Here is a 65,571-nt window from a genome sequence, read left to right on the forward strand (position 1 = left end):
TGTGGCAGCTCTGCGAGTGCAGTGCGAAAGAAGGTCTCAGGTGTCTACAATCTCCGTACGAATTCTTTTAGGCACTTTGTCCACGGAATATCGTGCGTTGGCTGCACTATCAGCGCATGGCCTCCTAACAATGCCTGTGCGGAGATTGTGCAATGCCACCTACGACATGTCTACGGTCTACGGGCTTTCAATTAATTCAAATATGTATAACTTTTCGCTAACAAAGTCGTAGACGCTGCGGAGCCCGTACGAAAATCGCACATCCATACCCCCCCCCCCCCCCCCAACCCCCAATGCCTACGCAGTCACACAGAAAGGAGGATACGGGCAGTCTACGGGTTCTGCAGACACATCGTAGGCAAAAGATAAACTAGGCATTGTGAACTAGAAGTGCTACATTATTCGTGCCCAAACTTTTCAGTTGCCTCGATCAACATGTACGTGGAAAGCCATCGGTGATGTGAATTCTTTTTAGGTTGAGGGAGAAGGGCTATTTATACCTAAAATGTAAATGTATCATTATCCTTCAATGCACTTTTTCCAGTTTTGCACACGGGGCATAAGTACTGATAGAGTACAAGTCGAGAAAATACTAAGAAAATATCAAACTGAATGATAAACAAATGTTTAATAAATAATAATAAAAACACGCATAAACATGTCAGTGATTTATTAAAGAAGCAACACAAAATTTTCAACAATAAATATCATCAGTAATTGTCGTCGTGTAGCCTTCTTCCGTCTTCTTTTGTCTTCTGAATATACATGCTTTCTCAACTAATTCCGTCCCCGAATGCCGGAAAATCCCAAAACTATCAATGTAAGACTCCTAACAGTACTTTCTTGAAATTCATCTAAATGTTTTAAAGACACATAATAAGAAAATTTCTTGCCAATCTCTTCAGAAATATCGCGTAAAGTAGCAGCAGCAGCCATTATCGATCTAAATGTCGGAGGTTTAGTATTTTGTGGTACCACGTGACCTGTAGGCGGAGCCTGGCGTCTGGTCAATTGCAATAGGCTTTGAAAGCGAACAGCATGGATCCTGACCACACTGCGCGGATGCGCATGCTGGTCGCAAAGCCACTATGTTGGTTTTCTCATGGCGTGGCTCATTTATGTTTTGACGTTTAAGTGACAGATATTGAACAGTCACTATAGTAGCATGAATGACAAAGCAACTAAAATATAAAAAAGAATGTGTAAGAACAAAGAATCAGTCTTTATATTTCCAAACTGCACTTTTAGCCCCGATAATCTATTGTTTTAATAGTACCTATGTAAAAACTGCACTCATTTATCGAAATAACTGCATTTTTATTAAGATCGCACCGTCTTCTGCGTTTTCTTATAAACCATTTCATCTTGTTTACCTCACACGAACCGGCCAACTGAACTTCCGGCGGGGAAGTTCAAACTTTTACCTGTTTCCTCTCCAGATAATGGTTTGTGCACACAAGTCACGTGCAGTATTATTTTCTAGAACGGTTCCTTTTGTCCCTATCGTGCGTTCGACAGAATACCAAAGTAAGATAAAAAATACACTGACATGGAAATATCCAGTACTGGCGTGAAGCATACCTGCGTGAACATAAATTTAAAACGAAGTCTTATATGAACACCAAAATATCCGGTAATAGAATCTCTTTAAGATTGACTACAAACATTTTGCTTAGAACTTTAACATTTGATGTGCTTCACTTTTCTGCTAAGATTTTAGCGTTTTGACAAATATTTTTAATTTTATTTAATTTAAACAAAGTTTGCTTAAGAATTGAAGCTGCAACTACAAATAAAAATCAGCTTATTCTAGGAGAATACAACTCTCGGCTAAAATGCACTTTATCGATACGTATATCCTGTTTCAACAAAAAGTACTCTTTGTGTTTCTGTGTCATGTATAGGAGAGCAATTTCCTGAAATCATTCATTTATTTCAATAACTTCATATCATATCTTCGTTTTATCATTACTGGAATTTAATAGCATTATATCCACCAACAGAAACAGAAACGGAATTAAAATTTATGAAAATTTACGAAATAAGTATAAAAACGTTGTTATTTTTTACTGGGGGTAGGGGTAGCGCCATGGTAAATAGACCGAAATCTAAATCGGTGACCCCCCATTTTCTTTTACGGAATCGATAGCGATTGAAATTTTGCACGCTTGCTCAAATTTATTCAAAAAACTATCTGGCAGTTTCTGAAATATAGGCGTCTTCACGCAAAATTTTGGGTGAAGCTCGACGTCTGTTTTGCGTGTTTTGCATTCATAAATCGGTTGCCTCTGATGTGACGTGGAAACAAACATGACAAATTATATTTCACTGGAGAGATAATTTTAATATAAACTGAAAATAAAGAATTTATGCCGAATTTTAGTTGTATATAAAAACGATAATCGAAAAACTAGTCAAGTACGTCATTTTGCGCTCTGCTGAAAAAATGACGTTAGTGGTCATGTTTGAAGATTTACAGCAGCAAAATGGAGGATAACAGAAAAATGAAAAAAATACCAGTCAATCGGAAATATCGTCAATTTTGATTCGGCAAAATTTCATAACGTTCCGTTGACTTTCGTTAGGTGGCGCATATTACCCGTTTGTCTCACTAATTATGTTATCTTCAATGAAGCAAACACAATATATTTTTTCACCATCTGTAGTCTATAATATCCTTAAACTACCTTCACAAGTTAATCAAGATGGTTCATCACATCAATACCGTATGCTTGTCTTAGTTTGATATGGAAAACCCATAATATCTAAGATTTTGCAAACATCTTTCCCGCACAGATTTCATCCAGTGTTTTGTGGTAGCCAGCCTTTCTGTACTTTCAGTACTTTGATTCTTTAACTGCTTAAGTCAAATTAGAATATTAACTTACCGTATTTGAATAGCGAAATATCTGTACGAACTCAGTCAGGCATTTAAAGATTAACCAACATGTCAGACAGTTCGAACTTGACAAAGCTTGAACCAAAAACATAGGAATGATAATGAGAAACTTGTTAACATTTGTATTTTCAAACTTTGAAGGAAAGTCCTAATTGGTATAACAAGATGAATTTAACATTCGTTATTTTTTCTTTTGTTTTGTTTTATTGATTGTAGCCAGTATTATTTAGAGATTTTCAAAGAGAAATAAATGTACATACATTATGCTATTTTTTAAAACTCTGATGATGCAAGATGTAACCAGTTAACCAAAGCAGAATGAAGGAGCCAGTCTTAAATGTAAGATTCGTTTCAAGGACGTCTTCATAAGCTATAATAAATTATCTTCGATAGTTGTATATTTCAGCAGTAAAGTTTTTGTTTACATTATAAGAAAACCACACTGCTGTTATATTAACTGAATCCATGACAATTCACACTAACTATTGGCATAAAATTCAATAAATTAAATGCAATTTCTTTTTCTCTTTACAAAAGTAATTTCAAAACTCATCTCAATCAAACCCACAAGTCAACAAACAAAAATAGTGCATTTCTTATATTTCATAGAAGGCTTATATTAAATCAGACACGAACATGTTGTCCAGACGTAGGAATATCAATGACGGCACCGATAAACAACATCGATCCAGTGTCTATAATATTACTGAGCGTTTAAAAATATTTTAGAAGAAAAATTTAATAAAGTAAGTTATATTTCCCTCGGGAAGTCTAGTCAAAATTGTTTAGACGCAACTTACATTAAGTTGAAAAGCTTTTGGGACTATGTGCTTTATGCATGGTTTTACAGCTGCATAGCTCTATGGCTGTGTTTAAACTATTCTGTGCTCCATCACCTTTTATTGTTATAACAGAAGACAAAAGCTCGACATTTTTTCAAATAGCAAAGTAAGGCATTTTTCCAGGTTTGTGGACTTTGTAGAACCATTAATATGATAAAATCATGCCCTGTCATCAGTGACGTTTGTCCTGTCATCTAAAAGTTATTACCTTGATGATTTGCATTCAACGAAGTTATTACGTGCAGCAATTTAATATATTTATACGTTTCTGTTGTTTATTTATATCTCCTAATTTTGTTACTCTTACGTGTATTAATCACTGACCTTGTAAAAATAGTATAAATTTATGCAAATTGTTATGTAACTTTGAAGCTCGAGGGAAGTAAAGAATAAGACTTTATAACGTTACTATTTCTTTGTCCCTTATTCAGAGCGTTTGACTAGTTTGTGCTGTGGAAACTTTTATTAGTTAATGTTGCTATATGATTAACATATTCATATACTGCGTTATGTTTGATTTTCAGTGAAGTAACAACACTTCTACGTTGAGCAGATAGGTTTTAAGTGACAATGGATCTTACTCAAGACTTTCAAATTATTTTGTATTTGCCAATAAAGCTTAAACGATAAATGGATATTTGAATGATGCCGAGATGCTAACTTGTATGGCAGAGAACACATGCATGTGTTTCACGCCTTAAATTATTAGGAAAATAAACAATTTATTTCTAACACAAATTCCTTTATACTCCATGGTTAGAAATGCAAATATCTGACTTGAAAATTTGTCTTCAAAAAGTGTTTAGCAAATAATTGAAACAGACCCGACAGCGGTTGAAATAACGTTATCATACATACAAATGTCCTTAAGAATATTGCTTAGTGTAGGCATAGGAAATAGAGATCAATATAATTGCACCTTTACTAATCCTACCAGGTGTTCTGTATTACAAAAGTGGATCTATTGTGACATTTTGATACAAGCAAAACTGTATTATCTGCACTATTATTTACCTACTGGTACTATGTTTTATTATTGGCTTGTTAAAAGTTAATTTTTTACCATATGTAAGTTGACAGAATCATAGGAACCATGTCTTGAGGGGTAAATCAAACACAAATGAATAAATCCTTAATGATTTTGTTGTGCAAAAAAGTATGATATTGTGTCTTAAACAGTTTTCATTTTCCACTAAATTGTGTAATTGCAAGGGAAGTAAACTAATAGATCTCTACTTATAAGTACTAGCCCAAGGCAAGAGTTGTCATTCTTTGTGGATCACAACTTTAAATTAAAAATTAAAACTTCTGTTATTGATATTAACAAAGCTATCATAAACTTCACATTTGTGAAATCATTTTTGGTTATTTCAAGGACTTGGAAATTAATTTCTAGACTTTATTTAATGTAATTCTATCATTGAAAATTTTAGGGCCTATCTCTACTTAGTGGAGCAAACATAATCGCTTTTTCTGTTATAATGAAAATTACCCCTGTCATATGTCATAATCGTCAAAACGAATATCGTTAATATATCATTTTGTTAAATGCACAGACCTACTATTTACGCCGTTCACAATCTAGAAACATATTTTGTAGTTTTCATTTTCTGTGAAGCCAGATAAAATAAGACTCGTAGTTACTTTTTTTAATTAAGTATGCTTTTTTCTTTGTTACTGTTTACTTACTAGGAATATCAAAATTTTTGATTTTATCTCTAAGTATAGTATTCCACTACTTTCGTATGCACAAGCCTATCTTTTCACAAGAAGTTAGGCTAAGTTAGCCAAACATGACTGCATTTTAACAATGTCCTCTCTCTCTCTCTCTCTCTCTCTCTCTCTCTCTCTCTTTCTCTCTCTCTCTCTCTCTCTCTCTCTCTCTCTCTCTCTCTCTCTGCTGTCTGCGTTTCTGCGTGCGTTCGTATGTGTGTTCCTAGTTCTGTCCAGGTTAGATCGATGGTTCTGTGTCTTTACTAGTAGAAGATGAATTTGGCGCTGTGAGTGGCTGAATTTGTATTTTTAACACTGGAGATGTTAATCATACAAAATTTGTAAAGTGCATACTATGAAACCACTAAAATTTATTGACTTCTTTGACATAATAGAGTATTAAGAGCAGACTATGCCTGCAGGAATAATCCGCCGTATGCTTGGATTGACCAGCAATTCTTCCAGTAAATTCACTGAGATCCCCGAGGTAACCAATTTTGTACCTTAGACCTATTTGAAAGACTACACTCGCAAATTGAAGTCAAAACTGTATATTGATTTCTCGACTTCTAAAGCCGTCTGGGGATCGTTGAGGTTGTTTTGGTAATCAATGTGTACTTCAACAATGTCTGGCCTATTGCGTAAACAGCATGGGCTTTATTCTTCTTAAGGAGTGTTTGGCGGCAAATACTGGGTTAAGTCTGATGTTTTACTTAATGTGGTATAATGCATTGTATTTACTGATTTAAAAAATTGTATAGACAAAATCGTGTTTTATTAACACACGAAAGAGGTTGATATACGTCAGCGGAATAATTTCACGAAGTCGTAGCCCGAATGAACTATTCTGGTGATGTATAACCGATTTTGATTGATTTAATTAAAAGTTCATCACGATTTTGCTGTACATTATTTCAATTCTAATATACCCTTTATCTAGAACAGAAGATAATGTATAGTAGCACTGCGCTCTTTCTTACATTGACATCATCGCCCGTTAACGCGACGTCATTTCAAGAGTGTTTTAACAGAAACAAGCATATTTTAATAAAATTAAAAGTCCTAATGTTCTACTTAAAGTTTAGCAGTATATTACAAAACAACAGATATTTTTAGTAAATGAACAGCAATATGATTAACAATTTATCTGTCCATTACATGTTTTACTGTTCTGTCCCACAGAGTTGGATACTTAAAATATTCTAAAGGAGTTGTCCACCTTTAAATAAGAATGTCATTTGTAGAGAAATAAATGTTAACAATTGTCAAAAACGATGTTTTACCTAGTTATGTAAAGTTTAAACACTCGCACGTTGTTGCAAAGGCATCAAAACGAAGACATGTAACAACTTTATGAAAGTTTTTAAAGGCGCTGAACTGTCCAGAATTGTGGCCCCTTCATGTAATCCCTTTCCAGACTTCAATACATACATGAGTAAATTGACAATGGTTTTGTAGAATATTATAAATGTTTTATATTCTGTTAAATTTTCATGTAAAACAATGCTTTCTTTCTATGATTTGATGACGTTCGAACTTTTTTTCTCCGAAACATGGACCTATATCTTAAATATCTGGCAACATTTATTAGTTCGTTTTTGCTTAATATGCCTTTAACATTTCCTTGCAAATGTTCCTAGTTCAGAATATTTTCAAAGTAGCTGTATCTTGAGAAATAATATGAATGCTGGTTTAAACAAATTTTCTGCAAGAAATGCAACATCTTAACAGTGTGTCTTGACTAACATGCTAAAATATCAATACATTTCCTGCACATTCGTCTATTAGTCCAAGATAAACGATTGAAGCTTTTATTTCTCTCATTTTGATGCCTCTTTCAGATAACCCCGTTTATTATAATTTCTTTTCAACATATGCATAACTTACTTTATATGTGTTTCAATATTGAATAGTGTAACATAACTACAACATCGCTTATTGTATATATTATAAATGGAATTATTATTGTTAGGTCCCAGCCTGTTGCGGTAGTCAACGTAATTGATTTATGTATTTATTTGTTAGGATAGCTTTATTCAGCGTGACTGATAATGTCCAACATAGTTGAAAATATATCTTTTTGGAAAAACGTCTATCAAATTATGGAAACACTCCCAAGAGCGATGGAAATACTGCTATAAGATTATTATTACTGCACTCGAAAATGAATAACCAATTTTGTATGCCTGTAATGATCTAAACTACATACGTCATATGTCATTATTGTGAAAACAAATTTCGTTGATGTATTATTTTTGGAGTTTCAAAGACGGAACATTATACAACACTTGTTTTCTAGAAAGTCATTTTGAAGTATTTGATTTAGGTTTGCACGTACGCCCTTAAATTTGTTTAAAGAAGAATCTACGTGTATTACTTACTTTTGCTGTGTAATAATCTTTTTCTTTATTTTATTAAGAAAAATAAAAGTAAAGAATTAAAACTTTTTAGGGAAGAGGTATAGGGAAAAGATGAACTATATCCATTTTAATATACCTGTTCATTTGTGTTTAGATTTCTTTCGGATGTATGTGCATTAAGATAGATTAATATTTTGAAAACACTAAACCTCTCAGTACATTAAACGGGATGCAACTGCAGAATCGATGTATCGGAATAACGCTATTAGAATCAGAAGTAAGGGATGATGTGAAAAATTGATTACATATCAAAAACATATGTCAAACTGTCAACTTATCACTTTGAATAAACTTTCATGTCTAGCTGATGGTACTAAGTAGGAAAGTTCAAACGAAAGCTGGTAAAAAAAATGTTTTAATATATATTTCTTCAAATCATTGACATTTGGTCTCGTGGTACACTTATTATTCCGATATAATATTCAATATCAAATGTTGAGGTTATCCGTACACTAACCGCTCATAAAAATCATTTATATAAAAACTGTCTTAACTTTTGACATATTTATTCAACTATGCTTTTAACTGTTATGTCTACTTTGTCGTAAGTCCATATTATGTCAAATATATTTATGGTGTTTATATTATGTTGTCATCAGAAGATAAAATACGACATTGAACTTGGAGGCAAATGGTTCTATTTTTATGAAATTACCCTGATTTATGTTGACACATATGTGTGTGTTATGTATAAGAAGCTACATGACGTTGCTCTGTAATATATAACCCGTCGAATATTTCTCATACAAACAATTTCTCCCAGGCTTAATAACAAATTTGAATTATTAATTTATTAATTTAAGTGTAGATGCGTACATAATTAAAAGATTATTAAATCTACTTCGAGAAATATGCACTCGTTCTCTTTCTCAGAGTAATATTGCGCTCCTAAATTCGCGCAATATTTCCGCAGCAGAACTCATGCATAGTTCTCGATACAAGTCTAATAACCTATAAATATAACAGACACTGAGTTAAAAAAAGAAATAACATCAGTAAACGATTTTGATATTTTATATTTGATGTCTGTTAAAAATCTGAGATATTTGTAATTACGTAACGCAAAGATGAGACATTTTGCATTGCGCCAAATATTTCTTCGAAATTAATGCTGTAAATGTTTTTGTTCCCACTAGAAATGCAAAATCGACATACGCATAACACTTTTATGATGCACAACACATTTGATTTTAAATGTTGCTATAAACACTTTCAAATTAGATATTTCGTAAAAAATCAGGTTTGACCAGCCATTGAATCTGTAAACATACCACTATAATCGAAAATATTTGTGACTGTTATTTCACTTACCCTATTATTAGAGGAAAACCCAATAAGGTGTTAAATACTTCACAATTTATCTACATGCGACTTACCGTGTCGCATGTTACGTCGCAACTAGACATCGTTAAATTAACATAATTTTACATTTTCTTTTAAATGTGTCTTTGTCATTATTGGAATATGTCAGATGTTGCTTTTGCTGCATTCTGTTATGCCGAGTGAATGAGTGCTTCAATGGCGGATGTACTTGAAAAAATTATTGCCCAAGTTTTTATGTCACGACAATGCGTATCTGGATCAAATTCCGTTGTAATGATTGCCAAAGAGACATATTATTTATAGCTGGTACATAATTAGTTTAGAAATAAGCAGCAATTCTAAGTAAAGGAAGTGCAATGATGCGGCAGTGAAAAATATAAAGTTGAATGTCATACAAACATTCATTTCCTGGTAGCAGTAGTGATCTTAAGTGTGCTTCTTTTATGTTCCGTGTTAGTTTATTGTCACAATAAGCAATAAATCATACATCATAAAACATAGTAATATATAACCTTAGACGTTTTATTAGCTTAATGCTCCTTTTAGTGATTGAACGGGTATTTTTGTGGCCATGATGGTAAAATATTAACATATGACGTATTATATTTACGGTTTTCATTCGCGGTATTACTTATATTCGAATGCTATTTTTCCTCTTGCCATTCCAGAATGATGGGTTATATTCGTTATTATGGATAATTTGTCTTCTTCATTGACATATAAAAGTGAACAGTGGACATACGGATCTCAATAAAAACATCAAACTGAACGTAGGAGATCCATAAGCAAACAGAAAATCACCAAAAGGAAGCGCTACTAACCTTATTATGACAAGTTCTTGTAGTAAAATTTCCATTACATTCAATCCGACCGTGATGGAAGTCGAAATATTTTGGCATCACTCACTTATATACGCATCTTTTTAAAATACAAAAGTAACCAAGTGTAAATCTTGTTGAAATTTCTAAAATTCACATTTTGTTATCTTTAATGGCTTTTCTGCATGCTTTATATATATTTACTTATTAAATTATATATAATTGTTTCCGCTAAATGAGATATTGGATATTATGAAATATTTAATACTTTTAAGAAATTGGAAAGAGCTACTAAAATTGACATTAATTTGATGTTCAAAGTTGAAATCCACGAGTTTATGTACCCTCCACCTGAGAGCACGAAACGTCGTGCTCAGGACATTATTTGTTTTATCAGAAATCATTAAATTTGTCTGATGTTTAATAAACATAATATATATTATACATATATATTTATATAGCAGATCTGGTTTAATTGCGTGTGTTCATGAGAGGTAATAAAATGTGCAACACCTCTCACGCCCACTAGCACCGACTTAAGCGTAGCTCTATTACACATCTAATGAATGCTCTCCATGATCCCAAAGGACCAGAAAATAATCCAAGTACATGTAAGGGGAGACTTTTTACAGCCGCCACACACGTTTGAATAGTAAAGAAAATGTCTAAGTCAAGTGATACTTTTATTCTCTAGATATTTAATTGCGGCATTACAAGTCCATGTGTGCATTAAATTCAAAAGCAATATAATAGATGACAACGAAATAGAGGTCTAAACCATTTGGCAGTAAAATGGATGAATCTGAAATTGCTTTGACTGTTCCTGAATGTCAACTGGATTCCTATGACAAGAGATTTCCTGAAGTAATGATTCAGAGTTGAAATTTTACTTTACAGGGCATTGAACAAAAACTTTAACAAATATATGATAACATTATGCTTAAATGTGTTTCATATGTAACAAGACTTAGTGCTTTTTAAGGATGTTTGGTTTATTTGATCGTTTAAAGTCACAAAACGATTAAGGACATGTACAATTTATTAGCATCCTAAAGTAAATGGAAATAAGAAGCTGCTGGCAATTTTGCAAGCCGGTTTTCATACAATAAGAATCGAACTTTACTAGCTTGAACAAACGATGGTGGAGATATATGAGGGAGATTATGACATCTGTATAATTGTGGGTTTCATCTAGCTTTAGGGTCTTTATATGTCAACATCTACAGGGAACCAGTACAGCATATTTTGATACTTTAAAAATGTAACCCAACTTACTTTTTAGTATAAAACTGTTACTTTGTGCTCACATGAAATAAGAAAATTACGTGATTATGGATTGCAGGTGAGAAAGAATTTATTGTACTCTTCATTATTTTGCAGTTGCGAAATTATTACCCAAATACACATTCACATTATTATACAGTGTGGGATTGTAGGTAAAGTTTGTAACTGTGCAGTATCTTCGTATCTTTATCTTCTTTAACAAGTAATTACGAAGCATATGTATGCTTTGCAAATGTTATTTGTTTCACAAGAGTTATATCTATTCTGCCTATGTAACTACTAATAATCCATTTCATTTTATGTGGTCATCTCAATTAGTTTTTGTTAACAATTACTGTAAAGCCTTATAAAGACATTTCTTTGAAATTCCACACGGACGAAATGTCCAAATATCGTTAGATCATTTATATAGCAATAGACACGAAGGTATTGTTCAGAAGATGATTGCAATATCAACGGCGAACCAAAGATAAGACCATCTTAAGGCCAAAATTGACGACCAGAGGAATAAAGCTTGTCAAATAATGATGTCTAAACCATTACAGAGCGTTTCAAAATAAATTTAAAGGCAAATTGTGTAACCCTACTGGGAGTCAGACAATAACTTTATATTTATGATGCAATTTATATCAAGAAGAGGAAAATGAATAGCAGGAAACACAATCACAGCTCTTCGGAAACTATGAGTGAAAGAATAAACTGGCATGATAATAAAACATGCAATAATACGTAGTAAGACGTAGTAAATTCGTATTTAAACCTACATAGTACGTAGCAGTACGTAGATGGTCACAACGTTTGACTTAGCACGTTCTGTACGTACTTTTACCATTCTACTAAGTTTTAGTACGTTTACTACGTTTTACAAATGAAGTAGGTATGAGCTGCTTATATGGATAACCCACATTTGTAAAGGACAGTCCAAAACAAAAGTGTCTGGAGAAATCATCGTTAAGTGTACAGACGTATCTAATACGTCTTCCTACTTAATATATTGCCGTTTTAAAAACGTAGTGATACCTAACACTTTATTATACCTGACAGTGTGATCGGGATACCGTTCTCACAAGGGAAGATTCAAGTTTATTGAATCGCAGTTCTTCATTTTAGATCTTTAAGGTAATTTAATGTTAAACGTGAAAAACTTGCATCTGTTTGTCTCTGTCCTTCCATGTAAAATTGTAATCCAGGTTAGAAGTACCCTCTAAAGGTATTTTATATTGAAAGAAGAAGTAAATATATGGATATTTTACACTTTTCAGCTTATTTGTTATACGAAGAAGTTCTCGTGGTTGACATTGTTATCAGTTAACGTATTAGCTTCTAACATTGTCTTAAATAAGCTTAAAATATATATGTTGCGGGTCATGTGTTTCCATTTTATCGCATTTACAATTTCCCTCTCTCTTAAGCGTTTATTATAATAACGAAAATTTTGACGGCTACATGACGTGAATGGAATGTTTGATTTATAAGGAGAATATCAAACACTTAAATGGTACAATATCGTTTCTTAAAAAATAAGTAATCAAGGCAACAGAGACGTTTAAAAATATTATAGCTGAATCTATGGTTAAAATATTTTGTGGCCCTTTACTGTGCTCACGACTAAAAACACTCCTGAGTAACCTAAATCTGTGATTTCAGCAAAATCCAGTGACATGTTTTGAACAAAATAATAAATCTGTTTCAAAAAAGGCTACATTCACTATAAAAGATAAACATTCGGTATCAAACGATGTATATTTTTTCTAGTTATCATCAATTTGAAAATTTTCCAAATTGTGTAGGCCATATAAGGCTTTAGTGAACCTTGTCTTTTATATTACTTGTTAAATCATAATACTGACAGCAAAAACTTAAAACTTACGTCTGTTCAGAATTTCGATAGAAATGAGAAAATGAATCATTCTCTTGAAATGTGTTTTGAATTTCAAATATTTCTATATCGACGAAACTGTAAAATTTCTTCCAAGTATTGTGTTTTCATAGTAAAAGGTAAAAGTCAAAGGTCAACGTTTGTTTTGATACATGTATTGTCTTTGGTAATCCATTTATAATGATGTAGTCCGATGAAAAAGATTTCGAATAGCTACACAGTGCAATTTAGTACAGAAAATGTTCCTTGTGGATCATGTAAGATATTTGAGGTTTTTACGTTAAAATCAATTTTTGGATACCTAGAGGCACCCGATTAAAACTACAGTTATCGAACTAATTTATATGGAGTCGATAATAAAGTTGTAGTCGATTTGCAGAGCGGCTAGCTGCAACTTAATTTGAATTGTTTTTTCCTACATATGTCACCTGAAGCTATTCAAATACCTTCAATAGTTCATGATGAGGGGTTTTAATAGGCACATTGACTTGAATTAGTTTCACGTATAAAAATATTTTCAATGAAGACGCGCGCAAGAAATATATTTATTGAAACTTGCCAAGGAAAATACATCGAAATAAATAACTAGTTCTTAGAATTTTATGTTTGGTTACAAAAATTGGCGATTACAATGTATCCTAGCTGCTTTTTACTTTATATAAATGTCTGAATAAGATTCTTTCCAGCCATTAATTTATACATAAAATAAAAGGCGAACATTAAAATTTCAGGAGAATATATAAACTCACAGACTGTGTTAAGATTGTGAATTCGAACGGAAATAGGACCTTCATTTTATTCCTGCAAACAATTTCACCTAAGGTATTCAGTTGTTACTTTCAAGAGTACATTTAACACAACGAAAGCGATAAAAATTTGCTTGCTTACACTGCATTGTAAGGGTTTTTCTTTCTTGCATATAAAGATTAAATAACTAACAATATCTCTGTTTACATCTTTGCACTATTCATATCGAAAACTGACATTGTGCGTACCATGAAATCGCTGAAATTTTTTGACGGCTTCTTCTTCCAACTTCTGTTCATATAACCTTTAGTTGATCAGAAATCGTCTTCGCCTAGGGAAATAATGTGATCAAATGAAACACGAAACAGCTTTCCGAGAGATGATTCAATTGACCAACAACTTATGTTATGAATCCATTTAGATCCCTGAGGTATTTACATGGAAACCAATTATGTATATTAGTTGTCTTTCAATGATGACACTTGGAATTCATTGATGTGTCGCCGTCTAAATGTGTCGGTGAATGTTGATGTTACTCGCAAAGTCAATGTACACTAATATAACCGTCTGATATTCAGCTAAACTGGCAGGCTTCTGAAACGCCTCGCGAAAAGCGGAGGAATATACAACACTTAACCCTTAACCTGCTAAATTTCTAAAATGGACTGGTACATCATTCAATTTGGGAAGCACCATTTTAATTTACTGACTGAATACCGAACAGTGCAGACCCTAATCAGGCTGATCTTGGTCTGCGCTGGTCACATAGGCAGAATCACTTGCCGTCAGCAGGCTAAGGGTTAAAGAAAATTCTAACGCCCCTTTGATATCTTAGTCAATATCTTCCATATAACTAATAATATTTTTTTCCAAATTGGTGATATTGTTGAACATTCAATATGTTAATTACAACATATCTTTCTAAATATGAAAGAAATTTAATAATTCTACTGTTAGAGGCATGAAAGATATCATCAACATTTTCGAGAGGTCGTTAGAAATTTCGATAAGTATAGTTTTCGAGTTGTCACGTATGTCATTCCGTCCTTTCACAGTCAATTCTCAGTGAAGATTTGTCAAAGTGGATTAATATTCAATTATGTTATTTTGGTATTCACTCAGAATTGATCTAGTGAGATACTCATAAAAAATGTCTATAGGTGCTCATAGAATGTTTTAATATTTGGCATTTTTTGCATTTTTTTGTTGTTGTTTGGTTTGTTACAGATATACGGATGTGCACCCGACACTTATAAATATAAATGCAATTTCCACTAATGGGTACTCACCAGTCACCTCGCAAATGTTTCTGGTTAAGAAAAAAAGTCAAAAAGTTCTATTTAAGTACAAAATTCAACGATAAGAATATCATTAAACTTTAGAAAAAATATGCAGAAAATGAAATGCATCTATCGACCAGAGCTGAGTATTTAATAACATGACACTGAAGTCATATATTTAATGCACTATTGAAGTTAATAGTACAATCTTTCAGTTTTCAACCTATAATAAAATAATACTACAATGAAATTGATATATATTAAATTAAAACGGAAACGCAGTATTGTCATGAGAATAGCGTAGTAATCTTTTGTAGGAGGATAATCAAATTGTAAATATTTTTCAAGAGATAAGTTTGGAAAATGTCTGTGGTATCCACATTCGACCTTTTAGAGAAAATCAAATAAGACGGTTATTGGTCATATGGCGAATTGGCGAATTTCCAACTTTTGGTGGTGGAAGACCCGTGCATCTTTTTGGAAATGTACGCCTTGACTACTATTAAATATCAACGTCTGTGTCACAAATCAATTTACAATGTTGTTTTTCTTTCACTTACAGTTTTAAATCTACTACATAATCCCGTTCTATATACTATCTTGTATAGGTTTTGGGTTCGCTCCTGCCATTTTATAACGTGCGGAGGCCTGCGGAAGATTTATTTTGCATTTCAGGATGCCCTTAATCGTGTTCAGTTAATCACGTCTTCCTACACAACAAAACTTAACCAAATACTTAGTTGCAACGTCGCTGGTTAACGTTATTTTACTAACGAGAAACTCGCAATTTGATGATAAATGGTGTAAGGAATTTGCTTGAAATATCTTATATAAAAAGTAAAAATTTTAGGACATGTGTGGGTCCCGACAAATGCCTGTTTTGGAAGCTGTTTGTCATACGGTATTGTTTAGTTAAAAGAAATTGGCACATCCGTCCGCATCGTCCCAATAAACAAAACCGTCATGAACATCAATGACAATATTACTTTTATTTCAAACCAGCTCTACTTATATAAGAGTCTCGATACTAAACTTACATCCTCACTCTGCGATTGGAAGTCTGTGGCCTGCCCTAGGTATCCCGTCGAAGTGTGTATTTTTGCTCGCGCGGTAGGGAATTTTATGAATAATTGTTCAGGTAGCAGAAACAATATAAATGTTAAAAAGTTAAACAGATTTGTATTATATTCAATTTCGAATAACGAGAATGCGAAATTCGGAAATGACAAATTCTTAAAACAAATTCGAGCAAATTAATAGATCATTAAACCGTAAATGCAACATCAGAATACCGCATTTCAAACCATTCCACATACAATCAATCTCACCTTTTGTTAATGCACTCTCATAAAACTGAAAGTTGTTAACTCAAAACGACAACGCAGCCTTTTCTGAAGAAGTTTCCTATTACTTTATGTAGTAAGACAAGAAGCTAACTATTATTAAATGGACTTTAAAAACTCATTCAGACCCTTAAAGATTGTTTATTTTTATCTTATAATCTATAAAATATAATTATCTTATAATAAGTCCATAAAAGCCTGCAAAGCAGATAATTCATGTGTAAATATTTATTGGTTCTTTAACCTCTGATGAGTTTAAACATACTGAGTCCTTAAAGTGCTGCACACAAGGGGCATTGATTGATCAACAAACTGTCTTAAACTCAGTATATTTTCTGTCATGACTCTCGGAAATACGTAAAAAAAAAGCTAAAGGTAGATTTCCCGGAAGCACAGAGCACTCTCAACACAGCCAAACTGTAACGGAGAAATATATCGCACTTACCCTACTTAAAACAAGAAAGTTAAGTTTAACATGCCTTACAGACGGCATGATTAAATAATGTATTAAGCTGAGAGTCTATGGTTGTGTTTTCTATTTGCTTCATAATTACAAAGTAATAAAAATGCTTAATTTCAAAAACAAATTCGTAGCCAAGCTCTTTGAGCAAACAGATGCAATTTATTTCTCAAATTTTACATGAATATTGATGATATTATTGAAGGGCACCAGCTAAATGAATCTTATAACTAAATTTACATAGACATTTTATCTAATTAATTCATAAAATTGCTTTCAAATTCAAATTCTAAAATATAACTGGCGCCAGAAGAAACAGACCTCGTTTTCACAAAACAATTTCAATCTTATCTGAATTTAATAATGAGTTTTTTATTGTTATTTATATCTAAATTGTATGCTTAAAAAAAGATGTTGAGTAATTGACTTGATTCTTAAGGACTGTTCAGAATCGACTGTAGTTTCTATTTAGATTTAATCTTAAAGTTCTAGTAAAATATGCATTAAAATTTCAGTCTCCGCTTAGACCGGAAACTGTTTTTGAATATGTAGTCAGGGTGCTGACTGAAATTTTAGAAACTGATATTTAGTAGGAGCCAATTCAGATTTGCTTAAGTAATTTGTTAAGCTAAAGAAACAAGGACAAGAACCAACAGGAACAGCCACATTCAAAGAACGCAGCCGCCCATACAGCACTCAACATGGAAATATATGTATGTGCAACTGTATACACGCATACAGTAACTGAGCACATGTACACAGCAACACAAACGAACGCATTAGTAACAAAGAAGTGACAAACATACGCAAAAAATATGCATGAAGAAGGAACACAGTATGGTACCGCCTTGGAACGGTCAGTTCAGTCAGTGGCAAAAACTGGGGAGTTTAATCTAGTTCTCACTCTTTAAGACCTACCATGTTCCTATTATATGACAGGACAGTGTAAATAAAATTGCTCCCCGCCAGGTGAATCCCTAACACATGAAACAGTAACCACAGAAACACATCGTAAAACAAAATATGCTCATGTAAAGATATATTAATCAAAACCCATGGAACCATAAACATATGTACTCAATGACTTTGCAGTTTAGGTTAAACAAAGGTGATAACTGTCTAGACCTTAAACCAGGTACACGTCATATAACTACTACAACTGCCTATATCTTTTTTCACATTTTACGGTACGGTCAAAGGGGAAAACGTAGCTGCTAAGTGTAAAATTGCTGAATATGTCACAAAGTAGTAAACAAAACATGCAGTTTGTCTGGTAATAACCGCTTCTAATGAAACATTGTTTAATTTTACGAAATACTGGACAATTGTTACATCGAGAATGGTGCGAAATTCTTTAAAAAAGAATCATCCAAATAAAAGTCAAGTTGTGATGTTTCTTGTCGCAAAAGTTCATTTACTTAACTATAAATTGCAAAACAAAATCTGACCTATGCTAGAGGTCAATATGTACATTTCCTTGAAAACTCGCGGCTTTTTGCATTTTGGTATATATTTTATGAGTTCATAAATGTAGGTAGTTAAAATCGTTTTTCAGTTAGCCTGAACTAATTATGTGATTTGACATTAGGGATAAATTAGCATCAGAATATCTGATCTTCGTCGATAAGAAAAACATTTCTTTTAAAGAAGCATAAAAACATTCTACATCCCGTATCGTGAAAAAATAATTGATTGTTCCACGTGCGTTGTAAGAACTTGTTCCGGCAGCATTTGGTTATTTTACAATATATTTAAAGGCATTGCTCTTTATTGTGTTATCCTTGGTATTGGGACCATGCCATGGTTGTCTTTTGCATAATATAGTACGTAATGATGCTTATTGTTTTATTCTGTATTGTGGTTGTTAATCATGTAAATGTTATCCTATGCCTAAATAAATCTATCTATCTATCTATTCATGTATTTTATTTCTTGCACAGTGTTTAACTATTGCTTTCAGTATTATCTAAAATGTGATAAACATATTTATTACGTTAATTAGTGTTACAAACTGTTAAAGATTATGTTTAAATAATAAGAAATAACTGTTTAAAATTCTTAAAAAGTCAATTTTGTATTAAACATAAATTATATTCCATACTTCTAGTATCGAAAACTATGGGACGGACAAAGAGGGATCACTTATACATTGATTTCTCTACTAGACTTAGGGAGAATACACATATACAGTTCTTGTAAACAATGTCTATAATCTGACTCTAGCTGTGCGATCTGACGTGACCTGGTGCATTTATGAAACGCAAGGCTTTCTGCAAAACCGAGCAAAATTGGTATTTTGTAAGCGGTTTCGTATTAAAGTGGATGAAAAGGTTACTGCTGCCTGAATTAGGGCGGATATTTAAATACTTAGATAAACTATCAACAGGACAATAGATGCCACCTTTGGCTTCAATTTGTAAAGTGACTGACAAACCAAGTTGATCGGTTTTTGACCATCTAATCTGTAAGAGGACCATGTTGCTGGACACCTGTACATCGCTGACTAGCAATTGTTTTTGACTGCTTGACGTGATGCTAGGTGCAGTGAACTCACTGACACGTAACAATCCAAAAAATGCCAAAGAGAAAGCTGCAGTGAACAAAGCTTGTTCATATGTATTGCTGCAGATGAACTTCAAACTGCCTATTATTTTGCTAAGCAAGGGAAGTGTTATTGGAGCCCTTAGATCGTTAACATGACCTCCTTGAATACGGCGTAGGCCCTCAACTGCTTAAACCACCAAGAAAGATTTTGTTGGGTCCATAAGACCCCGTACCTTGTGGGCATGACTGATTCCCGAAATGTAAGTGGAAAGGGAAGATGCAGATAGACCTTGATGGGTGCAATGAGCGATAAAAAGTAACAGATCTTTTAGAGGAACAGGCCATATGTCTGGTAAGTGATAATTTACCCTAAAGTTGGATAGCTTTTGAATGCTTGTAGCGTATGTTTTACGGGTAGATGCTGCCACCGAACTGGTAATTAAAAATTGCGTAAGGCTATCTAGATGTTCCAGAGGTGGGGCGGAATCTGTGTGGGTTGCCAGTCTGCGTCTGGCGCTGCCTGTCTGAATCTGCCCCACTGTTAACGCGAAAGTGGATCTGCGATTACATTCTTACTTGAAGGGATGAAAGTAGCCTTTCTGAAATATTGTGAGTTAACATAACCAAAACTAGATGCCTGACTAGATTCATAACTCTGTCAGATTTGCACGTTTGGGATGTAATAATGTGTATGACAGCTTGGTTATCTATGTGAAATAGAACTTCCTTATTGCAAAATGATTCTGACCAAGTGACAATAGCTGCCACAACTGGAAATAACTCTAACAGGGTCATATCCCGGGTAAGGTCTTCTTCTACCCACTGGGTAGGCCATAATCCCTGTGACCAATGGCCAGCGAAATAGATTCCAAACCCGCCAGTATTGCCACCCGCACTGTCGGTATACAATTGAAGAGTGTCATTTGAGAGCCAAGTGGAGTCGGCTATCAAGGTTATTCCATTGTGGGACTGTAGGAAGTGTAACCAAAGACTAAGGTCTTTTCGCATATTAACCGACACCCGTATTTTGTGGTGGTGTTTTTTTTTTTTTTTTTTTTTTTTGATCCCCATTGTAGAGTTAATAAGCCTTCTACAGAATGCGCGCCCTGGTGCAATTACTCTGCACGCAAAGTTTAAAGAGCCTAGCAGGGACTGCATCTCTTTTAGGGAAATCTTCTTTGCATTTTTAGCCGAGATTATTTTTTGCATCAGTTCTTCAAGCTTGTCGCTAGGTAGTCGCATTGTCATCTGGACAGTATCAAATTCCACCCCTAAGTAGACTACACATGTTGATGGAGAACAAGTTTTTTCAAGTGCAATCGGGACTCCAAATTTTTTACAAGTATTCTTAAAGGACTGCAGAGTATGACCTGGTTGGCACGACATATTTGACTCGCCAAAAAGGAAGTCATCGAGATAGTGTAGAATGTCAGAATTGTGACTAGCGGCGACTACTGCCCAGTGTAAAAAAGTGGCAAATTTTTCCCAGAGAGCACAGCTAATTGAAGACCCAAAAGGCAACATTTTATCATAAAAAAATAGGTAACCATCTTGCCTTTAAAGTTGACCAATGCTTTGAAACCGAGCAGATCAAAATCTGCTGGGGAAATTGGGAGAAGGCGGAAAGCAGACTTAATATCAGATTTGCTGAGTAGGGCCCCCTGGCCAAGTCTGGCGACCATATCAGCAGCCTGATCAATGGTTGAGTACGATACTGAGCAAAGACGTTCATCAATGAAGTCATTTATCGACTTATTTCTGGGGTATGATAAGTGATGGATAAGGCGGTAATCACCGCCTTTCTTAGGAACTAAACCGACAGGAGAAATTTGCAAGGTTGTGAAGGGAATCTTTAGAAATGGGCCTGCCACCCTGCCGGCATGAATTTCTTTCATTATTTTGTTATGTAAAATCCTTGGTAATTGTTTAGCACTTAGTAAATTTGGGGAGTCTCTGTGTTACCGGGGGCCCTCATATTGCAAGGGGAAACCATTTGATAAGCCTGCTATTAGATCTTCTGCTGTGCTGTCTGGATATAACTTCAAAGCTTTAATTAACTCAGAAATGTTCAAAGGTGTGTAACCTGTCTGGTACAGGGGTGGCGTTTTATTGAGCAGTGCGGCATATTGTCTTTGGATGTTTGCCTCCGCAGAGCCTGCAGGCATGCTTGTACCTACAAGTAGGAATAAAAGGACAATTACGTCCCGAATTGTAATGATTGCATGTTAATGCACTGGGAACAGGACCATGTTGTTTATTTACCCTTAAGGCAGCAGCGGATGGTTGAGGGGGGAGTCGTTGTTGCATGCTGTAAGGTGAAGCATGATAGGGGGTTTGACTAACATAAACAGGTGCTTTAGCGGATTGACCATTAACATTGAGTAACCAAAGTTCTAAGTTAATGGTGCCCCATGAACTGGAGGGTTTGGATGGTTGCAGTTGGCGAAATTGTTCATCATATTTCCACCATGAATCTGACCTTGTTGCTGCCAGGCGGATACCCCGGAGGTATTTTAGCAGCACCTGGGACCTGTGTGGGAAACGTTCGAGAAAAACACTTATAAATATGATGAAGGCCGATGACCATTGTTCGATTGACAATTTTGAAGATGACCCCCTCGGTTTAGTGATGAACAGTTTGCCACTTCTGAACAGCAGTTCCCCAAATGGACCGTCTTCTGAGTATTCTTGTAACTGACGTGTGGATTTTAACAATATTGCCAAGTCTATAAATTCCCCTGACCAGATTTTTTCTTTTATTTTCAAAGGTATGCCACTACCTAAATTGTTGCAGGTATCCGAAACCTCAGAATTAGGTGGGCGTGACGTACCATCAATCAATGTGTCAAAAGGCTCATATTGCAATAAATGTAATGGAGGTTCAGGAAAACTGAATGAAGGCGTATTTATACCTTCTAACTGGCCATGGCTATCTTTTTCAGTGTCGCTCGTGGTTGAGACACCGACGTCGGCATTACGTCTGCCCCGCTTCGGCCTCTCGTAAGTCTCGCCCTGCGCTCTTGTCTCCGAGCGTCCCCGCTTGTCCGGCCGTGACGCCGCTTTGGTGCTTTTTCTTCTAGGCATAGTGAAAAGGACTGGAACTGACTTGTAAATGCCTTGTTTTTGCGTTCAGTTGTTTAGCGCTTTTTTGGTTGTTCCAGCAAGTTCCCGGATTGTGATAATATTGCGCCTCCTTTGATGAGTACCTACGACATTGCTAAATTCCGTACCGTACCGTACCATTACCAAAAACGCACCAACCCACCCACTAAGTGATGTATTTAAGAAGGATTATCGAATACAAGATTCTAGATAATCCCTATTACCCTTCACCTAACTTTGAAAATCGTTGTAATAGCACGCCATTTTCCACATGATTACATAAGTGTTATCTGTCTGTGAAAATAGGAAACGCCCCAAATGTGATGCATCATGGAGATCTATTTTGGAATTCACATACATTTGATTAATATATATATATATAAATACTATATTAAGTCCGTCAGTCATATAAACGACATAATAATAAGAATCTACCATTAATCTTTCTTAACTACATGTATTATTATCAAACCGAAAGTAATATATTTTGATATTGACATATATTGCAGGTTATCATAATAATATAAAAATAGACTCATTTGTCATAGATCAATATGAATAAGACTATTATGAGCAGAAATTTCTGAAGCTAGCGTAATAAGGTTTTTTCGGCAGAACGCTGTAGAAGATTGATGAAAACTGCATTATGTTTTGTCTCGCGTGCTAGGAAATGGGTCTTCAATTCCACAATAAAACCGTTTGAACAGAGAAATTAAATGAAGTTTATTGACAGACGAAATTAAAGGACCTGAACATTTGCACATCTGCGCGGCATTTCAGTATAATGGTTATCATAACAAGTATACTTATAGGCTATAAGTGCACTTGTATGATTTGTACTATTTGCAGAAGGATTATTTTTAAAAGTTAATACACGGCTACCAAACCCTAGCTCCACCCGGAAAAGAGCTAAAGACATTTCCGTGGTGCAGGTATCGCCGGTTTCAAATTGTAAACATTTACATTCTGATTATATTTCCATTTTTGATAAAACTTATTTCAAAACTCGGAGAATGTAGCGCCATGTTAGAACACTTTTACTACAGGAAGACTATAATTTTATCAAAATATTATAAACATTGTTGTCTCAAGAGCTTTTCTCCTGATTCGAACGTTTGTACATTTTGATATCTGTCTGTTCCAGCTATATTTCGAGGCAAAGACACACTGTAAGAACATTATCATTTATGCAAATGGTCTGAATATTGAGGTACTTATACAGACAAACAGAATGAATGAATTAGAATTCCCTCTTAAAAGAAATGTGCCAGTTTTCTTAAAAGTGGTGAAGCTATCACATCAGTAATCACGTTATACAGTAGTGGTGGCGCTGTGGCTTAAGGTTTGCGCTTTCTATTTTATTGCGGCTACCAATTGACACGTCTGTATTGTTTTAGATATGCGTTTTATTTATCATATAAAAATGTAACTCAAAAATTTCCTTTTAAAAAGTAACACAGAACAAATAACAGTTCTTACTTAAACTTTTCCGAAATAATAATGTCCACCAAAGAAGTAACACAGAACAAATAACAGTTCTTACTTAACATTTTCCGAAATAATAATGTCCACCAAACAATATTTCCTTTTGCCATTTTCCCCGAGAAATGTGTCATTATATAATTATTTATTATGTTTTACCTTCCGAACCCCATCTGCATTGAGTCATTTTATTGTATCATATAAACAGCATGCATGCAGCATCATCATGTAGAATTTTCAAAGCCGCGACTTTCGGGCGACCTGTGGTTTTCCACTTTTTTATTTTACTCAGAAATGTCAGAAACTCAGTTTTTACATTTTGGTTTTCAAATATTTCTCGAACATCTTTTAATACTTCTAGAATAGTTTCCTCATCATCATTTCTTTGTTGAAAACAAAGGAATCAATCGGCTTCTCTGCTTATAAATGGAAGAGTCAGGGGTAATATTATAATCAACAAACACTTTACATATTGATATTTGCATTAAAGTTATAATCCTGGTCGGATTAGATTCCGTAGTGGATGTAATAGGAAGGTCATTTTCTACAGCAACGCATAAAACTTCCGTTAAGGAAGACATTGGCTGGATAAATTTACTTGTACATTGATAGATTCCGCCGATAGAGACGGACATAAAAATGTTAACTTTCGATTTCAGTGGCACAACCGCCATCATTCGGATACGATCGAAACATTTCCGTAAGGAGTCGAAACTACGCTAAAGAAGTGGCTAATTGTACGGTCCCATATGAATAGTGAAATAACCCGCAGGTAGCTATGCCTACGACAGTTTTGTATTACATTGTACTGAAGTCATTCAACTGATATATTTTCAACCGATTTGTTTACTTTTCTTTAATTTTCAGTCGTACATAAATAGGAAATGATTTGGAATATAGAAAAATGCTAATTTTACGTCTATATGCAACTTTGTTGTCATCGTATGATATATATACAATAAAACAATGATTGTAAGTGTAAATAATAAAAATGTCATCTATAGAAGTTCACATCATGGTTTGAATATCATGTAATATGATTACTCTTTCCTTTTTATTTCGGTTGATAAGACCGGAACTAACTATTGACAATATTTAGAGAGTATCTGTCTGTATGTCTGTCTATCTATTTATATCTGTATCTTATGTATTGTTTTACTTCATTATTCATGCGGGAGAGCCGTATTCACTTTTCATATATCATTACAGTATATCTGTATTTTATGTATGGAGTTCAATCCGGATAAGTGTGAGGTATTGAGGATTACTCGAAAAAAAAGCTATTATCTATAATTATACACTCCATAATATAGCACTAAAAACTAGAGACGCTGCTAAATACCTGGGCGTCATACTAAGTAAAGACCTCAGTTGGTCCAAACATATTGATAACATCATATCAAAAGCAAATAATTCTCTTAGATTCATCAGCAGGAATGTCAAAACAAACAACTGTACAGTAAAAGAAACAGCTTACACATCTATGTCCGCCCACAGCTGAAGTACTGCTCTTCTATAAAATGGCACTAAAATTTACATATCTTCACTTGGTACTGGCAGTGTTCCACAAGACTGGAGGACGACTATCGTTGCCCCTGTATACAAAAAGGGCCCATGAAGCAAAGCCAGCAATTACAGGCCTATTCTCTTACTTGCATTGCTTCCAACTGATTGAGCATGTTTTAGTATCAAATATTATGAATCATATAGATAATAAAATTTGCTTAATTCCTTCCAACATGGCTTCCGCTCAAAGCACAGTTGTAAATCTCAGTTAATTGATTTTAGTCATGAAGTTTTTGATAACATTGAAGCTGGTAAATAGACAGACCTAATAGTAATGGATTTTAGCAAAGCATTTGACAAAGGCGATCACAATCTTTTGGTCTACAAGCTATTTTAATTAGATATAAACAGAAAAACATCCATGTGGATTAAATCTTTCCTTAAAAAACGAACACAAAAGGCCAATAATCAGATATACTACCTGTGGTGTCAGGGGTACCCCAAGGGTATGTCCTTAGGCCTTGCCTTTTTCTAACATATCAGTGACCTGCCAGACTCGCTTAAAAGCAGCGTAAGACTCTTTGCTGATGATATAGTAATATAAATATCGTGCATGATTGTGAGACTCTCCAGCAGGACCTCCATAAATTAGAACTATGGGTAAAGATCTGGTCCAGAGTTTAATTCTGATAGGGGCCTCCGTGGCCGAATGGTTAAGGTCGCTGACTTCAAATCACTTGCCCCTCGAGCCTCACTCGGGGCGTAGAATTCTTCATGTGAGGAAGCCATCCAGCTGGCTTACGGAAGATCGGTGGTTCTACCCAGGTGCCCGCTCGTGATGAAATAATGCACGGAGGGGCACCTGGGGTCTTCCTCCACCATTAAAGCTGGAAAGTCGCCGTATGACCTATCGTGTGTCGGTGCGATGTAAAATCAAAAAAAAAATAAAAATTAAAAAAAAATAATAATAATTCTGATAATGCGAAGTGATTAGGATATCAAAAAAAGAAAAGAAACAAGAAAAAAGAAAAAAAGTATTGCTTTTCCCTATAAGCTACATATCCATGAATTTAAAACTATAAAAAATGCTAAATATTTAGGCGAACCATCAGTGAGGACTTCAGCTGGAAATCACTTACAAAATGTATCAAACAAGGCAAACAATACCCTAAAATACATGAAAAGAAATGTTCAAACATATATTAAATATACAAATTAAAGAAACTCCGTTTAAAACATATGTTCACCCATAATTGGATATTGCTCAACTGTTTGGCATCCATGGCAAAAAAATCTAACATAAGAAATTGAAAGAGTACGGAGGGCTGCAGCCAGATATGTTCTAATCAACTATGACTGTAGATCAAGCATCACAGAAATGTTAACTGTACTTAAATGGCAAACATTAAAAACAAGGAGAAATTTCACATCCCTAATTATTTAATATAAAATCCATCATTCCATTGTTTTTGTAGATCACCAGTACCTACTAGAATCTAGGGACTTTAACTTTCATATTCCCTCCTCTCGTACACATTATCACATGAACTCATTTTTCCCAAGAACCATTAGATTCTGCAACAGCGTACCACATCATGTAAGTTCCAGTGGCCCAGATTACTGATGTTCTAACCTGAAATATATGTTTTTATCATCTTTTAACCTTTAACTTGTAATATAGTAGTACTGATTGTAATATTGCACACTAATTTGTGTTTTCAATAGCGGCTTAATCATCAAAGTGTCGACCAGACAATCGCCTCTCAGTCATAGTCAGTTATTGACTGTGTGGACTATCATGCAGATGTAGATGAATTGATTGTTCATACGGGACCGTACAAAGAGCCACGCTAAATCTATTTAAAGACACACGACAGTAACATGTCTAGCACATTCGTATCGCATTTTCTGGTAAACTCCCTTTACTTTTATTGAACAACAGGGGTAATTTGATAACATAAATGTATTTTTTGTAGAAATGGCAGAGAAGAGCAAAATATTTGTAAATCTCTACATTTATCCGCCATCTTTACACAAAATCCTATCACGGCCTTTCAGCCATCGTTGTTTACGACGTATTTAAATTTTCGTCACGTGACACTGCCTTCGTTGATCTACGGAAATCGGCGAAGTCTGGCGGGTAAATTCGGGACCCGCGGGTCATTAAATATTTTATGGTTTTTTTATATCCATTCGTATCTCAACAATATTTGGCCATCCAAATCAGGCTAACGGGCGAATGCGTTCATTAGACTGTTTTCTACAAATCTACAAAGTTATTTGCTTTCTTTTTTCGGTGATTTTGAACAGGATTATAACTTCAAAGGAATAAGATATAGAAAATGTGTGATGTTTTCGATATTTTGAATGAATCTTTGAAGCTACTTAAAATGACTCTAATGTCTGCATTAAGGACTTGTCATAAATAACAGACTGAAATTGGAATATGTTTTTATGTAACATGATTTCATTTAGACGTAAACTATATTTATTGTCATTATTTTAGATATAACATTTTATGGTGCATAATTAAATATTGCTGTTTTCCTTTTTATGTTGTTTTGATCACTAAAATCTTTTCTAAGATTATTTTTATACTTCTATAAGAAGTAATTGTTTCTGTAATAAGTGGTCTAGAATTAAACATTCCTACTTCAGGCAATATGTTCATTCTGGTAATAAATCATTCTGGTAAATGTTTTTTTTTCTAATTTATTTTTATTGAGAAAAGCAAAGTTCATATGGCGTCTTGTTACAGTCTATTTTCTTACATTGATATAACACAATAATACAAGGATTTACAGCTCAGAAAAAATCTCATTCTAATAAATGTCTATTTGATGATAGCGAGGGGAACAATGTTTTGTACAATGTCACTTCTTTCGTGCACAAAGAAAAAAAATTTCCGAAGTATAGAATTATATTGTCTGCATTTTATTCTGCGTTTTTTTTCCAAAAAAAAAACTTTAGAAATTTTAAACTGATTTAAAAGTTCTGCACGTTTGATAAACCGGAATTGACGGCGTAACGTCATTTATCCGGAAAACGTAGAATAAAGCCTTGATTTGGCATACGGAAATGGAAATCATTTTATAAATTAATGGCAACCTCACTACTGGATGCACATGCCATTAAAAGGGTCATGAAATTGGCCTTAATTTTTTCAAACGTTTTTAACAGAGTTTTAACAGGTCACCATTAAAATTCGCTCATTACTTCTTACTATTTAATGGGATTTTCATGATCATAGTTTTAATGCCATTCATTAAAATGACTTTGATGGCCATGAAAAGCTGCTTAAAATAACCATTAAATTAAACTGTTAACAGCTCCTTTAAACTCCATGATTTTTTTTAATTGGCATGAAATTAATGTGCCATTAAAAAAGGACCCCTAAATTCCACATTAACTAGTAAGAACTAATGGGGCCATTAATTTTTTTAATACTCTGTTAATGGCCATTAATTATTAAAAAATTGATTAATGGTCTCATTAAATATGTCATATTCAATTTTAATGGGTTCATAATATTTTAATTGTATATCAAATTAAGGGCAATGAAAATTTGCCATCAGAATTAGACATCTTAAGATGATCAACTTCATATTAATATCTGCCGTATTGATTTAAACTACGTATTACTACACATGTAGCAGTATCTATACATATGTACTGTTTTGTAAAATGCTAGAACAATATTTGTTTCTTCTTTTTTCTCTAATTTTTTTTGTAATGTAAACACATGTAACAGCCTCGTACAAACATTTGTTATATTGTATCTTTATTCTGTCATATGTTCATATGAAATGAGAAAATAAATGGATATTTAATTGTATTGAGTTGTACTAAGAAGGGTTTACAGGTACCGGTTTAATAGATCAAGTGACCGTGTGGGTAGTTTTAACTATTCAACATTATAATATTGACAAACATTCTGACCAAGTTTTTATTGGTACAGACATTAGGCATCAGGTGGATTCAAAAAGCAACTGTTGATGACAATGTCAGCGCACAATGGGCAATCACAATTTAACTCTACTTCAGTACTCTGTGCTCACGTGCATGCACTTAAACAGCTAAGAGCAAATGTTTGAGGGACTGCATCACAAGTAGCTTCTCCCATCTCCAAGCGTACCACACTCTTTAATTCATTGAAACGAAGAAGCGATTGATCTGCCCATGCCCCAAATGAATTTTAATCAGACTGTAAATCTTCACAACTATGTGTACTGTTCACTTCCCTAAAAACCTTAGTTTCTACTCAATGATTGGAAAATTTGAAGATCTAAACTAGTCTGAACACATTTTATAATGTAAATTCCTTACCCCACCCATTTTCTTATACAAATGCTGATTTTTTTTGGAAAAGAAAAACAAAGAAGAGAAAAAGTGACATGCATTAATACGTATTTACCCTTACCACCTTACCAAAATATTGTAGATTGACGTTATCAAATAAATTAATACGTTTTCATCCGACTTTCATTGGAATAAATCCGATTTTTGTAGGAACACAATTTGGCAAACATTTGAAAAAATGGCGTAACTGCATCAAGGGGAAATAACTTTAATGCAACTAAATATAACATCATGATATATTATAGACGATGTGTGCGTAGTATGTATTTATTGTGATTAAAGTCCATTTTAGAACAATATAAGACTGGAATTATAAGCATTCAATAGGAGAGCAAGCCAAAAACAAAAAAGAGAATATATACGAATCACATTTTACAGAATGTAGGATTTAATGGGCATTACATTGCTGTTAAAGACCATTAAGTTTACTCTTAAATGAAATCTTACACAACCTGAACATTTAATAGGCATTGAATCAAATTTAAGGGCCATGCATAATCCTGTTAAATTCAAAATATACACAATTTCACTATTTTTTCAAAGCCATTAACTATTTTAGCTACCAAACTAAATTTTTAATGGCATGATTCATTGTCAAAAATGGGTGTTTTAATGGTATTTTAACATGTAACCAATTAATATTGTGAAATCTGTTCAATAAAGTGATGCAAGAATTAATGGAGTTAATTAACGGTTTTTCCTATTTTAATGGATATTTTACAGGGTTTTAAACCATGTTTAATGGTATGTACATCCAGTAGTGCCTGTGAGTAAATTTATTACACTGGTACTGTTAGTATCTTTTTAAAGCTAACATATGATATTAAAACATCTGACACGTTAAATAATTCAAAATAGTGTCTTAAAATTAGCATGAAATGTGCGGTTAACTTTAATCATGTCAAATATCTCAAAAATGAGAATACGGGCTATACATTTTATTTCACCACATTATAGACCATAATGTTTATTTACAACCGTGAGAAGTTTCATTAAAATCTACATTGTAGAAAAATTTCTATTCGCAAAAATGTTATGAAAGTTTTAATTTTTCTATAAACTCCCATTCTGAAAAATTGCCTGAGGTTCAAATCATTTTTTTTTTAATTGGTCTAGCAAAAAATCAAGCACACGACCCTATCTTTTATATTTGCTAAATTTTCTAAGTATATTCTGAAATTTTGAAAAATCAGAGTTTAATAAAATTCTACATTGTAGAAAAAACTTCTATCCGAACGTACAGAACTACCTTAAGATAGATTTACAGATTTTTTCTGCCATCAGCTTTTTACGGTTTTATGTTATGTTATAGAATGACTGCGTGCTAAAAATGGATTTTTTTTTCTTGACCAGTTTTCGTGTTTATCGATTAAGAAATTTATATACATTGCAATCTTTCTGATAGTTATGTCATGCTTCATTCAACATAAATAGTTTTTGGTTCTTAAGTCTTTACAAATTAAATTATTACATTAAACAACTTGTTGCCGTCTTTGTTTGTAAATGATTTCTGTTGCCGCTCTAAAATTTGTTACATTCGAAGATTATGTAGAAGATGCTTAAAATGCAGCTATACTTACGATTTGAAAATGGGAAAATACTTTGCACACACTAATTTGTTATCGGCTCAACAATACTCTTTTCCAGCATTGCGAGTTCATTTCGGTGCCTACATTATTCTGCTCTGCCTGTGGACAAATGTTTGGTACCGTTCGAAACGACGGTGAAATGGTAATAATCAATGTTAGTTAAGAAATAATAAGTTCCCAAACGTGGTTTATCGTAGAATAACCCGAGTTTTGAGTTCTTATGCGTAAGAATATATCACGAATGCCGTAGGGCTGAGTGATATATTGTTTCGCATAAGAACGAAAAACTCTATTCTACGATAAAACACGACATACTAGTATCAACAGTGTTAGTAAAAATGGTAACTACTTTTTACGACCGGGCTACGCACCTGGATCGGATGACGTCATTGCACGCGAGTGGTTTATTGCAGAATAACCCGAGATAGATCTTGCTCTACATGTATGTAGGTTATTCGGTGGTCGTGTTAGAATAAGTAACTGATAAAACTTACATGCTGATGAAGGGTTATAGTATACGTAAGCATTTGGTTGAGAGCATTTAATGTTTGATTTGCCTAATCCCTAAGAATATTTCTCAAATTGCGACTTTATTAGGCGAGATCCAGAAATAGACTGAAAATTAATACAGTCATGTGAATTTTAATAGTCACAAAGGGTAGTAATAATATCGTTTTGATTTTTTAAAGTACATGTATATGTATATACATTTTTGACCAATTTTGTAAAATTCGGTTATTAACCCAATTTTAAAACAAAATGTCTTTGTTTTGTTTTTCATATTTTTCCATAAAAATGTTATCTTTATGCAAATTAATCTATCCTGAAACTTTTATAACAATCCATTCACTAAGTCCCACCCCCACCCCCTCAAAGTTCCTCCCTCTCATCAAAACTGGAAATTTGATGATAAATACAGTACTTGAAATTTGTAAAATTTGGAAGTATACCTTACGGAATAAACGACCGGCTGTATTATTTATCCATCTACTACCGCTTTATTTCATGAATATCGGGCTGCCATTACACTTCATCCCGCCTTTACAAGGTGCAGACGCAATACTTTTTAAGCATATGTACAGTAGGCATTGTAAACTGGGTCAAGATTCAGAAGATGTTATGATAGGTAACGGAAAAACTTTATCCTACCCCACCCCCTTGATAGAGTTCAGAAAGGCAGTAACCAAATATTCTCTGTTTTAATGACACTTGTCATTGTCATTAAAATTATCAGATAACGGCTGTCCGTAAAGTCTGTCGGTTGGTCTAAATACTATCTTTTTTCGCAAACACTGTCAGCTATGATATATGTTTATCGTTTTACTCAAATAATGGAAGAACACAGAAAATACGCGAAATAGGTACTTTATGTAAAACAAAAGCATTTCAATAAAGCCTCTGACTTTCAAAATGTCTTTGTCTTATTAAGTCGGGAGTATGTTACATATTCTCTTAATCTATTCCAAACTAATTGTTTGAAATGCATATACTTAAACGTAGATTAATTATTCCAATGTTCATTACATGTGGAAATGTGGAGGTGTGGAAATGCATATCTTTTCCTCAATATTGACGTTGAGAAATGTTAACATTTCCTGTCACCTAAATTGAATAGGACATCTCCAGAAATAGAGGCGTAACCAATTTATTGTGATAACTTTCAAATTTATACGAGTTCATTTAGACAACTGGCAAAATAATAAGATTGATTAAGGACTGAAATCGGTCTGAAAGGTTGTACTAATCACTTCCAACGTATTGCAAATGTATGGCCTCGCTTTGTTGTCATGTTCGTTAACATCTCGCTGTCTTAGACAGATGCCATGTGAATAGTTTCATTTAAGACGTTTCATGGTCTCTTTTTGTCTATCTTGACATATCAGCTTATTTTCAAAATTTAAACGTATGATGTTGTTTCTAATTCATACAATTTTAGAAAAAGACTGCATACGGTCAAGTTATAAAATATTACAAAAATGTTTTATATGATGAGAAAAGAAAAACGGTCATCAAAATAACAAAATTTTATATAAAGTGGCATGCTTTTATGTAAAACAAAACAAATTTCACAATTTGTTTATTATAAGAACAATATTGACTCTAAGTTATTATTATAATACTAGTAAGTGTAAAAAGTGACATATTGGTGAAATGAAGAATACTAGTAGAAGAACGGAACAATAAAATCTGAGAAAAGATCCTTTGGAAGCTAAGAACGAAACTAAGTAAGCGGTTCTACCCAGGTGCCTGGCCATTCCTAACTATTTAAGTGACAATTATTGTTTTATTATTATACAACAGAACGGTGTTACAATCCATTCGCACATTTCAATTACAATGTAATAGGCGCATAGAACGTCTACGCCCTCCTAAGTTAATACGCTGGACGTTTTACTCCCCGTATTTTAACACTGCTAAAACACGACTAGTGTCGACGCCATGTCATCTAACTGTATTTGGTGCCATACATTCACCATGAAAGAGTACCTCCTATTTTATTTACTTCTTAATATATAAAAGGCATATTACAATCGAAATGAAATATACATTTGTAGCACAACCATGTTTTAATGTATCGAAACAAAACAAATCTTAAATATATTTTTCTTTCTGAACACTTATTGAATGCTGTAGATGACGCTTACAAATTTCGACAATTGTAAATTTCGGTTCCGGTTCACTCTTAAAGCGAAGTAAGTGTGAAAGTAAGTAAGTAAGTAAGTAAATTCTTTATTTATAGAGGATGACTCATTAGCTGACGCTAATCTTCCATGAGGTCCTCTTATACAAGATTTATACGTTTATACGTTATTTTAACGGATACAGTTTCAAATGATATATAAGAAATAGTATTGCAACGCAATCTGTTAAAGCCAACTGTTTCTCGTATATCACATTTTATATCTCCTTATTTCGGCTATGATACATATGAAGATGCTTGAGCTTTAACACATGTGATTTTCACGGAAGAATGTTGTTAAATTCTACAATAACTTGGGTAGTTAAAACGTCTCTTATATTTAAAGAAAGAACTTAACTTTATATAACAGAGCATAATAAAGATAAATCATGTTCAAAAGCAACTTTACTTTACTAAATGGCACACTTTTGTTTACGACCAATATTTTTTCGGCAATATCATATGTAGTTTTAAAAATGATTTGCTTAATAACAGATCAACTCTCAAGATTTATATCAAGAAGGCATTATTTTAAAGTAGTTTTGTCAGTTTTTGGAGGTTGAAAAATAAAAATTTTCTTTTGTCAGTTTTAGCTTTAATTGTTGTTGTTTTTTCCTTCGATGTAAGCAATGTCTTTATATTAAATATTACATCAAATATGTGAGTACTTGACAGTTTGACGCCAAATGATGCGTGATGTGATACCAATATGGCTGTTTAATGAAAATGAACATAGAAATATTTATAGCTAGTACTTTTAGCAGAGTAGCTTCTGATTTATTTCCAGTTACAAGAGTCTGGCCTATTCTCCTGCCGCAATATATCAAACAGTTTCAACCTCTTTATGAAAGTTATTTTAGTCAACATTATACTATTATATTATAACATTATACTAAAGGTCATTTTAAATGATTCTAGAGAATTGTTCTATTGATTTTTTTTCTCTATAGAACCATATGACAGATTTTTGAAAGGAAAATTTTATAATATTTGTATTTGATTCTCACTACGATTTTCTCTTTAAAAATGATCCCTCACTGCAGCATAAAAGCACCACGCTTTGCTATACGGGATAAGTTCAGCCGAACGTCCAGAAAGAAAAACAAATACAAACTATCTGATTTTCTTATCTTTAAGCGTTCAAATATCTTGGAAAATAGCACAGTCTGAGTTATTCTCTTCAACTAGTTTTAGCTTACACATAGTCTGATTTTTGGATACGTCATTGATGGAATGGAGCATTCCTCCATCTCTTATGACTGTCTGATAGGAAATTTTACACATGTCAGTGCCATCTAATTGAAGCAACATATCCGTGTCTGATGCAATATAAATCTAATAAAGCATGCAAGAAATGCAGAAATTACGTCTAATAACTTTCAAAATAGCAGTTAACTTGTTAGAACGAGAAACAATGTTTCACCTGTGACGTCAATTTTCCGTGTTTTATTTCATTTTGTTATCTCAGGAATTGTCTACCACCTCAGAAAATAGGAACAAGTTGAACTCAAACGGGTTTTGTCCTAAGCGCACGATTATTATACTAAAATGAATAGAAAAAAAACTTCTGAAATATTGTGTGCATATCAGTTTACTTTTTCTTCATCGTTAGTTTGAAATGTTTATGATAAAGTTTACAAAAAAATAAACTAACTTTATTAACAGTTATAGTTTTTACCATTTATTTCAGTAACATTGTCATCTCATACAAGTCATTATTCATTATCGACCTTTATTTGAGTCTCGCCATGGTCAAATGTCTTCCAAGATCGGGCGCGCAAATGGTACATTGTTCAACATATTCAGCTTCGCTGCTCGGCTCGCCTGAAGTACTTCCTAATGGCGTAATTATTGTGCTCTTCCAGCAGCAAAATAAAGAAAACGTTCCACGAATTTACTTAGTACATGCATTTGTTCATCCTTAACTGTTACATTATATACACACTTCTGTTGGACCAAGGTCCCGCCAAATTTATAAGCTGTTCACTGGATTTTTTCTGATGATATTTTTTGTTTCTGGTCTCGTACGCGTTCAACTGAAAAAAGAAAAGCATGAAATCGTAATTTATAGAACACAGGTAATACAGATTTGTTATAAATTTCTGAAACTCGGCCATGCCTCACAAATATACCTTTAGTTTTTCATAACTTTGCTGGATTTGTACTCTTTTTTTTAATCAAATGATTTAAATTATTTCTGTTTCTTTTTTCTTCATCACCTTAAGATTTTTCATGCTGTTATGTAACTTTTAGCATTTACATTGCATTGTTGTCTAACTAAATGTCCAGAAACGCAGTTATTTCTGAGTAACGTACGTATCATTATTATACATTTTATAGCCAATGTGTGTTCATAATATGTTTTTATTGTAATTAAATTTTACTTGAAGAATTTGGAATTGTAATTATGATCATTCATATGTCCGTAAAAAGTATCGCACCAACAAATTTTAACCCGATATTTTCTCATTGGTGCGAGCGCCAGCAAAGAAAACAATATATATTAAATGTTTATCCAAAAAATCCGAAGAACAACATTTTTTAAATTTTGTGAGCCCTTATTGTTTGATAGTCTTATTTTAAACCGCATGATCGTGAATTATTGATTGTTATACTGCATTAAATGTGCTTTGACGTCACAACATAAACTATTGTGAAAATGCGCCAGAACAATCTAATTATTTCAAGAAAAATACAGTCACATGAAGCCATCAAGAACTTTGGAGAGAATCAATTTATAGAAGACCGTCCTACTCAGTTTTAATTACAATGGCATCTTGTTGACTGCTCTTGAAAATATTTCGCACATGTAACTGTAAAAATATTCAGAAAGTAAGAGTTTTTTTTTTCTTTTTAATATAGTTTGGGATGAACGCCACATTGATCTTTTTCATATGAGCCAAGTATTTTGCGATATCATGTTTGAGATAAAAAGTATATTCCTGCATGTCAGACAGGATTTTTCCTTGTTTTGCCGATGCTGGAAACACTCGTCTTTACACCTCGAGGTATTAAATGACAAATGTATATTTGAAACGGACTTCATAACTTACCTTTAAATATATAACTGGCGACACTTTAAAAACACACCACAGTATAACTTTATTCTTTTGTATTTCCATGACGGTAATATGTATGGTTTGCATAAAAAAAGTGAGGGACACAAGTTTCTAGATAAAAACTGACGTTGAGATAATATATTAGGTCCATAAAATGTGTTTAATGTCTCAACATTTTAATGACTGAGTGAATGTAGCAGTAGGCACAGTATTAAGTATAGACTACATTTTGTGTTTACAAGGTAAAACGGTTCTTTATCTGTGTTTTTAGAATTACATTGAAAAGAGACTGACTGAATAGCAAAATGAAAAATACATTAATTAAGAAGGTTTATAAATTGGTCTCATCTTGTCATCTTGTCGTATTGTTGTGTTATACGAGTATTATAAGAATGATTTTCACGAAGTTCATGTGTCTGAGAGGAAAAAGTAGGTCACTAGGTTGTGGTGGGTATTTAAGTAAATATGATTTCTTCGTAAAATAAATACACTTTCCCGAATTAATATTATTGTTTTATATCTTTTCTGTTGTTTAGTTCTCAGTAAAAGGATAGCTTGATAACGACAAATACAAAAGTTTTATCACGCAAGCTTAATTTGCATTCAAATGCTGCTAGCAAAAATTTCAATAACTTCCATTAAATTCACAGAGAATACAGTTTTATTCAATTATAAATATAGCAATTTATTGAATGAAATATTACATTATCAACTAATTCGAATTCGAGATGTTATTCTATGACGGAAATCGAAAATTTTAATTTTAACAAATAGCATTTGGCATCTGAACAAAACAAACGGTATATTTTCATTTTTATTAACGTCATAGGATTGCATTACAGCGATTCGACCGTTTCCTGATGTTTACCAACTGAATGATATCTCTAACAAACAAATTAAAGTAGCATCTGCTAAAATACATAAAATGCCAAGAAATAGGAAATTAACTTATCATGCCATTTTGAGGTTACATAAAATTCTAAATATAAAAAGAATCGTGTATGACAGAAAATGTACGTGCTAAAGTTACACTACGGGTATATATAGTAGAAAACTGATGATTACAAATACCATGCCGACAAAACATGAAACAAATGCAATATGAATGAATGAAGGCACGTTTAATGTCCCACTGACCTGACATAGAAGCAAATCGATTATGACTGCGTTGATGTCTATTAACATTTCACCACTGAGATATGAGGAACAAATTGCTAAATGCAAATTCATATTGACACAAAGCATTTTAAACACCCACATCTCACGTAGTAACAATTTACAGTTCAGAGACAAGTCTTCCATCAGCGTTATAGTTAAGTTCCTACACGTATAAGGTCAACTGAAAGTAGTGTCTTTGTTATTAAAAACTTCCTTAATATTTGTGACGTTAGTCATGCAGAAGTGTCTTATAACATTTAAAAAGTTAAAGCATAGCAATAGTTCCTTCTAGGGCACATCTTTATAATGATCATCTTGTAAAATTTATGTTGAAATGTCTACATACCAAATATCAAAGGCCTAGGTCTTGTGGTTTCAGACAAGAAGATTTTTTAAGTTTTCAGTTAAAAATCGATTTTTAGCTCCTGTGACCTAGTTGTGCAATGGAGAGATGTTTTGGAAGTTGAAGTTAGCGTACCGAGTCCATTAAATGAGAACCTGGAGTACTCTCACTAAGTTATTCCAGTCCACGTTATTAATTGCGTATTAAATGTCAGGGTACCAATATGCTTAGTTTTAACTTTTAAGCTGTATAGCATTTCTGGTACACTTGATTTTCAAATAAAATTAATAGTAAAAATATCCATCAAATTAGTTGTATGTTCCTTTGATGTTTCAGCTCTAAAGGTCCAAGCCTTTGATTACATTTTTATCTTTGATACCGAGTATTTAATGATATTAGCTATGCTTTCTAAAATATTTCGTTTTGAGAAATGTCGGTATATTTGTCTGAATTCCAAATTGTATAAATTAATATCAATGTTTTGAAAGAATGAAATACTATCTCTGCATGTTTTCTAAAGTGGTATCCGTACTACCTACATGTTTGTTTTAAATAGCTCTTTATAACAAATGCTAATGTAAACTATTTGAAAAAAAAATATGTTTATTCGGTTTTGTAGTCATATTTTATAACTCATAAAGCCTAAAATAGCAAATAATTTCAATAAACGTTTGCACAAACTTTACCAAGGCAGCTAAGCTGGTTTCGTCTTAGAAATTAACGCACATTTTATTCGTTGTACATGTCAGTTATGTACTGATATATGAGAAATATAATTGCAACACAGTCTGTTAACCAAACTACTTCTCATAATATTACATCGCAATTATATCCTCTTATTTCGGTTAAGATATACTTTACGATGTTTCAGCCTTATCAAAAGTGCATTTTCAAGAAGTACGCAATACAAATCTGCAATAAATTGTAGTAGTTAGAACGTCCCTTATATCTAAAAACGAACTTAACTTTATATTGCAGCCTATAATTTATGAATAATTGTTATTCAGAAAAAGCTATAATTTACATATTACTAAGTAACGCATACAATTCACTGATTATTACTTTTAAAAACTTTACATAAGTATCTAGGGTTGGCGTACTTTAGTAAGGAAAAGTTTATCGAGCATGTGTTGTTCTGGAACTATTCAAATACTTAATACAGTAGGTTATTTGCAAAATCCTTTCTCTTCGAAATCCTAAAACCTATTTTAATTATCTTCGTTTTATGCTTGATCTTGTTTTAAAGAATGCTGTTCTTTATCTTAAGAATACAGAATAATCTATTATAAAAATGGAACAGTGACAACATTCTGTTGAGCTAGACGTTAGACATTTTTATACACATGTTTAACATTTAAGTGCTCGTATATCAAAATTGAATCATAATTTATTTTAATGTAATTTGAGTTTCGAGTGCGTTTCAATTTTTATAATGCAATCATCAAAATTAAAAATGTTGTACAAATATACGTTTTAAATAATTAGTGTAACAATGACAAAATATCTCTGTTATTTCATTTTAATCGTAATTTACCGCGAATGCCAGACTGTTTAAATTAGGAACAAATGTAACTGACTTTAATATACGAACGAAAAGATTGTCAGTTTATATTTTTAAATGGATAAAGATCCATATAAAACATTCATAAAAGGACATGAAAAAGAATAAGTATTTGAACAAATGTAAGTCTATACTTCTCAGGTAGACAACCTATATACATAATCAATGCCTTATGATAATGATAGTGCTTGTTTGTCTTTATGCACGGTATCAGACGGTTCAGAATTTATAAGGATTGCTTTTAGCATACTGTAACCCTAGAAACGTTCGCGAACACTATATTTCGCGTTTTTATGACGACAGGCGATTTAGCGGCTACAACGTAACAAACAGTCTCAGGCAAAATTACAAGTACTTGAAGCACGTAAGGTAAGACTGCTCACAAACCTGTCACTTATGCTCGACGCATTTTCAATCGAACTTTCTTTATGATGGTGAGCAAAATTCACGTTCCACAGTACACAATTAGCAATCATAAACCACTGCAAACAGCTGACTATCAATGGAAACTACAAACTTCCGCGTTTTCACGGTAACTGGTTGTTTCGCGACTAAATAAAAATCGTAGAAACACACCGACCGCGGTTTAAAGTATTAGTTTGATTTGTTTCCAATTACGATAGCCTGACCTACTTGTTTAGTACTATAGTATATAAAACAATATCTACCTCTTTAAGAATTATGTTTTTGTGAACAGCAGAGTATACCGTCTTTAAATTTTAAGGCTGTAAATTTTATATTTAAACAGATAAAACTACTGACTAAATAGATTAAATACTCATTTAAACTTACACTTTTAGAGTCAAAGAGGGTCGTAATCAAAACAATGGATTAAATTTCACTTTTTTGTCATATTACTCAATATTTAAACCTTAAGGTAACAAAACTATTAGAGAAACTGTCATCGAAACTATGATTTAAAAGAAAGTAATATACAAAAGTGCGGCATTATCAGCCTTAAAACAAACAGCTGCTCACCCAAGACGCCGTTTTAATCGAAAAGTCGAATGTCATATTTACTTACAATAAATGTACCTACTTTGTCATTTTTAGGAAAGATATAGTCGGACGCTCTTTACACGCAAACAATTCACAATAATGAATTTTAAAAAATCTTTTTCTTTGGGCTTGGGAACAAATCCAAATACTAGGTGAAATATTTATATCAGTATCTTCAATGTACGTATGTATAAAAATAAAATCTGCAAGGAAACAGATTACACAACCAAGCAAATTAATGCCTTAGTTTGTAAAACATCCCTCACGCCCAACCCATCTGTTGAATCAAAATTCTATGGTAAAGATTCACTAAATGAACTCCATGACCCAAAGAACCAGAAACATTTACTCAAATTAAATAAGACTTTCAGTGAATGGCCAGATGTATAAATTATCACCCGCAAGTTGTCTCTGAACATTGAACATAACCATTTATTACTTCAACATTTACCGGATGCGTGTCTGGTCATAAAGAAAACGTTGATTGATTGTAGAGAAAATTGCTTGAATTCGGCCAGATCACCTAAGACACGTAACAAATGTATGACTTCTGTCCCGATGACAGATGCTATTCAGACGTTGTATTGCTTTCTTACTTTTAATGATCTCTTGAGTTATGTCGGCGAAATATTCTCTTTTGTTACAAAAGACGTGCTACTTCATATTTCAAGCAACATGAAAAATGTGCAGTGTATGTCATACTTCCTCACGCAAATAAACTATTTCAAAAACTTCATCAATTACCAGTTGACATAGACAGACAACTAAGTACAATATGAAGTAAATGGCTTGTGTTACTAGCTTAACCATAGAAAAACATATTTCGACTCCACGTCAATTCTTTTAGAGTTACAAATGGTAAAATGATTCAGGCGAATTATGACATAGCCAACTCTGGATGTGTTTCTTCTACTTTACAAAAGACTTGTTTACTGAAGGTTTAACAGATGTGTCCTCAATTCTGGGTGTACAATAGTGTATGAGGATATCCTTTTGAAGCACAGTAGCAAGGGAAAATAACAGCACAGTCTATTAGATATGTGGGACGTCCAACACTCCTCATGTTGCACAGTACATGTTGAGACTGACTCCTATAACATTTAATATTTATTAACGGTCTCCGTGATCACTAAAGCCCAGTCAAAGTGCAGGAAACATTTTAAGGCCTCAACAAGGTGCTTTAAGATAGCGTGTGTCAATTGAAAGAAATTATTTGGATGCACAGTCTGCAACTAAGCAAAAATTGTCAGAGTTAGTTTGACACACCGTCACTAAAATTGATTTCCATTTACTTATTTTTTCAGCTTACAAATTCATAATAGATGACTACAATGTACAATTTAACTTACAAGAAAGATAGGTTTACTGCATTAACGATATTTTTATATCTTTTATTGAACACACTGATAAATATATTTTGCATATCAGTTCTTGTTTAATGTGCTATTCAAAAAAGAATACATTGGAATACATTGGAATACTCGTATAACATGTTGTAATTAAATGTAGATGCTGTTTTACACAAAAGAACACTAGGTAAAATAGAATTCTGTGCATATCTCATGTATGGATATAAAATGTGTTATTGCGCTCCAAAATGTTTACATTAATTTCTTTAAAAAATATTGCACAATCTTTCCAATGATTAAATTCTTAAATTTGGCACATGTAGTAGCAGCGCTGTACGTTTACAAAAAGGTAAATTTTCTCCCGAACAAATTTAAAAATACACATTCTTAAAGGAGAGACACGTAAAACATATCTATGCAGCTAAGATCTATGATTTTTGCAAATATTTCGAAGAAAAAATAGCCCCAAAAGTCATTTAACGGCTAATTTTCTACTACACACAAGGGTGTTTGACATTTATATATAAAATGATGTAAACAATGTCTTTGTCGGTTATCTTACACAATTAAAAATATTTTTTGCGAAAGACAAATATGATCTCGTAACACGATTGTGGCGAAAGTATTTTTTCATTGCTGTTGGTTGTTTTATCTAAGATATAAATATTGTTATTTTGAAATATTACTCTGCGGTTTCTCTTTGAAACGAAAAATAACCAAATTGTTTGCAGAGTGAGTCGACTGTTTCAAAACTCAAAGTGTCGCTTTCAGTGACACAGATTTTATCAAAGTAATCCAGTTCATATATGACCACCGGGATTGCAAATGTCATTCTGCTGCTACTTTGATAAGTAATGTAATCAAAATACCTGGTATTAGAAATCAATAAACCTATTTAATAATAAGAATTTGTTTGAACTGTTTAAGATGCAATATGTAAGTTAAGCAAAAAATTTGTGTTAAAGCAGTTGAAAAATTATTCTCAGCTGTATTGTATAGCCTAAGGTGATTCGTCTCCCACAGTGAAAATTCCTCAAAAGAAAAGTTGCGTTACCGTTTTAATTCAATAGATTTTAATTTTATTGGAGTTTATTTTGACACGGAGAAGCGTTAAGAATAATTTCAAGAGACTACTTTGAACGGTTGTCTAAATTAATTCAAGCAGCATATAAGATATATGAATTTTTGAGGCGTTTAACAGCTCTCTATCGGCTACATTCGCCGTTCAGATGTTTGATTTTAAACATTCAATTATCTTTTCTGTTTAATCAATGATTTTCATGACGATAAAATGATCACCTGGTGTAAGACAGATTGCTGTACAGTAATTATATATGTATTCATTATTCTTGCATCGGCAAAATCTTTCCGTGCCATGTTAATCCATGATTACCGTAGAGTTGGACTAACTTACTACGTTCTGGAAAGTATTATGAGAAATATGAAAAACAAACGTATTATGCCCTATAAAGTGATTTCCAAAGTCATGTAAGAACTAGCCTCAACAGAACGTGTCGTAACCGCTTGTCATGTTACATATTGGTTTTCTTTTTCTATAACACTTAAAAGAACAACTGAGTATTTTGGTACACAATAAAAAGGTAATATTTACATTTTGCATTTACAGCTTGTGCTTGATTCCATAGAATACACATGTATACACAATCTGTTAAGGTGATTTTTCATGTGTAATATAACTATGAAAAGTTGTGTTTTTGTTGGTAAATTCTCCATTTGTTATTCCTCAATATAAGATACAAAGAGAATACCTGTTTGTTTTGAATAAATAAAAGTGAAAATGTTATAATTTGTCTCACTTCGAGGTGAGATAGATTCCATATTCGCGAGAATCAAACACATACCTCTCTTGTTACATGCTTACTTACGTTGAAATACGCATTTCACAACACATTTTAATCTCAGCGAGGGAAACAGACATGCGTAAACGAAATTATCCTTGGGAATTTTAAGACGTTACAAAGACGCACATGGCCATAAGTTCGATTTCATGTTTATTTCTTGTAGCATTAGGCTATAAAACCTTATAAGACTCGAGAAATATACTATAAAGAACCAAGTGTGACTATAAGTTTCAGTTTGAACTGCCACATTCTATATCGCAAACCAGACAAGATTATTTGTATTAACTGGTAATATTTCTTTTAACAGTTAGACATATGTTATGATATGCCATGTATCACCGCGATGTAAATGTTGTTCCACATAGTAATTCGTTTCTATTTGTTCGCTTATATATGAAAGGGACTAACCCTAAGTAAGTGGGTGAACAGAATATAGTAAAAGTAAAATGATTCTTTCTATACTTGTATGTCCCGTTAGAAAGTGGATGAGAAAGTTGCAAATTATATTCGTACCTTTAACAGTGCATCGTGAAACAAATATTATCTCAACGCCATCCCTCACGAAATGCAACAAAGCAATGCCATGGTAATGAGTCAACGACCCTCATTGTTGTACCATTTCTTGTCATTTGGAATCATGGCGTCTACCCAATTTTATTTTTAGAGTCGCTATTAAGCGGTAGCCAGGAGACATGAGGGATGTTGCATGTTTCATTATCTATCATGAATAGATTCTATCGAGCTGACTTTATTATTTGCCTAGTTGCATGATATGCTTCCAAAGAATATTCTCATATAACACATCGTTTCTAATTCCTTACTTCCTTACTTCTTATTACAAATTGAGATTGTTTTGATGCTTGGATTCACTTAATTAGAATTTGTATTAAAATATTACGCCAAAATATCTAAATTAATCTCGTTTTTGCATGTTTTTGTTTTTCATCAATCATAATATGACAAATAATGTGTTTTTGTGTCGGAAACAATTACACAATGATTAACTGTCATGAATATTTGATGTTGTAATTTTGTTATATCTGTGAATAAACCAACTAGTTTGATCAATGCGAAGTGCATGGGCATGTACACAATTATATTTGGGTGTGAATTTAAAATGGCGTTTCTTTGTAAATAGATCAGTTATTCAAGGCAATAGAAACGCTTGAAAGTTAGATATTTTTCCCAGGAAAGAAAATGCTTAATAAGTTCTTTAATGATAAAGTATAAATAGACTTTCTTCAAAATAGTGAGGATCCTGTCAGGATTGTTAAATACAGATATATATTCTGTGAGATAATGCGGAAACTTCTGGCATATTCTTCTGTTTATTACGCATGGTAATACTATCAAACGTTATTAACCAGTCTTTTTCTTAAAGTCTGTTTTTTATTGTTACGACAATCATTCGTGTTTAGGGTTTTAATAAAGTTGTTAGCACATGTAAAGTAAAAATATTATCCTAAATGAATATAATATATTAATATGAATATGCTGAGTTTTCTGTTTTGTTCCTGAGTCCCCTAGGTATTCTGGATTTCTTTTATATAAGAAAGCCAATTTAGCTGCAGGCCTCTAGATTTATGCCAGAAGTTTTTAAATTAAGAAAATGCCTAATAAGTAATTGCAACAAAAAAAAGAATATATAAGTGATTTTGTGAGTTTTAGGATATATCTTCAAAATGAGTTAAGGATTTCTACTTTGAAATGGGTCTAGCTACGTATAATATCTCTAAGAATATTGTGGATTGTATGTAGAATATAAAGGGAAAACTATCTATTTCAAATGAAAATTGTACTTTTTGACCATTGTCTAACACGTAAATAAATGCTGAAGGTCAGTTCATAGAAACAGGAACGAAATATACAGAAAACATCAGACTAGCGAAATACCAAACTACGAGGTTATCTATTTATGGAAAGTAAAATATTGTCACTATACGTCAATATTTAACAGGAAATGTGTGCAACTTTGTTGTTATTCTAATGTATCATTAATGAAACAACAGTGCATTCTAAAATAAAAAACGATGTGAAACATAGATTTATATGAAAGAAGAACGAACGGGTTGTCTTGTTAATCCAGTATATGAAAAATATGTGTTTGTAACAACTGAAAACTAAACTTGCGCAGTCCTTCATATCTACAACAACTTAAGAAATAAAAGCTCTTGTAGGTCGTGTTCTTAGACGATCATGGGTAAAGTAATAAATTCTCGACAGATATCCAAACCTTTTAAACTTACATGTAAGCGACAGTGACGATGTTCTACTGGAATTTTGCCTTATTGTTATAGCCTGAATTCATTTTTGTGCATCTGTTGGCAGTAAATATTGCATGCTTATGTACAAATATAAAAAGGGGATATAAATATCCAACGGAAAGCCACGTTCCAAAAAAAGCAGCCTACCCAAACGTTAACCCGGCACGCGGACGCGCATACAACCAACACACGCACTCTCACACGAAGCAAACACAGTAGGAAATATACGAACAAATAAAGAAACACAGTGGAGCACCGCCATGGGAAGGTCAGTGGCAAAACCTTCGCTGGGGAGCTTAAACCGGTTTATTGTACACCTGACCTCACTCTTACACCCACCATGTTCAGTAGAAGCGATAAACATGCTGAATTATGAAAAAAAGGTATTACAGACATTTATATAAAATGTCCTTCATCAAAATAGGAACCTTTAGGCTAACACAAATTGCGTTTTATTCAAGGTTTGAATTGAGTAAGTACATTTATTTGTTCAGCGCCAATTTTCGCATTTAGACAACTTGAAGTATGACCTTTACTCCAGCTATATGACATTAGTACTCTATAGCATAACATGATATATAAACTAAATTATTTATTATTATTAAAGTAATAACAAAATGATATTTATATTTGTTTTGTGTAGTTACCAAGGACAACGACATAAAAACGTAAGAACAGCAGGTTTTGTCATTAATACATATAAATTATATACTCTAAGGTAACCAGAAACATACAAACACATTTATCGAAACCAAACGATAAAACGTATAATAAAGATAAATGTATAAAAGATGTCACGGTTATAAAAGTCACTCAATGGCTAATTTTCTACTAGACAAAATTATGTTTTGACATATATATTTAAAAAGATATAAACAATTCCTCTGTAGAATATCTAACATTATTTATGATCTTTAATATGAGAGAAAAATATTACCTCATAAAACAAATTTGGCAAAAGTATTCTTCGTTGTTTTTGGATAGCTTAATAGAAGCTGATCATGTTTATTCTGAAAACGTCAAAGGAAGCTGCATTTCCCTTAAGTAAAAAGAGGATTTTTTTCTGGAAGTGTCAATTGTATAAACAGTTTAATGATATGCATCGTAATTAAATACCTGAGGGGACAGTTAAAATACTTCAGATAAAATAAGTAATTTATCAATAAGCAAAATAACCATGATGAAGTTAGACCCTCTATAAATACTCATATTAATTTATTTTCCAAAATATTATTTCCCTTAAGGATGTTACAGATTTTTATACGTCCCGTAGAGCAGAACGTAATCGAAAATTTCTTCCAGAAAAAAATGCACTTCCATTTTGAGTTAGTAGCTTTCGGTTTTATAGAACCCATTAGAAAGATAATAAATTGATTATACCCTACACGTTTTAAAAATAAATGTTCTTATTACTTCAAAAATGTATTCTGCTGTGTGAAATTTAACACCACTCTGCAGTCGACAAACGCTGTTTAAATGTTGCATTGCTTTCAAGCAGAATTATCGTTTCTGTTATGTAGACGATCCCCTTGATGATTCTAAATACTTGAATCATATTCTTTAACAAATTGAATATACATTATTGTTACATGTATGCATTTCAAGAGTCTGTACACACTCTTAAGGCATAGAACTTTCATCAGAAATAATGGCTTCACCGTAACTTGGTTCATGACAACCGATTGGAGCTGACTTGTAACGTTTTTGAAGTCGTTGGCATATGGAAGGAATGAAGCTCCCTACAATAATTTGGAGACGACCTCCATTATCTGAAAATAATGCTCAGATTTGTTGTTTTTTAACAATAAGAGGTGAAAATTTGCCTGTACCATTTATTTAAAACAAAGCAAAAAAAAAACAAAGACAAATATCAAACAGGGAATGCCACGTTCCAAAAACGCAGCCTCCCCAAAACGAAAACCACAGCACGCAGACGCGCACACCACAAACACACACACGCATACACATACACGCACACACACACAAAGTCAACACATTAGGACAAAATGAACAAACAAAAGAACACAGTGGGGCACCGCCTTGGAACGGTCAGTGGCAAAAACACCACTGGGGAGCTTAAACCAGTTTATGGTGCGCACCCAACCTCACTCTTACCCACAGCATGTTCTAAAGACACGGGACAGTGTAAATAAAAGTAATCCCCTCCAGGTGAATCTCTAACACACGTAATGGAAACAAAAAGGCATGGCATGTAAAACACAAAAATGTTCGTGTATAAATATATAAAAAGCAAACCTTTAGAACTAAAAACGTATGTACTCAATGCCTTTTCAGAAGACAGAGCAACAAGAGAAACACCCTTAAGGGCCCGACGAAACAGGATAGACAGGCCAACACGCGTTTGCAAACAAAACAAATATTTACCTTTAAACAATAGCTATTTACGTCATACCCGTTGATACCAGTCTGCTGTTTCCTGTATAAAACTGGTATTGTAATTGGACTGTTACTATTTTGAATAAACTTGTAAGCCTCGACCATGATTGGTGTTCTTGAATTTAATATAGAAGAGCAGCGAAGTACTTTAATTATATACGATGACTTTAAAACAAGCTGTTTGGACGTGTTAATTCCAAGTAACAAGTATCACACAAAAATCGTATTTCATTGCATTTAATATGCTATGACGTCATTACATAAACTGTCTAAATATGTTAGGAAACTTGCTTGAACTTTAATGCAACAATACTAATAACTTTGTCTAATATGGAATTGTATTCCTTTGAAATAATGATGATATCTCATAGCAAGATCGATAAAATTTGTTGTTGCTTGTAGGAAAAATGAACTCTAAACTGTCAAATATTTTTACAGTAACGATGTCTTAAAAAGTTTTTAACGTTTTTGGTATCCGTCCTCCAGCGTCAGGTCAGAATTTCCATTTAAACGTCTTTTCCAATCCATTTGCTGGAAGTTGATGAAACTTAGCCTTAATGTTTCTTGGACAATTCTCTACAAAATGCAAAGAATAACATCTATGCAGAACTTCTATTGCCGTGGCAACCGAAAGAAACTAGAATCTTCTTCTCAAAAGCCGCAAGACCCGGAGCTTAGATATTTAGTATGTAGTATTGTTGTGTAGTTTTGTCGCAAATTTGTTTACACCATACCCCTCGGATCAACAATGGCCTCGCCAAGGAGTGCACTTGATTAGCTAGCCTTTTTATCAGATAAAATATTTAAATTCTTCTTATCTTATACCCGAAGGCCTAAAGTTTAGAGATTTGGCATGCAGTATTCTTTGGCGGTCCTTTACACATTATCTTCAAATCATAACCGTTGGGTCGAAATCGGTCCTGCTTCTTGGTTCACTTGTTTAACATAGACTTACATAAGAAAAACCAATATACAATATCTTTCTTTCTAGAGCTGCAAGACCAAAAGCTTAGATATTTGCTATGTAGCTTTGTCCAGTTTTCTTCTACCTAACTTGCCCAAATCACCTCTTTTATATCGACTTGTGTTGGAAAAATATTAAAATCCTCTTGCCTAAAGCCTTACGACCTAAAGCCTAGATGTTTTTATTGTAGCCTTGTATAGTTCTTTTCTAACAAGTTTGTTCAAATTAGCCCCGCCCAATGTAGTAACAACAGCACAATACTTGATGTTTTTTGTTGTTGTTTTTTTTTTCATTTTTACGGATATCGCACGGCATGTCCAGACTTTCAGTTTAGCCTTTAAATGTTTGTTTGAGATCTGTATATAACGATTAAGTTAATACTTCATGCGAAAAAAAGTGAGATAATTTAGTCATTCTGTTAAGACAATAGACGAAAACATGCAGGAAGTAGTTAAATAGCAAATAATAATACTGTACGGTTCTATACTAATTAGTGCAGGAAAAGTAAATAACATACAAAGCTATAACTTTAATTGTATATTTCATATACATACAAAACAAAACGTGTTTTATATTACGGATAAAACAGAGATTAGATTCACTTCAAACAGATCAAACTATACTTTGCTGTACATGCTAACAATGGTAATGTTGAGATACTTCACACTACATTTTTCAACTTTCATCAGTTAGATCTAGCAGGAATGCACGTGTGTTGTTATAAATAAAATAGATATACTGTGTGCAGTTTCAATTAAACACACACGACCGAACAATATGCCATTATAACTCTTTTATTCATGTCAGCTTATTAAATCTAAGAAATCACATGGGTGACTTTTCCCCTAAATTTCATTCATTACTTGAAATCTGTCAGAAAACGTAAAATTATTACGGTAAATTTAACAATCTATCTTAATAACCATTCCAATACACTTAAAAGGAAAGTTTAGATATCTAATTGTTACAAGAGGCACGTCTCAATAAGAAATATGATGACATTTTAATGGAAAGTATCCAAAAAATATTTCTGAAAAGAGACAAATGCGTGATATTCTGTATGAGAATTAAGAAAAAGAAATTTCAAGGGAATTTTTTTTCATAGTAATGACGGTATATATGTTCGATCATACAAAACAAAATTTTCAAATATTTACTCTACTAAGCGATGCAGTTATGTACATTATAAAATATATTGAAAGGAAACTTTCAACTTACGTTATTTTTACAGTGCTCTGGGGGATATTTGTATTTCCATAAATGTTAGAAACATTGACAGAAAAAATATCATTTTTAAGCAGTTATAAGTAATAAATAAAGAGAACACAGTACTGAGGTGGTTATAGCTTTTAAGATTTTATTACGCTGCCTATCCAAACAGACCATAACCTTAATTTTGCAAAAGGTTAACTAATATACAACCGCTAATGTATACGTTTGTTGTTTCTGGTGGTTTTTTAAAATAATAATAATAATGAATTGTGGAAATACATTGTATAATTTTGCCGTTTACTTTGTTATTGAATCAGAAATTATGCATTACTGTTTGGTGTGTTTATGTAGTTTGTAACTTGATAAATGTTACTTGTTTGTCATGTTCAAATTTAAATAAAATCACCTACATAAATTATGTTACAATTGTTTACTTGTCTGTTTTAGAAATGCACAGTAAATGATAACATTCCACATGCGATTTTATATTAATAGAAGTGAAAGAATTTTTTGAAAAATTCATCTTGAGAAATGTCACGCGACCTAACAAAACATAAACTTTTCCCTTTAAAATCTTAGCAGTGAAAATAAGTGTTGTTGTTTTTTTTTGTATGTACGAGTTGTATTTTGATTTGTCAATCTGACGTTGAATTTATGTATAAGATTCTATGAAAAGGCAATTTCATGACTGATAAGAGTTTAGGTACCATTCATACAGTCAACTAGAACACACAAACTGGTCATTAATGTCATACTGGTGACTATTCGTATAACATAACATACTTTCCATATACCAAATTGAATTTATCGCGGAATAATATTGTCAAGACGATAAACTGATTATAAAAGAAGATATGAGCCGTGCCATGAGAAAACCAACATAGTGGGTTGCGACCAGATGGATCCAGACCAGCCTGCGCATCATCCCGCAGTCTGGGCGCTCCAAGCTGTTCGCTTTTTAAAGCCTATTGGAATTGAAAACGTAGCAACAGCATGGATCCTGACCAACTGCCGATGCGCAGGCTGGTCTGGATCCATGCTGGTCGCAAACCCACTATGTTGGTTTTCCCATGGCACGGCTCAATTATAATAAACATAAAGTGATTACTTACTTTAAATACTAAAGCGTAACTCAATGGTCTACCTGAAAAATTTGCATCATATTCTAATTCAAATGCAAATTTCATATTTTATTATAGTCAAGGATTTTTTATTCAAAACAAAGTGCAATATGACAGCTTTAGTTCCCATAAAGATGTATCTCTGTCCACAAGTTGTCGTTAGCATAGGTTTTACTGTAGAACTTACGTTTCACATTTAGATCAACATTTTCCTTGAATTATTCTTCCAAGGTCAATAATGAAACATTGAACCAAAAATGATATCCGCACAAAGAAATAACTAATCTTTTGAGATTCCCTTAAGAATCTAAACAATTACGCCACCGGTTCCTGTCTGTGGCGCTTATTTGATTTAGTTTGTGCACATGAAATGAACAGTCTGGGAGGAAACGGTTTGACCGCATAAAATACGTAATTATTTACATGCGGATATATTTTTACATTAACTTATTCTGTAAGACAGAAAAAAATGTTACCATACCTCACCTTCGCAAAAGATACTCAGCCCACTGTTTGCTTTTTAAACACTGATCAATACTATTTTGGTTTTAAGGTTACGGACATGTATTTAAACGGTTATGACATATAGGTAGGCACCGATCATAATATGACATATAGGTAAGCACCGATCTTAATATGACATATAGGTAGGCACCCAATCTGAATATGACATATATGTAGGCATCGATCTTAATATAACATATAGGTAGGCATCGATCTTAATAGAACAGAATTATTTGGATAGATTTGTACACAACCTTTATCAACTGATATTAAGTTATAAATACTACACGTACTCACTTATCCTGCAGTTCGTGTTTGAAAGGGAAACGTTGAATTTCATGTATTCTAATTTCGAAACGGTATTGGAATGTGAAATTGACCATTGAGCCTCTATTGTTATACAGCTTTCTTTAGTAATTTGATAAGAAGCCACTAAAGTCATCTTGCTATGATGCAAAAGGAAGATTTCCCATCATTTTGTTTAGAAACAATTTTAAAGGCAATAATAACAAGAAAGAGACTGCAGAACCATAAACAAATGTTGAAAAAACTTAGAGATAAGCAAAGTACACCAGCTTGACTTGGAGTTTCCTAAGCTTACATACTGATGCCACTCTTCTTCTTCTTCTTGGCGTACACCGCCTACACCATCACCCATGATCCAGCAATGAAGGATTCCGTCTTCTTCAGGTCCTCCATCTTGCCATGCACTTTGATTTTCGTTGGGGTGCTGTTTAGCCACACACTTTTCCTTTGGTTCTCCAGACGTGGATGGGTTCAGTTTTCAATGGAATAGGGTGCTGTAACTAACAGTGCGGGTATCAAATAACTGCACTCCATTTATTGCACTGCTTCACTGGCAAAGACTGAAAAAGCTGAAAATAAAGAAAGACTTTTATTTCAACACATTAGACATGTTAAAACTTGAAAGTGCATCCACTAAAAAAACTACTCCAGATTTGGTGTTAATTTCAGACAGTGCATTTGGAACATTTTGTTTTTTACGGCACGGCGAATGTTTAAGATTCATTTCTCTGTCATTGTTACTTTGCTCGTACGTTTTTCGACATGGATAAACTGACGTCAGAATTTGGGTCCAGTACATGGGACACCTTTTTACGGATTTTGTCGTTTCTGACAGCGGTAACAGATCAATGACCTGTCCTGCTCGTCTATGCCAGCTCCATACATGCTGGTTGCACAAGTTCGTTTCCCACTATGGTTGAAATATACACCTTTCAAAGATCCCCTCTGACTTATTTCTTTCATGAATTTAGTAAGTGTTCACACCGACTGGCTGAAGTCCATACCGTATCGAGTTTCCAGGCATAGCAGGAAAAGACCTCTTTTGGAAGTCACCGTCGTTACCTACGGCCTCCATATGCGTTTCAAAGTGTATGGCCATGCAACGTGGACCTGTGAATTTTAAGCAAAATTAGCCTAGAGAGTGATATTTTTATAGATCATGGTCAATGAATTACTGGGTTTGCAATAATCAAATTCCTATTACTAGTCTGGTCTAACCAACTTCCAGTGGGGATCGGCGAGGTCAAGACCCACTAAAATTTAGTCGGACTACCCTCCCCAGGAAAATGTTCTTGGATCCGCACTTGCTTCCCAAGTCGAAGTATTATAGACTTCCTTAGGTAGGATAAGTCGAATCTTAAGATATGCTTTTAAATTAGCGTTAATGACATGTATTGAACGGTAATGCAAGAAGTAGTATGACTTAATAAATAAACATAGGTATTCAGCCGAGAGTGAAAGCAATACGTGAAATTGTTTCAATACTGTAGAAGGCTCGATAAAAATGTACATACCTGTTGTACACATTGAAGACCACGGTGTTCATCGCGACCTCTTAAACCAAACAACTTGCATGCATAAAAGAACACAGTCAGCTGCAAAGTTTTAGAATCCTTCATGCCAAAAACACCGGATTCCCATAATTTGATTTCGTCATCACTAGAAATTGGATCGGCTTGTTTTGTGTCAGTGCAAATGCCTTGATCTAGAAAATTTCTCTTTTTATTATCCAGTACAGTATAAAATTCAGCAATGCGGGATTGATTTTATCAAGAAAGTTCATGTCGTGCACCCCATGCTCACGTAAATGCCTTAAAAGTCCACATATGACATGGTACAAAGATTTCGTGGGGAGGGGGTAATCCTCTCTTTTCTAGTTTTGTTTATGTCCATTATGAAACGTATTCACCGATATGACAAATGAAATTCTGGTATGTTTTCCGAGTGTTTTGGCGGTGTTTTTGTTTCGTTTCGAGGATTGAATCTCTTCAATTTCCTTTTCCGTGACCGGTTTGCCGAAACGATCATCACTTTCGCATTTTATTCCCAAATGTTGTGATTTTAGCATCGCGCTATCGTTAGATACCGCATTTTGTTCAGTCTCAAACAGAAAGTATAATCCAAGATCAAAGGAAGCTTCAGCAATGTTATTCTCCTGTTTAATATTGTAACAATCCAGAGGTACTTGAGATAAAAATAAATTGTCACTACTTTCATGCAGTAACTCGTAGTAGTTTCTTTCGGCGCTTTCTGCCACCTGACTAGAAATTGCATCGAGCCCGTCGTGAGATTCCGTTGTTTACTAGATCTAAGTAAATATTCACTGTCACCTTTACTGATGAAGTGCATTAATCTAAAGGCCAGTGGGTCTGGGTCATCAGACAGCGAACTGTATTGATTTTCTGCTCTCGTATTGGTTTATTTTACCTGGGGTTTACAAATTTGTAAAGCAAGGATTGTAAGCACTCACTGAATTACCGTATTGGCTATGATACAAAACAGAAAGAACATCAAAACTCTCGGGTAAACGATTTATACTCGTACAAATTGTGTACCCTCAATTTTAAATGTTCTTTCTATTACATTGAATGTTATTTATTAAACAAAAAAATTTATTAGTTTGGACTAGTATGTTGGTTTATGTTGAATATTAATTTAAAATCAGGCTGATGTGACACAATTAACACATTAAGCGCTGTCTTATCTATAGGAATTTTAATGTTTGTTGCAAGTAAAAGGGGTATGCACTAACACCATATTCCAGAAACAAGCTTGAACTGAATTAAGTAAGCTGCGGCCATTAAGCTTTGAACTACTTAAAATAAAATTAATAAAGTGAAAAGTAAGTTATATTTACAGAAAATATTTCTGCCACCAGCTTTAAAGGCGCTGACCTCCAGATTTTTACTAAAATGGTTTAAAATTATTCTATAAATTGAAGTTTGGTCATGTTATGATCATTAGAACATGTTTACTTCTTTCTAAATATCATAAAAATGGCAAATCAAGAAAAAAGCATGCCCGAGTCAGGAATCGAACCTGCGTTCTTGACCAATACATCAAAGAGGAATACGTACTTTCGTACGGTCGTTAAATTTAAAGCTTTATGATTAAGACAATTTACCTTCGTTACCCCATTACAAACGCTTTTCAATTATTTTGAATGGAAAAACACTAGTTGTAAAAACAACTAATTCTTATATATTTCCATAGCATATCATCTGCCAGTAACTATGTTTCAAAGCCTTCTTAAAAAATATAGCTGCAAAAAAATCTGATAACTAAATACTTTCCTATTTTTTCTGGTCGTATGATATGCAGGTCATGGCCTTTAACTATTTAGTAGCATCAATATCCGTAGTTTACAGTACAAATGCTATTTCAAACTTTCAACTTTGAAAAACAAGATTTGCGCGAATGTTTCTGTCAGACAACATTATCGAACCTTTTAGCTGAATGGTATTATTACGACTTAAAGGATTTTGTAAGTATTCATCAACTCTTCGCAAGATGTCAAGTCTGTAATATTTACATTTGTATGATAATGGGTCTAAAGTGTTTTCAATATTATGTTTTATACTTTTTGTCTAATATTTAGGGATCTAAATATTACTATTCTCACTGTTTTAAATTACAATGTACTGTATTAAACTGACTTTGAACTCGATTTGATATTTCAATATTGAATAGTTTCTCTTTCTTTCCAACTCCAGTATGTTTTGAGTAGGCGACTAAATAAAATTGAAATATGGTAACATTATTCTCACCAATACTCAGTTGTTAGATGTTTTCGTTTATTATGACAGAAATACCTACTTCGTCAATTGTAAAATGATTACATAAAACCAAAAATCCTAGAAAAGACAAAGATAATTTACACAAACTTTAACAAAAGAACTAGGTACCACTTATTTGTATCACTATAATGCTCGGAAAGGTTATGCTGATCAAAACAACAGTTAAGATATAACTCATCACAGTTATAACAAGAAGTATCTTTAAAAATGATGGTCGGCGAATTGTAATAAGGAAAGAAGTTTATGAATTTTTCATCTAACATTCATCTTTCATCTAACATTTTTCAAATTGCAAAACTTAACACCGCACTTTAACAATTTAAATGGTTCTCTTTTAATTTTTCGCAAAGGTTTCGTAGGGTTGCAATTTTGTTTCGTTTATCCTTAGACGAATAATTACAGCAGTAGTTTGATGAAGATTCATGAAGCGGTTCATGAGAAGAGGTCATTAAACGTGTTTATATTTTTAGCTAAATTGGTCCCTATCCCCATTTGTAACAAAATAGCAGGGGACCTTACGATATTGTTACACATCGAGTTTGGTAAAAATTCATTACATTTAAGTGGTTAATGCGAAGAAAGGCATATCTTCTTTTAGCTATAGTGGTCCCTAAAAGGACCCAAGTACCTATATAAATAAATTTGGAAGAGGACCTTATAATGATGCTCCAGACCAAGTATAACAAAGATCCACCAGGCTGTACATGAGACGCTGTATAAAGGCATTTCTAGTTTTAGCTCTAGCAGCCCCTAAAACGGGTCAAATATCCCAGCTGAACAAAGTTGGCTGCGGGCCTAATAAAGATGCTACAAATCAAGTTTGATTAGAATACATGAGAAAAAATCAATTAAAGGATTTTTTATTTATTATTTTTATTTATTTCTAAAATAGGCCAACTGATCCCGCTTTAACAAATAGCATATTCGCTATTCATGAATCTTTGGACAATGACGTCACACCTATAAAAAAGTGAAGGTCAAGCAAAACATTCAATTGTAATTATTTCAATATTTGTGTTTCATAAGCAAAGTTTGACCGTAGGCATATTACATAGATAAACTGTATGCAGCGTACCTTCATTTCAGTGTAATGAGATTCAGTCATTACATAGCATATATATAATAAAACAGATTTCAACTGAGTTCAATATTTGAATACCATACTAAAGAAAAATATTCATATATAATAAATCAGTTAAATAATTTATAACAAATATATCAAAGCAAACAATTACTCATTTTAATATGCAATCTGAATAAGTCACAAAAGCAAGAAACCTTTTCATATACAGGCGACAATTGTAACAAGAAAAATCTTTTAAAAAGCACTTCTCTACATAAAAGACTCTTATCACACCCTTATTCATGTGATACGCAGACCGTATTCAGCTCTTTCTTTAATTTGATATATGTTGGTATTTGAACAGGTTTTTATCATATTTATTAAACTTACTTATCATTTTGAGATATATCAATATTCTTGCTAAATATACTGAGCCAAAGTTAGCTTTAAAACTGTGAACAGCGTCGTTTAGGATAAACGCTTTGTCTACATTTCACTCAGCGTAGCACAATCAACAGAGTGAAAGAAATTGACACTCTCGTCCAATCAGGCAGAGTGCTGCATAAATCTTCCATTTTGATAAATTATCTATAATGCATTATCAAGTAGTTTGATTTGCAAACTGAAGTCACGTGGCATAGGTAACGAAAACGAATTTAGACGGCGTCGCCGAAAAAAATCTGTTTATCAGCAAAAACAATATTCTGGTATTAAATGCTGTCTTTACATTTCATGCATATGTTTACATACCGAATATTTAATTTAGACTTAGATTTAAAAGCATTCTGTTGTTACTTTTTATAGTATTTATACTGTTGAAGTTGTGTGTATTTGTATAATGCAAATGTTCATTACAGTCCGTCCTAACTTAACAACAACTGAGCCGAAAGAAAAGGAAGTCTTACGAAATCTGCAACATAGTCATCTTAAATACATTTACTGGTATCATTCTCAAAACTGATGCTTTATCTCTGTATACATATCAGTATGATAACTGGCAAAATTAACACTTTTTATGTCTCTTCCTGTAGAAAAGGTTAAAGGTCAGATTTTTAAGTATTAAACTTTAGGATCTTTTAAAACACTTTGCAAATTATCATGGTCAATATTTGTAAACGAAAATGAGATATTTGTACAATCTGTTCACATAAAATCTAAAAGTTTGTATATTTCGCTACCTTGACCTTAAGGTGGTACCACAATTTGAATTTCCGGTGAATTTCAAAACAAAAAAAAAATATCCATTTGTTTTCAAGAATAATAAAGATATTATTCAGTCTTATACTTTTCTTTACCTATCAGAAAGGAACCATTCCTTCACCTCAAGATCGAGTTTTTTATTGCCAACAACAAACTAAAAAGTTGACATTCTTACAGAACTTCAATGAGCTCATGAAAACAATTTCTAGTAAATGTACAAACTGTAAAAGGAGTTTATTTTAATGTTACACACTACAGTGTCCTACCAAGATACTTACAAAAGCAATGCATATAAAGAATGGAAAGATAAAAATAAGTTTGACAAATCGTGAAAACTAATGACAAAATCTGATAGGTGGAAGAATGACTTATGACCTTATTAAAAGTTTACCGTTATTTCTATCTGTCAGTTCAATATTTTTAAAAAGGCTTTTTATATTGTTGTTTACAATTCATAAATTACAACAATAAAAGAACTGACTGTTGACATACTGTCGTTTTCTTTGTCCAAGTCCAGACATATCTCAAACTGTTTCAATCACCTGACGCTAATCAAGGCCATTCACAACGTTAGAATTAGATAAAAGAGATACCTTATTTTTACATATATATTAAAAATTAATCCCATGAGCACATATATCGGTAATAAAAGTGTAATACCTATTATGTATTACAATAATGCTAAAAGATCTCAGCCGTGAGAATCAAGTTTAAAACGGAAATATGTATTAAAAATCATAGGTACCGGTGCTTGATTTTGAATTATCTGCCCTTGGAAATCAGCAAATACTAAAAAAATCAATTTTCAAGGGCAGATAATTCAAGCATAAGGCAAGAGAACTGTGCATTTCAATTTATATTTCGGTTTTTGTCATCATTTGCATTCAATATACAAAGTTTAAAGAATTTCGGTTCATAGGAAAGACCAGGACGTTGAGGTATCATTTTGTCATGTTCATAGTCAAGAACATTTGCCACAGTATCTATATTGACATATCTAAAATTTTCTTACGGACAGAATTTCTTCTTTAAACTGTGTTTACTGACAGAGAATCAGGTCTAAGACAGAACTATAAAATAAAGCAAATCATTGGTAACTAGCTTTGGACATGAATTGTCTGCCTTTGAGAGTCGGAAAATACTGAAAAAATCTATTTTCAAGGGCAGATATTTCAAGATCATGATTTTTTATACATATTTTCGTTTTAAACTTGATTCTCAGTCAGTACACAAAGTTTAAAGAAATTCTGTCTGTAGGAAAATATTTGCCTATATATATATAGAAAACTGACAGATGTGTCTTTAAGTTCAGACTGAGAATGTATATGACAGCGGACTGGAGCAGACAAGTCATCCATCAACTGCAATATTGTCTGAGTGGATTTCTAACAAAGAAAAATAGCAACAAGTCTACCAGCGAAACGAGTAAAATGTTCAAATGTGAATAATCAGGTGCTTCATTCTACAATAATTGGACTTATTTATATGAACTCAGACACACATTTTGTTAGAAGAAAAGATTGGGTGAATTGAAGAGATGGATGTCTTATTTTCCAGGTGTTTATATCAAGTTACAATATTAATCTTCGTTTCAATTTCCTGTTTGAAATCTTTGGAGTTTTCAATAATGCTGCCTTGGGTGATGAGTGCCATTATATTTTTGATTGTCATTATATTTTTAATTGCTCATTATTTTTTAATCTGGATAGACAGAAATACATTCCAATTCATTACCAGATTTCAAATGGTAACAATTTTCAATGTTTGTTTCAAGGTTCTGATGAAACCGTTCTCCTGAAGTTGGCATTATTTACACAAAAAGTTATGTATGTTACTTGGTGAAAAGAATATATTCTGTTTATTTGGTGCTAGTCAGAAATTATTGATTTATGTCAGATATGCATATATCTTCCGTTAAATTTTATAGTATCTGCTATATACTTTTACTTGTATGCATTTCGTTCTATGTACATGTATTTGCGTGTAAATGTTGCCTTTATGGGCTTAGTTCTTGAATAAATCTTAAATCATGAAAATTTGCAAAAATGATATGTTAATGTTGTATAGAAATTAATGGTATATAACATGTCTGCTTTGAGCATAACAATTTAGCGCTTGTAGTCAAGGTGATTAAAGTGTACAATCATTTGTATTTGCTAGAATCACGAGGGGCCAATATTTCATTTAAAGTCGGATTTTACAGACATTATAAGGTATAATTATTCATGTAAAAACAGCAATGGAACTATAAAAACCAGGGGTTATTACCGTACATGGTAATAACTCTCCATTGACGCACCGGCGTAAATATCCGTAAAAAATCCAAGCTATTACACTGCCATTTCCGTCTACGGCGCTTATTAGATTTATTTGTGCATGCGGAAATGAACAGTCTGGTAGGAATTGTGTGGAAAGAAGCAATGGCACCCTGAAACATGAAGACAGATTTTCATACGTATATATCTAACACCGTAAATTCTACTTTTTGAAAGAAATGGAAGCCCTGTCTCATCTTTAAAGAAATATTCGAGAGAAATATTCTAGCACATGCATAACTTCGGTATAGATTTTATAAACAAATCTTTTCAGTACAGATTACAACATTTAAAAATTTAAGGAAAAGAAAGAATTTAGATCAATATTATTCATCAACCATTTTCTTAAGCATGTTTAAAAGTTTGTAATAATAAACAAAACAACCGTATCACGTTACTTTAACTAGAGTTATTATCAGAAGTTTTGTAAAATCGTTTTTCCTTTAGTTTAATTAATAGTGTTGCGCTACAACAGATAGAAAAAAACTGTTACTAAGATACCTAAATTTTGCATAAACGAAACGAAAACATCATAATGTCGATGCAAACTATAAAGAAAGTTATGAAAATGCAAAATATCTATTTAGAATGAAATACGATCTTTCGGTGATTTGACAGGGTTTCAAGGCAAAATACATTCATTTTAACAGTGCTAGCAATGTTATTTCATGTTTACGTTTGCGGATGACATTTTGTTTCATTGTAAAACTATTTATCAATATTGGCTCGTATGTTAAATCTTTGTTTGATTTTGACTGATCTAAAATTAAGCAGCTAACAGCCTTACTTGAAAATAAGCTTTAAAATTTCATGAAAACTCTAAGGTGTATCACTATTTTGCAAGTGTCAATTGAGTAAAACGTGTCTAGCTCTCATTATGTAATACTTTAGTTTGTGCTATGAAAGTTCCATATCTAAGACAGCATTACGAAATATCAGGTTATTATTTTGAAAACCTTATGTTACTGTGCATTATCTTATTATAATAAAATGATTTTTCAAAACTGCCAAACATCATTTTAAATCCTTTGTCATTTCTGTTATACATATGACATGATAATCAGGCACTATCAGAGATAGGGACATATTTCATCATTAACTGAATACAATCTATACAGATATTGACACAAATGATAAGCTGTTACAATAAAACATAGGAAATAGCTTCACATTATCCTGGATCAATACCAATTGGAAATCTATGATTACAATGTTCTTAAGAAGGCAAACTATTAAAGAGTCTTTGTTGGAACGCTAAATTAGGTACTTTACGAAATCTACACACTTATTTTGCCTGCCTAATGTCACGTTATGGAAAATGAACCGAAACATATTGAACAAATTAGTCAATGTCAAAAAGAAATTTGTACCATTAAAATATCTTAGCTTTTATGAATCGTGTGACTAAATATAGACATTTCATACATCAAGACAGAAAGAAAGCAACTTTCAATGAACGATTCTGAAATGTTACTGGCGTCTGAATGAGCAGAAATTATAAGATGAATTTGACAGAAGCTACAGTAAATAAAAGTCAATTTCAAATATTTTTTCTGTGGAAATACACGCATTAATTATTTGAAATGCTACTGAAATACATTATAAACATCACTTTTTTAGAACTTTATACAAGTGTGTGACAATGGGGACATAATGCCATTTCAAAATAAACTCTGTATTAGAATGTACACAACCGCTTTTTATCGATGGGTGGGAAATCCATCGGTAAACTTTAACTGTTGACAACTATATGGTTTTACATGGAGCTAGCTAGCTCTACGGTTAATTAAAATATAAAAGTTGTACGATCTTTAGATTGTAGAATTTCGGATTTTGAAGCGATAAAATTCAAACTCAAGATAAAAGATTAATATAAAGTGTTTATAGGCGGAAATATCAACGTCTTGACGCGAAAAAACATCTAGTACTGCATAGCATTACCAGTTGTTATGTCTTTACAGGATTAAGAGAGATGAGATTATAATTGTTTTACAGTTTATTACTCATTGCTTAACAAGTTACAACTGCAGAGAGTATACTACATGGTTTAAACATTATAAGCTAAGAACCTCCCAAAGGTAGGGTTAGCAGATGTCCATTATAATTTAACATTATACATGGCAGTATCATACACAACACCAGTGGTCAAGGTCAGTGACTTCGAACCACTTGCCCCTCACCGATATGGGTTCGAGCCTCGCTCGGGAAGTTGAATTCTTCTTGTGAGGATGCTGGCTTACGGAAGGTCTGTTGTTCTACCCAGGTGCCCGTCAGTTATGAACTATCAAAAGCTCGAAAGTCGCCATATGACCTATTACTTTGTTATAGGTGACGTTTAACGCAACAAAATCTCATGTTCCGTTTCCGCTGTGTACATTGTTTATAATATAGAACATGCTACAATTTTTGTGAATGAAAATGTAAATCTAAAAATTTGAAAACAAGAAGACAAATTCTTTTAAATTTATGTCTGATCTTTGAGGATAAAATTGCTAAGAGCCTCCTTGACGACGTACTTTACTTGAACACTTTTTTTTCTCCATTATATGTGTAGAAAATGCAATCTCTCGAATTTCTCTGCAGTTCTCATTATCGTTTTCATTTGCTAAGTTTCAATTTCATGGATGTGTTATAGGTACCTAGAAAAGTTTTGGTTGATTATGTGTGAACGTTTTGAAACGCTATCCTGAAAATTTTTAACATATGACATTAACATCTTAAGCTTAAGGCGACATTTATTTTTCTGGTGCTACATTACTCAAAGAGCTTCATACTGTCTTGTTTGCTCCTAGCACAGAAAGTCATGCTGTTATGGTACAAAAAGTTTTTCCAAAGAGGCTGTATACGATACTATAGGTTGGAATCGCGGTTATATCCACTTAATATTGAATTAAAATAAATATGCATTTCAAAAGACTTATAAACGAAAAATGTTTCTTTCTTTTAATGCGTAAGGGAAAATACTTTTAAGAAAATGCAGTGTCCAGCTCTCTAATTAACTTTATTTAATAGCACACTGTTTGTTCAGCATTCAATAAGACTAATACTGTTTCATTGCAGCTGTATTCCAACTTAAATAAACAAACATAAGTGTCTCTTTTAAGATATGTGTCTGTCAGTAAGCTTAAAAAGAACAATAAATTCCATTTTGTGTATTTGACCTATTTGTCTGGGGTACTCCCTAGAGGCTGCCTGTCGAAAGGTTCAAATAAAATAGATATTTCTAAAGTTCTAAAAATGATTAGCATACTTCTTCAATGCAGTAAGATTAGGATTTTTGCACTGATATATTTCTGTTCTGGATATCCGTGTTTGTACATTTTAGTTTAGTGTAAGTAAACTAGGGGCTTTAGAGAAATGAGAACACTTAAACAATGTAAATAGCTACTAAATATAGGTGAGGATTATTAGCAAACAATTCTGTACTTGTAAAGTTCTTACGTTTTAGTGTCTAGAACGTTTTAACGTCATATCCTTGGCATTCCATGACCCATGTCCATTGTTTGAAGTAATATTGTTGCTCAGATAATAGGAACACTCATTATATTTCGTAGTTTGTTAATTTAAGCTTTTGTTTATAGATGTTCCCATTACAAATACTTTTTTAAGGCTGGTATACGCCTAATGATGAATACATTTAAACTGTTGTTACAGATATCGTTACATTTTAACCGGCGCTCTTTAAACTAGTAAATAGAAATAGAATTGCAACACCATCTGTTAAGCCAACAACCTTTGGTATATCACATGCTATACTAGTTACTCCGGCTTCAATATATGTTAAGATGCTTCAGCCTTCCGTCTCTAAAGTGCTTTAAATAAATAAG

At 33.0% G+C, this 65,571-nt stretch overlaps 1 long non-coding RNA gene across 1 annotated transcript; it reads right to left on the reverse strand.

The window, feature by feature from the left end:
- Nucleotides 1–35,845: 35,845 nt before the first annotated feature.
- Nucleotides 35,846–51,585, reverse strand: LOC123553331 (uncharacterized). Its single transcript, XR_006686707.2, has 2 exons — nucleotides 51,445–51,585; nucleotides 35,846–36,306 (listed from the first exon to the last, which is right to left on the reverse strand). It is a non-coding gene; the product is annotated as an uncharacterized LOC123553331 (long non-coding RNA).
- Between the last annotated feature and the right edge of the window lie 13,986 nt (nucleotides 51,586–65,571).

The sequence above is a fragment of the Mercenaria mercenaria genome, chromosome 4 (genome assembly GCF_021730395.1).
Source record: "Mercenaria mercenaria strain notata chromosome 4, MADL_Memer_1, whole genome shotgun sequence".
NCBI lineage: Eukaryota > Metazoa > Mollusca > Bivalvia > Venerida > Veneridae > Mercenaria > Mercenaria mercenaria.